Source organism: Helianthus annuus, chromosome 12, assembly GCF_002127325.2.
Source record: "Helianthus annuus cultivar XRQ/B chromosome 12, HanXRQr2.0-SUNRISE, whole genome shotgun sequence".
Lineage (NCBI taxonomy): Eukaryota > Viridiplantae > Streptophyta > Magnoliopsida > Asterales > Asteraceae > Helianthus > Helianthus annuus.
Window position 1 is genome coordinate 63783170 of NC_035444.2, and position 72089 is coordinate 63855258.

The 72089-nt window shown below is 36.9% G+C and overlaps 1 protein-coding gene and 1 long non-coding RNA gene across 3 annotated transcripts; one reads left to right on the plus strand and one right to left on the minus strand.

Annotated features, from left to right (window-relative positions):
- Nucleotides 1-36411: 36411 nt before the first annotated feature.
- On the minus strand, nt 36412-38959 carry LOC110895161. Of its 2 annotated transcripts, XR_002566962.2 has the most exons (4): nt 38588-38959; nt 37488-37567; nt 36855-37407; nt 36412-36755 (listed from the first exon to the last, which is right to left on the minus strand). It is a non-coding gene; the product is annotated as an uncharacterized LOC110895161 (long non-coding RNA). The 2 variants fall into 2 exon arrangements; XR_002566961.2 differs by lacking the exon at nt 38588-38959 and having other exon boundaries at nt 37488-38531.
- Nucleotides 38960-41923: 2964 nt separating this feature from the next.
- On the plus strand, nt 41924-48756 carry LOC110893000 (glutamate receptor 2.7). The gene is made up of 5 exons (XM_022140125.1): nt 41924-42071; nt 44340-45592; nt 46940-47246; nt 47315-47712; nt 48382-48756. Exons 1-5 carry the CDS (start codon nt 41924-41926, stop codon nt 48754-48756), a joined length of 2481 nt encoding a protein of 826 aa, XP_021995817.1.
- Nucleotides 48757-72089: the final 23333 nt, after the last annotated feature.

Here is a 72089-nt window from a genome sequence, read left to right on the forward strand (position 1 = left end):
CTCCTGAACTGGTGAAGAATCCCTGATGCTGAAATGAGGATCTTGAAGGCTGGAAAGAGGATCCTTGAGCCTGAGACATTGCCGATGATCCAGAACGCATTCCTGTTGATCTACCCTGGTATTGGACATCTGGAGCTGCAGAGTGCTGGGAAGTTATGACCGGAGTGTCGAAATTCAGTGACCTCGGCATCAAAGGAGAGTGATCCTCCGCTGATCTCTTCAGTTTCTTGATGTCATCAATCTCCCGGAGGATCCTTTCGTTGGTTTTGTCCTGCTGTTGCATGTAACCCTTCGTCTGCACAATCAAAGAATAAAGATCACTGTTAGTAGGGCTAGAAGAAACAACAGAAGTTGGTGGTTTTGAGAAAACAGGGGTCGGTTTCTTCGCAGGATTCTCAGCATTCTTCTGAGATCCAAAAGGTGGTGGAGGCAAAGGTGGAACGCCCTGTGAAGAAGTGACTGCCGGCATGGAACTTGAAGTAGTTTTTCCCTGAGAAGCCATGTGGTTGAAGGTAACGAACCCAAATGATCAAAATGAACAAAATTTATCAGAAATGAAGCACCAATTGCCCCACGGTGGGTGCCAAACTGTTTTGGTCAAAAATCACACAAGGATAATCTAACCAAATCCGATTTTTGTGAGGTTAGATGCTTGGTTAAATGAAGAAATGTATGAACGAATAGAAAATGAAATCAACGATGAACACCGAGATTTATACGAGGAAAAAGCCCTTGATCTTTATGAGATCTTTGGCATAAAAAACCAAGAGTGATGGAAACTACCGATCACCAACTATATTGCATAAAAAAAGATTACAACTTCGGAAGATATTGAGCTTGTTACAAGGAATTCTAGTGTGTGTGTGTTTGAGAGGGAATAGCAGAGGTGTTGTGTCGAAATTCGTTGTGTTCTATCAGCTCAATACCCCCTAAATAAGCTAACAAAAAGTCCTATTTTCTAGGAAGATCGTGTCCACTCTCATAACCGTTGGCACATGCAGCATATAGAACGAATATTCCCGAAAATCCAGCTAAGAATTAGTCCACTACGTCCATATCTGCATATAAACATTAAAAACGTGACAATTGTTAGAAATCATAGTTCTGTTAAGGATCCTGGATCCTCAGACTCTGGATCCTCAGACTCCCTACATAATCCGTTAAGGATCCATGATCCATGCCCAGTCTCAGGATAGATGATCCTTAGCATAAAATCCATGCCTTAACAATTACTCTTTGCAAACTCTTTACCAACTGATTCGACATTTTTCCACACACCTGTAATCGATTTGTTTACCGAAACAATACCAGACTTCCAGTTTTTGCCATGTATAGCAATAACAACACATGCCCATAGTTAAGCCGGGTCGTTCCTAAGCCTCCAACACCAGTGGCTGAGCCAGAAATTTTTTCTTATGGTGTTTTTGTTATGGATACCTCGGTTTATAGTAACCCGGAATCGAACTTTTGGATCGGTTCGGATCTAGTCGGGTCAAATCACATAATAAAAGCAAATATCACAGTGAAAGTACAATGTCATTGAATAAAAACACATAATAAAATTATAAAGTCATTTGAAATATATAAAAAAAATGCATTTAATAGTTGCAATAGTCGCTTTGTACGCGTTTTCATGTTTTGAAAATGATTCATTATGATTTCAATGACAACTTGCAAAAAAAAACCTCTTTATCATTATAACAAGCAAGTGCACGCATTATTCAAATGGTCATCAAACATCTTGTTAGGTTAAACAACTGAAGCAAAACCAACTAGACATGGGGCTATAATGCTTACTGGATTAGAAAAAAATAAAAATTAAGCATGAACCTTTATTGATTTAAAGTATACTAATTAAATTCAAGTAACTGGGTTTAATTTTTGAAATATAAATTTGTTTATTATATAATTCTTTTAGAAGAAAACAAAACAACGGTGTCGTTTGTAAAAAAATAATGGTGTCGCTCGTAAAAAAATAATGGTGTCACGTGAATTTTTTCTGTTATACGTTGTATTTGCTACACAAAATTTAATGGTGTCAGACACCTGTTGTTTAAAGTGTGGCTCTGCCACTGTCCACCACCATTTCTACACGAGTGCCATATTTGCCTCCTTGAGCCCGTCAATCCCCAGAGAAGATACACATAATTGTTGAAATCACGTAAGTAATTTATGAGTATTTAATAAAATAAAAAAACTTTAGAGAAGATACGTGATTTCTCTTATTAGTTTTATTAAAATTGACATAATACATGATATATTATTGGTTCAAGTCCAAAATAACAACAAAATACCAAATAATAACTTCAAAAAAGCAAAGAAAAAAAATATTTTAGATGAAAGATAAAGCAAAAGCTAAAACCTCTAAATCAAAAAGGAAGAAGTCACAAATTTCAAAAGGATGAAGTCACCCACTTCAAAAATATTTTACTAAGATATATTTACGGGTTGTTAAACTAAGTGATATCATCTGTTGCTCATTAATTTCGCAACTATTTTTTTTTGAACGTCCAACGAAAATTTTATTCAATCATTTTAATAGACTAGCAGGAAACTAGTCAATACAAACACTAAATAAACCATTACAACAGATGATATCACTTAGTTTACGGGTTGAAGTCACCCACTTCAAAAAATATTTTACTAAGATATATTTACGGGTTGTTAAACTAAGTGATATCATCTGTTGCTTACTAAGATATATTTACGGGTTGTTAAACATGTACTTGGGAAAAATGGTGTAAATGTGATATGATGTAAGGTTTTGGGCCGTTTGGTCTCCGCCTTGGGGATCAAACGTGTCGTTTCTTTTTAATGAAGTTTAATTTTCAAAAAAAAATTCCGCAACTATTAAAGAGGAAAAAAAAGCAACAAAGATGTTCTATGTATGAAACTACTTAACTTAGGAAAGAAGCAATGAAAACTGTTAGATAGGTTTTAACATGTTTAAATAAAGTCAAAATGGGAGAAAATTTACTGCACCATAAAATGTTATTTTAAGTTATTACAAATGATATTCATTTGTAATATCTATATACATGGGCTATACTGGTAAGCAAAATATTAATTTCGATCAAAGTAAAATATACATTAACTAGAGAAATAAAATAAAACACTATAACTGAAATTATTAATATCCGCCAACATAACCAACATTATATATGATTATTTATAATAAATAATATCTAACAACTTAAAGAACAACCAAATTACTAATAGTTTTTGGAGTTATTGGCAATTTCATCACTGGTGCCTCATCACTAACTATATATGTTTGTAAAGTATTGGAAGCCCTTTGAACTTGCAGCAACTTGTAATATACAGTTACATGAATTCAATGAGAGCATTCATAATACATCCTTTATATTTATGTGAGTATATTCTCTATATTTATTTGAATGGTTATGAGTGGTTGTGAGTGGAGGAGAGAGAAAATGTAGTGTTCATCACTAATTTTAGAGGGTCATTGTTCACCCTCTATAATTTTTATTATTTTTTGAACTTTGAAAGTGGTTATGAGTGTAGGAGGTAGAAAATATATTGATAAAAGAATAAAAATATTATTTAATTTAAAAATAGAGATAAAATGTAGTGTTTTTTTAGTGTAATTATATAAATAGAGTAGATAATTGATTGTGAATACTCTGACATAAGGTTTCTTCCTGATAAAAATACATGTTTCATGTTAACCTGAACTATTCAAACAGCCTTTGAAAAAACAGGATTGCTGAACACAAAACTACATTATAGTACTCTAATTGGAGAAACCACATTGGGTGTATATAAATAAATTATATAAAAAAAAAAAGTTATGCATGATCATATAATCTATGTTGTTACTGTAAAGAGTTGGAGTTTTAAATGTTTATCATATTACCATAAAGAGACAGAGTTTAAACTTGCTTCTGTATTCTTTCATCATTTATCTCATTTATTTGGACACAAATATATATAATAAGAGGCTCCATACATTTTTTTTTTCTTTCTAAACCAGACTCATGTCAACCTTCCCATCTCCACCCCTCACTCCCTACTAGTTCTCACAATTACATTTTCTCTCAAACCTACTCGTTGAATTACGCGACACTGGCACCATCTATGTATTTAGGCCCCCTTTTCAATACCAAACCGCTCTCAAATGGAAGCATACAACAACCAAATATATAAAAAGTAGCTGATACATAAACATGTTTATATATGTTGATCTAGTGACCACTAGCCAGTCAACCAAAGAATCCGAAAAAGTATTAAAAACTAACTAGATGCACAGGCTAACAATAACAAAATCGAAACTAGGCGAGATGGAGATGCAAACAACAAGAAAATCATCAACTCTAATTGAATAAATGCGAACGAAAATTGAAATCAATAACTGGAAATGGAAATGACATGTTGACAAACAGGATTTGGAGATATGAAGCTATGGAGAGAAAATTAATCTTATCCGGTGTAAAACCGATGGATTGTGATTATGTGAGTTGTGGAAGCGATAAAATTAAACTTTTTTTTAAGTCATCAAAGCATTGGAATTTAACTTTCGTAAAAAAATACTCTTGTAGATCGTATGAATTCCCTGATACCCCAAAATAATAAGTACATAAGAATACAAGTCATGCACTAGATACACTAACATCCCCCCTCAAGCGAAAGGGTGGTGGCCCAAGTCGAAGCCGAGAGCGGAAGAACTCAAACTGAGATCGCAAGAGACTCTTGGTGAAGATATCAGCAACCTGAAGCTTGGTAGGAATAAATTTGGTGTGTAGTTTCCCAGAGGAGACAAGTTCACGAATGAAATGATAATCAAGATCAAGGTGTTTTGCTCGTTTGTGAGCAACAGGGTTTTGGGTGAGAAAGAGAGCACTCTGATTGTCACATAACAGAGTGGGGCGATTGGGTGGTAAAGCATGAAGTTCACGAAGCAGATGGGTTAACCACATTATTTCAGCCGCTGCACTGGCCAGAGCCCGATACTCTGATTCACAGCTGGATCGAGACACCGTTGTCTGCTTCTTTGCACTTAAAGACACAAGGTTACCACCAAGAAATACAGAATATCCATAAGTGGAACGACGTGTCTCAAGACAGCGAGCCCAGTCTGCATCGGAGTATCCAAGAATAGAAGTATGCGGTGGTTTAGTGAAGGTGAGACCAAAGGAAAGGGTACCTTTAACATACCGAAGAATCCTTTTTACATGCTGAAAGTGTTCATCAGTAGGATTCTTAAGAAACTGGCTAACTTGATTGATAGCATAGGAAATATCAGGTCGGGTGATTGTTAAATACTGTAGAGCACCAACAAGTGAGCGATAATGAGTAGGATCCTTGTAAGGAACACCTTGTGAGCTTAAAACAATGTTGGGTGCCAAGGGGGTATGAACAGGCTTGGCATCTAGAAGATTTGCACGTTGCAGTATGTCATGAGCATATTTGGACTGAGATAGAAATAGCCCATCAATGGACCTAGTAGCCTCAAGACCAAGGAAGTAGTTTAGCGACCCAAGATCTTTAATAGCAAATTCCTTATTTAGCCGATTAATAAATGATGTTAGAACCTGTGGTTGTTTGCCAGTTAAAATAAGGTCGTCAACATACACCAGCAGGTACATGATGCAATCATCACGAGAAAATATGAATAAAGATGGATCAGCTCGACTACACAAGAAACCATTATTTAGCAAAAAATTGTTTAGTCATTGGAACCAGGCATGAGGAGCTTGCTTTAAGCCATAGATAGCCTTATTTAAACGACACACATGATTGGGGAAGCGAGAGTCAATAAACCCAGGTGGTTGCTCCATATAGACAAGCGCAGATAGATGGCCATGTAGAAAAGCATTGTTCACATCAAGTTGATGCAAGGTCCAATCATTGATGACTGCAAGAGATAGAACAACCCGGATTGTGGAGGCTTTGACGACAGGACTGAAAGTATGGAAGTAGTCAAGTCCTGAAATCTGACTAAAGCCTTGTGCAACTAGGCGGGCTTTGTGGCGCTCAACAGTGCCATCGGGTCGATATTTGGTTCGAAAGAGCCATTTTGATCCAAGAACATTGTGGTTGATGGGACGTGGTACAAGCGTCCATGTATGGTTGTTCATTAGAGCGGTCAGCTCACAATTCATGGCATCTATCCAGTGTTGAGATTTGCTTGCAGATTTAAATCCTTTGGGATCACGGGAAGCAATAAGAGCTGAGAATAAAGCATGATTAGTAGTATGAGCGAGGTCAGCCCGATGTCTAGGTTTATATATTCCAGATTTAGATTTAGTTACCATGGGATGGGTAGATTGGGTTTGATGTGTGGGAGCATTTGGCAAAGTGCTGGAGGAATTTGTTGTGGGGATAGGTTGTGAAGGGCTAAGATCTGCTTCCGGTGGGTTGGGTAAGGGAGAAGGGGTGTAACAGAGTGTTCGGGAGAGGCTTGGGTGGAAGGCGTATAAGGTGGTTCAGGGTTCAATTGGGTTGTAGGCTTAGGTTGTTGGTGATGAAGCGATGTATTAGTGGGCTCGGCTTCTTGATGGGTTGAAGGGGTATTAGTGGGCTCTAGGTTAGTAGGCGGTCCATTAAGATTGGGCTGGTGAAGACATAGCCCACACGGAGTAGTGTTAGAGTGAGTATGAATGGTGGGTGTTGTAGAGTTTTGTATAGAAACTTGTGTGTCATCATGAAACAATGATGTCGGTAAGGAGTGATAGTCACTAGTTGACTTGCATCCATTGAATGGGAACCTAGTTTCTGAAAAATGAGCATGTCTAGTTATATAGGTTCGAGATGTAGTGGGATCTAGACGACAATATCCTTTGTATTTAGATGAATATCCCAAGAAGATGCATGGAAGACTTTGTGGGGATAATTTGTTTGGAGCATAATCATGAAAACATGGGAAAATGCGGCAAGGAAACTTACGAAAGTTGTTATAAGATGGTTTGCGATGAAACATGAGCTCAAATGGGGACTTGTTGTCCAAGATTGCTTTTGGTAATCTATTGATAATATAAACAACAATACTGAATGCTTCAACCCAATATGAGTGAGGAACACTCCCATTAAATAACATTGTCAAACCTGTTTCAACACATGGCGATGCTTGCGCTCAACTCGACCATTCTGCTGAGGGGTATAAGGGCTCGAGAGATGATGAAATGTTCCATTTTCTTCAAGAAGAAGTCTAACATTGTTGATTAGAAATTCCATGCCACCATCAGTTTGAAATGTTTTAATTTTTCTAGAAAACTGAGTTTGAGCATATTTCATAAAAATCGTGAAGGTAGAATAAAATTCTGATTTTGTTCGTAACGGGTATAACCAACTAAATCTGGAATAATCATCCACAAACAAAGCATAATATCTATAACCATCATTAGACGTAATAGGCGAAGGCCCCCATAAATCACAGTGTACCAAGTCTAAAGGGTATAAAGCCCTTTGTGTATTATCATCAAAAGATAAGCGGCTTGATTTAGAGAGTTGACAAGCCGAACACAAAATAGGTTTAGGTAATATTAAAGTAGCACATAGACTACCATTTTTATTTAGTCCCAAAATTGTGTCAAATGAGACGTGGCCCAAACGTTGATGCCAAACTTCAAAGGAAGCCTTTTTATTTGAAACTGCAACTAAAGCTTGAGACCCGGAAGTTAACACATAAAGCCCATTTTCACATCTTCCTTGGGCTAGAACCTGTTTCGTCGTGCGGTCCTGAATGTAAAAATTTGGTTGCGAAAATAGCACCTCCAAATGGTTGTCTCTTGTTAGTTTACTAATAGAAAGTAAATGCTTTTGAATATTGGGAACAATTAAAACGTCCTTTAAATGAATATTAGGTGTGATGGTAGTAGAACAAATATGAGTAACTGGGAGTTTACCACCATCACCAAAAGTAACCTTACCTGAACCTGTGAATGGGGTGGCATTAGGTATTGCACCAGTAGTGTTGATCATGTGATCAGTAGCACCGGTATCGGCAGTCCAATCCGGAATATTAGGTGATACATGACATTGTGCCTGAAACGCCTTAGCAATATCGATATCATTAGGTTTGGCTTTGGTTGCAAACTGTGATAATTGAGGGCATAGGTTGGCATAATGGCAATCATTTTGACATAACTAACAGTGGGGTGGGTGACGACCACGACCACGACCGCCACCCCTAGAGATCCGACCGCCGCCACTACCACGGTAAAAACGATCAGACCGTGAGTGTCCACTTGAGGCAGCCCTGAAAGCCACTTGTGGTGTAGTGTGAGTTGCATGAAGAGATTTCATAAATAGTTCATGACTCTCTGATTGAGCCAAGAGATCACGAAACACAAGAATCTGCCTTGAGGTGCGAAGAGATGTAGAAAATGTTTCAAAAGAAGGACCAAGGCCACACAAGAACCAATGAAGTTGGTCAGATGGGTCAATCAGAGCACCAACAGCAGCCAATTGATCACATATATTTTTAAAATGTTTACCAAAGGCAGCAACAGAATCATTACCTTTCACCATTTGTCGAAGGTTGTCACAGAGATTTTGTATCTTCTCAATGGAGGAATTAGTATACGCAGCTTTGAGAGCGAGCCACATGGAGCGAGCAGTTGTAAGACCCAGAACCTCAGCAATCGCCTCCTCAGTTAAGGAGGAATAGAGAACTATGATGGCTTGCTGATCATTATTAACCTAGGAAGCGTACAAAGGGTTGGGACATAATTTTCCGTCTTTGAGAACTTTCGGTTCTAGCGGCATGGCCGAACCATCAATATGTGATAACAGGCTTTGGCAAGAGAAAAGGGGAAGCATTCGATGTTTCCACATAAGATAGTTTGTAGATGAAAGTTTGATATTTATCATGTGCAAGAGGGTATTGAGTGTCAAGTGAGAATCAGAGGAAGAAGATGCCATGACAGGAATCAGAAAAGAGAGTCAGAAGAGAAGTGGTAGAGAAGGAAGATGATCGGAGGGGAGAAGAAAGGCCGAACAATTAGAGAGGGAGGTGAAAGGGAACGACGCAAATGGCTGATACCATGTAGATCGTATTAATTCCCTGATACCCCAAAATAATAAGTACATAAGAATACAAGTCATGCACTAGATACACTAACAATTCTAACTCCCAATTAAAAATCGTAGAATCGAATAAAACAAACATGATACCAAAATTTTCTAGCATTTAAAATGTCTTACATTCTAATTAACTTGAGTTATTTTATTCAACCTAGTTGCAAGCATTAGATTATATTAGTTTCAATATTGTTTTTTTTTAAGATCAACTTTCATTAAAACACAAAAAAAGCACTAGCAACTCCCAAGGCGGAAATTACTAGCCCAAAAACCATGGCATCTGTGTCTCTTCAACCGTCAAACAAATACCAAATCAATGAAATATTGTGTTTCATAATTGGGATTTGTAAAAATATGTGTATCATTTGCACATATCAATTCTTGTTCGATTTCGAGCTTTAAATCGCTTTCTAGAAGGTTATACGCAAACTGATACAAAAACGTAATCAGTTTAACGCAAAAAACACTCCGGAATAGTGAAACAGGCTTAACATACCTTAAATAACCTTTACATAACTTAGAAATAAGTTTTAGAGGGTTTGGTGTGGCGAAATCAAGTTTATTCGATCACAGGGACTATTTGCGTCAAACTGCAAAAGTATACCGAATCGAATGATAACGGATATTTCGGAATTTGATCATAAGTTAAATAGGCCCTAAATATGCTTTATATAGCTTAGAAATAGGCTTTTAGGTGTTTGGTGCGCAAAAAATAACCTTTTTGATCAATAGGGACTAAAAGCGTCAAAAAGTGCATATGTTTGCATTTTCGCGCATATCTTACGTTCTGAATATATCCGGACATCCAAAAATTTATGTAATTATTAAAATATTTTATTTTAGTGATTGGCATGATAAATTCCATTCGTCGCTTAATTTGGATTGTTTTGCGTCCGTTACGACTTCCATCGTAATTAACCGAATAACGCAACCGTACGACCAAACGAACCGACATTTGAGATGTCTTTAGACATAATTGAAGTTTCCTATACTTTAACTTCATTTTAGAGCCTTGAAATGGGGTTATCGGGGCTTAAACATGTCAAAAACGCATCCAAACCAAGTTTCTGGGCTGCAGGGACCATATTTGACAATCTGTCAAATATGGCTAGGAGGGGCGCGTAAGCCAAGGTCTATTCTAACACGGCCCGCGAGAGCACATGAGACAGAAACATTGAATCTGGTCCAAAACAGCTGAATTCGATAGTTTTGTTGCTTGTTTTTCAATACCATTTGATGGTTTTTATGTTCCCATTGTATTTTAAAACCTTGGACCCAAGTGTACGGTCATGATTCAAGCACGGTTTACGAGGAACGATCCTAACGGTTATGGGTTTTCTATAAATACCCAAGCTTTCATTCTTGTTCCTCACAAAATCTGAATCAATTGCTCTAAGTTGGGGTTTAGCACTTCATACTTTAGCAATTTGAATCAAGATTTCCTTGCTTGGACCCTTTGTAAAGTATTCTTTCGTGCTTTTATGCGTTTTTAGGCGTAAAAGTCAAACAGTGTTTGACTTTCTGCTTTGACTAGTCTATGGTCAACACGAAGTTTGTTTGAACTTCGCAACGTGAGCGTAATCACGATGGTTATAGTCTCGTGTGACTATACCTACTGATTACCACGTTGATTAGGTGTAGTGACGAGTCATAGTTTCGGTCAAAATGCATATTTATGCGTATTTTGCAACCAAACTACTCTTGGGTATCAAAACCGTTTGTTTTAATATCAAACTTATTTTCAAACCTTGTTAACCATGTTTTAACATGTTTAACTCGTCACTTTTAGATTTAGTGCTTATATAGGGTCGTAAGATAAGCAGTCTAAACAACCCCTTAGACTTTCGAAACCGATCCGTTTGGTCGATCATTAGGATCCGACAAAGCATATATTGTGACCATAGTTGTATAGGGAATAACCTTACGAGGTTATACCTTATGGACACTGTAGGATCGATTCGTGACTCAAACGAGTCAATCAGAAGAGCTCTTATCCGTTTCAGAGGCCGAAACAAAGAAACGGACTTGAAAAACAGCTTGTTTCACTTAAATTTGCCTTGTATATTGATAATATTCAGATTACAGTCAGACGGAACTTCGGCAGCACTTCGGTACCGGAAAATCAGAAATCATACATATGATTTCGCTTGTGAGCTTTTTATAGGAGTGTGATTCCGCTTGAAAATGATGTGTGGCAGTTCAAGCGAAATCACTAATGTTGTGATTTCGCTTGAAAGTGTCACAAGTCTTTTTCAAGCGGAATCACACATTTCAAGCGAAATCAGCTCAAATACAACCTAAAACTTCCTATTTTCTCGTACAACGTGCCCTAATCTAACAATTCTAATACTAGACACGATACAAGACGAAGTCGACAGACGTATACACCAACAGACTCCCCCTCGGATGTTGACGAGTCTTAAGTGTCGAGTCTTCAACGTCTTCGGTCTTTATCAGTCTTCGGGCTTCCAGAAACTCTATCTGACTCTCGTCATACTCTATTTCTCTTGATCAGATCTCTTGATTCCTTAGATTCATCAGCATCAGCAAATTCAGAATCAGAACTTGACTCTTTCTAATTCAGACTCCTCCTCAACCTGTGCTAGGATCATAGATTGGCTTTTACTCTGCTCACATACTCACTAGTTCAGGTATCTCAACTTGGCTCACCTGCATATTCTCTACCCAAAACATAAGTTTCATCAAAAATAAGATATAGCAAAAATAGAAACCTTACTAATCACTTATAGACTCAATCTGAACAAAAATTTAACATGTAAGCCACTGATAAACCACTCGTATGTATATCATATCCATTTCAAACATCTTTAACAAACTTTCCCAAACCTGTTCGTCATGTTTAGCACTTGGAATTTTGAAAATCAGCTCTTCAATATCAGTTGTCGAAAATCTTCTTGGATTTTTCAAAATTTATGCTAAAACACACTAAAAATCTTTTTGGATTTTTGACATAATAGAAATGAAATGCAGTAAAGAAATATTTACATACCATATTTTGGTGAGTTTGTGTAAGAGGATCATATCAGTTTTTGAGACAAATCACCAACACCGTTAAGCTTTAAACATTATAAGTTCTAAACGATTCACCTAGATTGTCAGTATACTGATCCACTTAATTTTTCACACAAAGTTCAACTGCTTCGAGATATGATATTAATGTTTTAAGCACTTAAACTTATCCGCGTGTCCCATCTCTTGAATATACTCCCGTATCTAGATCCCAATATTCAGTCTTACAGGTGAGTATACCTAGATGATATCTTTAAAGGGTTAGATGCGAAACCGTGAGAGCTCAGGTCAGAACTTCCGTTCAGCAGAGAGATGACGGTTCGACTTTTGGTGGGTCCCCTTTAGAGGATCTTTTCTTCAACAGCAATGATTATCAATTTTATTGTTTCATCATTTTGCTGAGGGCGGATCTATATTTCAAGCATTTGTAGAAAGTATTATGCGGGGACTAGGTCAGAATTTCCATTCAGCAAAAGTCCCGGAATAATACCCCAAATATCACTGAGTATAAAGACCTAGTATTTCAGAAAGAGGGGTCCTTCAAACAAGATTTCGGGGGTTACCCATATATCCAAGAAAATGTTCCCCACAAAATAAGCAAGTTTGATATTTAGGTTTATATCTCGACACAATCTACTAAATGTGCAAAAATCTACTGGCACATCATCAGTGAGACCGTTTATCACATTTTTGACTTTCCAATTCTTTAGCATGTTGTGATCGTCTACTGATGTACTATCATTTCCCCTTTTTATACAACAAAACTCATTTTGAATTTTATCATGTTTTTGTACTTTTTCAAAATTATCTAATGTTTTTGGATTTTCTGAAAAATTTTTACTCCCCCTAAAATTTAAACACATTAAAGAAAATTGAAAATAAACTGTACAAGAAAAGTGACAACATGATGTGAATCGCTTCAATTCGCCATCCATTTGGCAAAAACAATCAGAACTCCCCTTTACAACAAACTATTTTCCCATTTAGATTTCAAAACACTTAAGTTTGTTTTAATCAAATGGTTTTTCCGGAAAATAAGTTTAGTTGATTTTACCACTTGTAGAAAACGGGGATCATTTCATCACATTGTTTTCAAACACTTGCATGAGGATTACATCAAGTTCAAATTAACGACCTTGATTAATCACTTTGTTAGAACAAACCTCTGTACCACTTGTAAATAAGCATAATCAAAACTGTTATGAAGAAAGATGCCGATTCCTGCTCCACTCTTACCAACCTGGGAGCTCCGGCAAGTCAGGTGTTTACTCAAACATTATATCCACCCAAGCCTGACAGCCTTGGGTGATTTTGGTACACATCTATCCCACCAACATTTTGATTTGTAAAACTCTTTGGCACCTTTTACCTTTCTGTCAACCATCCTACCAAATATGTGCTTGACTTTTCCATTGAAAGCCTTCTCAACATCAAATTCTCCTTTACTAGTGAAGAATTGATTTGAGATCTCAACCTTTCCAACTTTCGACTTTAAATTTTCCTTTGACAATGGAGGAAAATTCTCATCATTCACTTCTGGAACGGAATCCACAATATTTTTCTCAACCAAAAACTCCTCTGAATTTATGGAATCAGATTCATTGTCAGAATTTCTTTCATATTTAACCACCCATTTTTGTTTGTTCAAATCACCTTTTCTTTTGTAGAACCGTTTTGAACTTTCACCTTTTTCAGAACTAGAATTTTCAAACATTTTATCATTTTTCACAGATAGTTCTGTCTTATCAACAAATTTTCTTCTCGAAACAAAGTTGGAAGAAACTCCTTGTTCTTTGTAGTTGGACTTGGGACAATTCCAAGCTATGTGTCCAACTTCTTGGCATTTGAAACAGGTTCTTCTATCAATTCTTTTAATAAACCTTCTCACATTCTTCTTCACTTCAGCAAGAAACTCCTGGTTTGACTGTTTCCAGAAAGGTTTCTTCTATTCATCCTCTGAACTTCCACCTGCAACAAATTTTGTATTTGGTTTATAAGTTTTCTGATTTTTATAATTTTCTGATGAAGTGAAACCAAGACCTTTCTTTTTGAAGTTACCATTATGGTTTGGTTTCTTTTGAAAACCATAACCACAACTGTAACCCATTTTCCTGTTTACTCTTTGTTGAATTCTTGAAGAAGTGTATTTGTTAGGTTTTCCCTTAAGATTTAAATCTTTTATTTCAGAAATGTTAATTTCTGTTAATTTGAAAACCTGTTTAATCATTTCTGTTTTAACACTTCTTATTGGAAATTCATTATCAGAATATAATTTGTCTGAATCATTCAAAATATAAGCTAATTTGATTGATTCATCATTCAAATTAGATTTTAATAGTAAAAATTCCTTATTGTAAACCCTTTTAACCGGTGAACTCGGACTCTTCTCAGACAAACTCGAACTATCTGACTTAGACTCCGACTTTGACTCTTCATCCATATCCAACACCTGATCGACCACTTTCTTAACTAACTCAGACTCATGATCCGTGTCAGACGCTGTGAATGTGACATCAATACTGTCTGGTAATTCATCAGTGATTTCAGACTTTAACTTGATGTTTAGAGCCTTGTCTACTCATTCCTCATTTGGTTTTCTGGGAGAATAACTCTCAAAGATCGATGGTGGACATCTGTTATACTTGACACTTGGTTCCTTACCAGTATCAGTATCTTCAGTCTTTTCTTTCTTGAAAGCCTCAAGACCTGCAACAGTAGGATAAACACGATCAATCAAATAATCACAAGTAGTATAACTCAATAATAATCGCTTAATCCTTCACTCTCAATCTTCTCAAGTTCCAACTCCTGCTTCAGCTTAGCCCAGTCTTCAATATACTCATTGATGACGCTCTGTTTTGTCATTAGTGTTGCGCTCATTCTTTCCATTGCTTTTTCAATTTCTTAATTTGTCTTTTTCAGACTATCAACTGTCCTGTTCAGCACATCGTACGACTCCTTCGCATACTCCACATCAGACAGTAAATCTTCTTTAATCTTCTCTAATTCAGCAATCTTCTTTTCTTTCTCCTCACAAGCTTTGCAAGATTCTGAACATTTTAAACATGGTTTTTCAACTTCAACCACCTTTTCAAGTATCTTCTCAACTTCGACAGTCTTTTCAACTTCAACAAGTTTCTCGACTTCAACATTTTTTTCTATTTCGACAATCTTCTCTACTTCGACAACTTTTTCAACTTCAACTATTTTCTCTACCACTTTCTCAGTCACTGCTTCAACTTTTGTTTCTCTAGCTTCTGTCTTTGCCTTTTCATCAGCAAGTAACTTTGCTGCTTCCAGCTCTCTCTTCAATCTGTCAATCTTCTTTTGATTCAACATCTCAACTTTATCTGCATAGAAAAAATTAAAGCTGTCAGGATCAATACTTTTTCTACATTTGTTAAGATATTCTTCCTCATCATCAGTATCAACATCACTTCCTAGATCTGGAAATATTGGGATTCTTTTCTGACTATCCTCATTTTCACCCAGAATTCTAGCAACAAGAGTTGTTCCAGGTATGTATTTGTCCCAACTAAATCCCTCAGCAACTTTTTCATCATCTTGATGAATAATCAAAGCTTTCTTCTTTCCATCGTCAATGGCACGAGATGATGATGGTTGTTGCTCAATCTGATGAAAAATTGATTTCTGATAATAATTTTTCTTATCTTGATTCCCAGTTGCTTCTTGGTTTTTACACTCTCGTTTAAAGTGTCCTTTTCCTTTGCAACGAAAACAGGTAACTTTAGACTTGTCAAAACCTAATGGAGAGGTAGCCAATCCCCGAAACTCATCTCTGTCGGTGATTTGCTGGAATTTTTCAGCTCTTCTAACAGCACTGGCCATGCACCATTTCACACCCATCAATTCAAGTTCTTCTGCATCAATCTGGTCATAATCTTCTTTCGTAAGCATCGGATTACCAATTCTTCCTGTGACTAGGCTTTCATACGACTCTAACACGGTGACAAGAGATGCCATGTGTTGTTTAGCCGTTTCAGGGGATAGATTTTGACTATTCTGAATATTCAAAGTCACATTGCATTGAAGATTTGTATAATTCTGCTGTTGAGGACTTGACGTTGTGCTATTTGGATCCAAACTTGAAAATGATGAAGAATATCCACCACTTTAAGTTGTGGTGCTAACATTTGGGCTTGAAGAACCATCAGGAACTAAAAGCAGTACTAATCTTTGGACTTTGACTAGGGGTAGCCTCAAACTTGTTCCCTCGGTAATACAAACTGACATCCTGTTTAGCATTTGGATTTGTCATGATAGCAGTTTTCTGAATATCCAATTCCTGCTCTTCAATTTTCTGAATGAATTGTGCCAAATTCATACTCTCGGATTTCCTCATGAGTTTCACAATCATCAAATAAGTTCCCCACTTATGCTGTGGTAAAGCCTCAGCTAGTTTATCTACCCACTCATCATCCTCTTTCTTAATGTCCAATCTTCCTATTTCCAATACCAGATGACAATATCTATCAATGGTCTGCTTTGTTGTTTCATGATCAAAAGCTAAAAACATATCAAACGATTTCTTCAATAATGCCTTTTTGTTTTTGATCATATCTGCACTACCTCTGAATTTCTGAATCAATGCCTCCCAAATTGATCTAGCTGTACCATCATGTTGAAGCAAAACAAAAATATCTTCTTTTATTGCTTGTTGAAGAATACTGATCATCATTTTCTCACTTGTAAGTTTTAACTTGTCACTTTCTGAATAGTCAACAATAGCTTTTTCAATCCCACGTTCATTCTTTGGTCTCTAGTAATCTTTTAACAAAGAACACCATGCATCAAATTTGTAAGCTTGCACCCAGTTCTCGAATCGATTTTTCCAACCTTGAAAATCTTCAATATACATGAGCTTTGGCGGTTTCTGATAAGCGCCTGTCTCATTTTCATTGTACACAGATTCAGCAGCTGTAACTGGAGCAACCGGTGTCGCGAATGCATTGTAAAGTTCTTCAGCCATGATTCTGAAGCACGTTTTTAAAAAACAGCAACTTTCAAGCGGAATCTCCAATATTGCAGTTTCAAGCGAAATAACGTCTTCGAGCGGAATCACAAGAAGTTTTCAAGCGGAATCTGATTGGAGCAAAATAACAGATTTCGCTTGAACCTTTTCAAGCGAAATAGTAGCTTTTGAGCGAAACCACACAAAGTTGAAGCGAAATAACAGATTTCGCTTGAAATCTCAAGCGGAATAAGGTCTTTGTAGCGAAATCAAAAACTTGTTCGTTCAAGCGGAATCACATCTATGGTCAATTTTACCACTTTTTAATCCGAATTTCAGTCTGATTCTTTCAAGGCTTTGTTAAAATGCAATTTTCCTTATGTTGTGAAAAATTCAGGCCATTTTGACCGTTAAAACTTGTTCAGTTTGTAAAAGAAGGTGTAGAAGACAAAAAATGGCTGAATTGGCAAGAACTCTTCTTCCTGAGCTCTGATACCACTTGTAGGATCGATTCGTGACTCAAACGAGTCAATCAGAAGAGCTCTTATCCGTTTCAGAGGCGGAAACAAAGAAACGGACTTGAAAAACAGCTTGTTTCACTTAAATTTGCCTTGTATATTGATAATATTCAGATTACAGTCAGATGGCACTTCGGCAACACTTCGGTACCGGAAAATCAGAAATCATACATATGATTTAGCTTGTGAGCTTTTTATAGGAGTGTGATTCCGCTTGAAAATGATGTGTGGCAGTTCAATCGAAATCACTAATGTTGTGATTTCGCTTGAAAGTGTCACAAGTATTTTTTCAAGCGGAATCACACATTTCAAGCGAAATCAGCTCAAATACAACCTAAAACTTCCTATTTTCTCGCACAACATGCCCTGGTCTAACAATTCCAATACTAGACACGATATAAGATGAAGTCGACAGACGTATACACCAACAGACACTTCGTTTAGTTAGTAGTATGATAGGTAGTTTATATGCCTTAGGAAAATGACCAAAATGCCCTTTTTACGCATAATTTCATTTTAAGCATATGTAACCTAATTTTTGACATCTAAACTGATAAGACAACATTATTAGATGTGTTAAGGCATATAATACTTGTCATAGGACTAGTTAGGCAGTCCGAACGTGTTTCACGTGAACGACGCGTTAAAGTAGCGTAAGCTACCTAAACGAGTCGTAATGGGTCGTAAGCACTTAGGATAGGTTTCGATTTAGCATGTAGGCTTTGTTAAACCATATCATATGAGTTCCAATACTCATTTGGTTTACGAAACCTTATCCTATCTGATCTTCCGATTTAGGTCCGGTTATTAACATAGTTACCTATATTAGGAGCCGTTTGATTCCGTGATCCCTCTAGCTTTGCTTGGTTGTTATTCAAGATTTCTAAGCATCCTCAAGTGAGTACATAGTCCCCTCTTTTACTATTTTCAAATGTTTTGGGGTGATACACATGTGCCTACTTGTTATTTTCATGCTTTTCATGCTGTTCATGCTTTTATATCATATACTTGTTATGTTCATTAGTACGCATATAGTACATGATTTCATTATGTTTTGCTATGTATGTTCACTTAGCATGCTAGCACATTGATTTTTATATATTACATTTTGTTGCATATGCTCATCCAGCATATGGACACATTGTTTTACATTTTGAACTGTTTGAAGCTGTTTGATCTATGTGGGTTATTTGAGTTGTTGGAACCGTTTATGTGAACCGTTTGGAATTGATTAATTGATGTGAACCGTTTGATCTATGTTTGAACCGTTGGGTTAGGGAAGTGATTAGGTAACGGGGCGGGTGTAATGTGTTAAAATCATGGTGGATACGTCGCTGGTACTTCCTATATATAAGTGCTTTTAACATATTATATATCGTTGCGTTATCTAGATCACTTGGGCGAAGGTTATCAAAACAAAGTTATATTACAAGATTTTTCTAATAATAAACCGTTCGAGTCTTATTTCAAAAACAATTTACGATCTGGGTTTACTTAAATAAATGTTTTGAGTTAAGAATTATGGCATCGAGGTTTTATAAATTATAACAAATCTGTTTTAACTTGGTAATTTCAATTCACAATATAAATATTTTGAAAAACTAAGTTTTCTAATATCGAATAACAAAGTTGTTTGAGTTCTTTCAAAAGGTAAAACGAGCCACGAATCTGACACTCACATAAAACCTATGTACTCGCCGACATTTTTATGCTGACGTATTTTCACATGTGTTTCAGGTACCATAGTTGATGATGTTTGATGATGATATTGGTGTATGCTCACATTGGAATGGACAAGGCCTTAGTGACTTAATAACAATGGAAGTTAATTTGTTCATATTTTATTTCTAATTTCAATACAATGTAATAAATTTAACTCAATAAAACAGAACTTTTATCCATGTGTTGTGAAACAATGATTCTGTTAAGACACTCCCCGACGTTTCCGCCGTTGTTTGTTGTTTTAACGCGGTCGGGGTGTGACAGAAAAGTTGGTATCAGAGCTCATGGTTATAGGGAATTAGGTTATTAGTAATGCTTTGACCTAGTCTATAACCTTCCTAGGACCCTAACGCGAGTTTACTTGTGTTTAGATCTTAAAACAATACCGTCACTTATCCTTAGGTGACAACCACAACAAGAACACAAATTTCGAATCCGCTTTGAAAACCAATCATCTGTTCTTGGATGATTTATTATAAGGTTTTGAACCTTCAAAGTTTTCAAAATCTCGTCAAGGTTGGGTCTTATAATGTGAACACGTGCAATCTGGAAGGGTGGATGCCTGTACTCTGAGTTTTCTGTCTAAGGCTAGAGTGTTCGTACAAATCCACATAATCAGACCAGTCACTCTTACCTGGGAACTCTTGGGGTGAGTTTCCACTTATAGGCTAAAGCATGTCTTCGCGATACATTAATATGACCCGCTTACTTTGATTAGTCACCGTCTCATTTGTTTGCCTTAGGTAACAAACAAATGATCACAATTTTTATGCGTTGTCATTCTGTTTTGATTTTCCGATAACATCTCGCTTGCTTCCTCCCATGCCTTCCATTATCTTCAAGATGCCTCTTCATCGCAACAACACTCAAATGTCTAAACTATGTGCTACAATTGCCCAACAAATAGGCGTCGTACTCCAGAGGACCGTTGATTAAGTTATAACCATGACTTGCCTCATGGATGAAGCCGTACAAGGGAACCGCTCCTTGGTGCAATCAATGCAACCGTCAATATCCGAATCAAATACCCTGTTTCAAATGTACCCACTATGAACGATGGGGACATTTGGTTAAAATGTGCCGCTTTACTATCCAAAGGAAAGCTGTTGCAAATCCTGTTACTGCTCAACCTCCAAATTCTGTTTCATATGTCGCCTAGGCATATCTAGCACCTCAACTTCATGAGCTTTCTACCCTGTGTATTGACTTAAGCACGTCTAGTGCAAGGTTTCGAAACACCTCTCGTTACACAAATTCCAAAATCTATATATAATCTTTCTATCCTCATAATTAGATCCTTGTGGATGATTGTCGCTCATCGGAGCCCTTAATTGAATTATTTGTATGCTTTAATACATACATTACGATTCAATGAGGACAAAAGCCGAATTCCAATTAAGATCTTCCTATCTTCATAAATAGATTCTTGAAAATGTTTAAAGTACCAAATGAAATCCACGGATTGGATTCCTGGTATGCTTTAAATACTCGTGTCCAAAGATAACAAATTAAAGGTCAAATTAAACAATTGCGTGATTATGTGCTTATGTGTTTTCTTTATGTTTTTGTGTGATCCGAATTTTCGTTATCCAAATCCTCGTAGAATCTTCCATATCTTCGTATAAGGGATTCATAGTAGGATATCCAAAGGTACTACCTCAAATCCTTAATGGGCTTCTACGTAATAGTTAAGACCCTTGGATTGTAAAGTACTATCCCATAATTAGACCCCTTGAGAGGTCTAGTTAAAAAGATTGATTCAAAAATCTGGTTGGGAATGTCATGTGATGATATAGCTGAAAAGACTCCCTAGTGGTCTATTCAAAGAGATCATTCATTTGATTTAAATAAAAGGACCCTATAGCGGTCTAGTCACATTCATCACAGGTTTGTTCGTTTGATTCTCTTCCCCTACACATTATGAAATGCACTGTGCGGACTGTGCAAGGAATTACGTAATTATGGATGCATACATAATTATGGAATTTAGTGCACATAAACCACAGCAAGTTTTGTCATGTGTCTAGAGTTAACCCTATTCATTTCCATTTCTGATGAAGCACCCGTGGAGGAAAAATGAACTAGCTATTCATTTTTCACTTCTGAAAGAATACCCGTCGAAGGAAATGAATATCCTTTTGATTATTCCTTCATTTCCATTTCTGAAGAATACCCGTTGAGGAAAATGACTCCGTCCGTTCATTTTCGTTTCTGAAGAATACTCGTCGAGGGAAATGAATATCCTTTTAATTATTCCTTCATTTCCATTTTTGAAGAATACCCGTTGACGAAAATGACTCCGTCCGTTCATTTTCGTTTTTGAAGAATACCCGTCGAGGGAAATAAATATCCTTTTGATTATTCATTCATTTCCATTTCTGAAGAATACCCATTGAGGAAAATGACTCCGTCCGTTCATTTTCGTTTCTGAAGAATACCCGTCGAGGGAAATGAATATCCTTTTGATTATTCCTTCATTTCTATTTCTGAAGAATACCCATTGAGGAAAATGACTCCGTCCATTCATTTTCGTTTCTGAAGAATACCAGTCAAGGGAAATGAATATCCTTTTGATTATTCCTTCATTTCTATTTCTAAAGAATACCCATTGAGGAAAATGACTCCGTCTGTTCATTTTCATTTCTCAAGAATACCCGTCGAGGGAAATGAATATCCTTTTGATTATTCCTTCTTTTCCATTTCTGAAGAATACCCGTTGAGGAAAATGACTCCGTCCGTTCATTTTCGTTTCTGAAGAATACCCGTCGAGGGAAATGAATATCATTTGATTATTCCTTCATTTCCATTTCTGAAGAACCCGTTGAGGAAAATGACCCCATCCATTCATTTTCGCTTCTGAAGAATATCCGTTGAGGGAAATGACAGGATTATGCCTTGCATATCTTTGATGGGTTACTCTACGCAAATAGATAACACCCTAGATTCCATGCAAGACAATCATTTAACACAACGTCACAGACAGACTCCTACGAATAAATTTTGGGACGAAATTTCCTAAAATAGGGGAGACTGTGACATCTGTGTCTCTTTGACCAACAAACAAATACCAAATCAATGAAATATTGTGTTTCATACTTGGGATTTGTAAAAATATGTGTATCATTTGCACATATCAATTCTTGTTCGATTTCGAGCTTTGAATCGCTTTCTGGAAGGTTATAGGCAAACTGATACGTAAACGTAATCAGTTTAACGTGCCAAACACTCCGGAATAGTGAAAAAGGCTTAACATACCTTAAATAACCTTTACATAACTTAGAAATAAGTTTTGGAGCGTTTGGTGTGGCGAAATCAAGTTTATTCGATCACAGGGATTATTTGCGTTAAACTGCAAAAGTATACAGAATCGAATGATAACGGACATTCCGGAATTTGATCATAAGTTAAATATACCCTAAATATCCTTTATATAGCTTAGAAATAGGCTTTGAGGTGTTTGGTGCGCAAAAATAAACTTTTGATCAATAGGGACTAAAACCGTCAAAAAGTGCTTAAGTTTGCATTTCCGCGCATATCTTATGTTCTGAATATATCCGGACATCCAAAAATTTATGTAATCATTAAACTATTTTATTTTAGTGATTGGCATGATAAATTTCATTCGTCGCTTAATTTGGATCATTTTTGCGTCCGTTACGACTTCCGTCGTAATTAACCGAATAACGCAACCGTACAACCAAACGAACCGACATCCGAGATGTTTTTGGGCATATTTTAAGTTCCCTATACTTAAACATGTAAAAAATGCATCAAAAACCAAGTTTCGGGGCTGCAGGGACCATTTTTGACAATCTGTAAAAGATGGCTAGGAGTGGCGCGTAAGCCATGGTCTATTCTTACGCGGCCCACGAGAGCACATCAGACAAAAACATTGAATCTGGTCCAAAACAGCTGAATTCGATGGTTTTGTTGCTTGTTTTTCAATACCATTTGATGGTTTTTATGTTCCCATTGTATTTTAAAACCTTGGGCCCAAGTGTAAGGTCATGATTCAAGCACGGTTTACGAGGAACGATCCTAACGGTTATGAGTTTTCTATAAATCCCAAGCTTTCATTCTTGTTCCTCACAAAATCTGATTCAATTGCTCTAAGTTGGGGTTTAGCACTTCATACCTGAGCAATTTGAATCAAGATTTCCTTGCTTGGACCCTTTGTAAGTATTCTTTCGTGCTTTTATGCGTTTTTAAGCGTAAATGTCAAACAGTGTTTGACTTTCTGCTTTGACCAGTCTATGGTCAACACGAAGTTCGTTTGAACTTCGCAACATGAGTGTAATCACGATGGTTATAGTCCTGTGTGACTATACCTACTGATTACCACGTTGATTAGGTGTAGTGACGAGTCATAGTTTCGGTCAAAATGCGTATTTATGCGTATTTTGCAACAAAACTTTTCTTGGGTATCAAAACCGTTTTTTTACATCAAACTTGTTTTCAAACCTTTTTTAAACATGTGTTAACATGTTTAACTCATCACTTTTAGATTTAGTGCTTATATAGGGTCGTAAGATAAGTGGTCTAAACAACCGCTTAGACTTTCGAACCTGACCCGTTTGGTCGATCATTAGGATCCGGCCAAGCATATATTGTGACCATAGTTGTATAGGGAATAACCTTCCGAGGTTATACCTTATGGTCACTTCGTTTAGTTAGTTGTATGATAGGTAGTTTATATGCCTTAGGAAAATGACCAAAATGCCCTCTTTACGCATAATTTTATTTTAAGCATATGTAACCTAATTTTTGACATCTAAACTGATAAGGCAACATTATTAGATGTGTTAGGGCATATAATACATGTCATAGGACTAGTTAGGCGGTCCGAACGCGTTTCACGCGAACGACGCGTTAAAGTAGCGTAAGCTACCTAAACGAGTCGTAATGGGTCGTAAGCACTTAGGATAGGTTTCAATTTAGCATGTAGGCTTTGTTAAACCATATCATATGAGTTCCGATACTTATTTGGTTTACGAAACCTCATCCTATCCGATCTTCCGATTTAAGTCCGATTATTAACATAGTTAGCTATATTAGGAGCCGTTTGATTCCGTGATCCCTCTAACTTTGCTTGGTTGTTATTCAAGATTTCTAAGCATCCTCAGGTGAGTACATAGTCCCTTCTTGTACTGTTTTCAAATGTTTTGGGGTGATACACATGTGCCTACTTGTTATTTTCATGCTTTTCATGCTTTTATATCATATACTTGCTATGTTCATTAGTACGCATATAGTACATGATTTCATAATGTTTTGCTATGTATGTTCACTTAGTATGCTAGCACATTGATTTTTATATATTACATTTTGTTGCATATGCTCATCCAGCATATGGATACATTGTTTTACATTTTGAACTGTTTGAACCATTTGAAGTTGTTTGATCTATGTGGGTTATTTGAGCTGTTGGAACCGTTTATGTGAACCATTTGGAATTGATTAATTGATGTGAACTGTTTGATCTATGTTTGAACCGTTGGGTTAGGGAAGTGATTAGGTAACAGGGCGGGTGTAATGTGTTAAAAGCATGGTGGATACGCCGCTGGTACTTCCTATCTAGATCACTTGGGCGAAGGTTATCAAAACAAAGTTATATTACAAGGTTTTTCCAATAATATAAACCGTTCGAGTTTTATTTCAAAAACAATTTACGATCTGGGTTTACTTAAACAAATGTGTTGAGTTAAGATTTATGGCATCGAGGTTTTATAAATTATAACAAATCTGTTTTAACTTGGTTATTTCAATTCACAATATAAATATTTTGCAAAAACTAAGTTTTCTAATATCGAATAACAAAGTTGTTTGAGTTCTTTCAAAAGGTAAAACGAGCCATGAATCTGACACTCACATAAAACCTATGTACTCGCCGGCATTTTTATGCTGACGTATTTTCATATGTGTTTCAGGTACCATAGTTGATGATGTTTGATGATGATATTGGTGTATGCTCACATAGGAATGGACAAGGCCTTAGTGACTTAATAACAATGGAAGTTAATTCGTTCATGTTTTATTTCTAATTTCAATACAATGTAATAAATTTAATTCAATAAAATAGAACTATTATCCATGTGTTGTGAAACAATGATTTTGTTACGACACTCCCCGACGTTTCCGCCGCGGTTTGTTGTTTTAACGCGGTCGGGGTGTGACAAAAACCAAACATCGGAAATACATTAAGTCAAAATTACACCACTTCCCCATACCACCGTGTCTAGTTTAAATCTATTTTTGTACCATAAGAATCCCTAAACCTTGACATCTGTAACTATATCCACCAATTTGATCGTCTTATTAGCAAAAATCCTTTCGTTCCGTTCCTTCCACAATCTCCAAGCCGTAATAATGATAATTCCTTGCAACACAATCCTCCTAATCCTCGAGCTTCTGTTCTGTTTATGAATGTCGATCAAGTCTCTCACCGAAAAAACGTATACCTGAGGAATACAGCACCATGTCGAGATACTATTCCAAACACCCGTCGCAACTCCACAAGCTGTAAGAATGTGATCCAAAGTCTCCTCACCCTTGTCGCACATCGCGCACATAGTACTATTCATGTTCACTCTCCTTTGAACCAAGGCCATCTATGTAGGAAGCCTATTAAGAACGGCCCTCCACATAAAAATATTAACCTTACTCGGAATCCATTTACACCATTTGAACTCAAAGCTATCCGTGCCATTATTAATTTCAATATTCGTTAATAACTTTTAAAAAACACAGATTTAAGTAGTGTAAACAATGAACAAACAAAAATTTCCAAAAACCATGCACCCAAACGTATACATACATATAAGTTTCCATATTACCGTTTTTTTTTTCTTTTTTTTATGCATGGTTTTTTTTTCTAAAATATGCAACATAAAAATTTATTATTTTCTATTTTTATGGTATTATTATAAAGATTTATTTAATGCCTTCAGAACATACATAAGATTGTTTATTATTGTTTTTTTATATTTTTTTTAAATTTAAAAGGATTTTTTTACCTTAACTGAATATATAAATAAATCATTGATTTTTACGGTGTTTTTTGGACATTAGTTTAATGGTATTTTTGTTGGGGAATTATAGTTTGCCGGATGATCAGAGAGGCGTGTAATCACTCTCAGATTAAATTATTTCGGTGGTTCAACCGAATAATTGAACCAGTGTATGTTTGTATGTGTGAATTTTCGAACCAGGAAGATGATCAAAACTATGTGTACAAATTTTGGGTATGTTTTCAGATAACTGCCTCTGGCAGTTATATTTCAATTTAATTAAATTGCATTAAAAACATGCCTTAATTTTTGTTTGAAAAATTAGGACGAATTTTCACAAATTTTATTTTCTCGACCCCAGCCAGGGGCTGCCGCCCCTTGGACCCTGCTCCCAGGGACGCTGCCCTCGGACCCCCGCCAAGGGGGCGCTGCCCCCTTGGAACCCCCGTAGAGTACGGGCTCCGACCGTACACTACGAATTATAATAACTCAAACAAGCGTGCACTCCCACACCTCCTAACTTGCTTGATGTGTATAGATATTCGCTTTGATCACCAAGTCAAATCCCCGATTACACTAAAATATCTAACATTCATCCCCCATTTTAAGCGTAATCCTTGATTAACTTAAACAAATTCACAACAATCAAACTTATGTATAAATTAAATATCGCAATTGATTGAATTTCACATTAGTATATTACACGTTCCAAATATTCAAATATAGGGGTGTCGCTAAGGATTGAACCCTTTCTATTCAGTGAATACATGAAGATAATACACACATAAGTTTACATACTATAATGTTCTTTCTTGACACTATTTTTACTAGCCTGTGTCCCATCCTTCAATGAACATATCAAAGCCAAGTACTAGCTTCTTGAAGCGGCTAAACTTCATGCTCATATAGGTAGCTCTTTATTCTTGCACCTGCATATACAATTTTTCAAAGAACTATTAAGAAGAGAACCTTCAACCTCCTTTAACTTGCAGGTCTGAACACATACCTTGGGATGATGCTACTAATGTGTTCCAATTTCTAGATGTTAAGCTTTCCACATTGAATTCAGCACCTAACGTCATATTAGGTGGGAATTGGGTATCTTAACACGAGAAATCTCAGGTGGACTTTAATCCCATCCCTACAGCCACCTTATGCACAAGATCTCTACATAACTCTTTGGTTAAGTGGTCGGCTAAATTCTGTTGAGTTCTCACAAACTCCACCGATATCACCCCTTGCATGATGAGCTCATGAATCATGCTGTGTCTAACACCTAAGTTTCTAGACTTCCCATTATAGACTTGGCTATAGGCCTTAGCCAAGGTAGCAGAACTATCACATCTAATAGATATTGGTTTAGGCCACAATGGAATCTCATAAATCAAGTTTCTTAGCCACTCAGCTTCTTTGCCAGCTGCCGCTAATGCTACAAACTTAGACTCCATTGTCGAATCAGTAATGCAAGTCTGTTTCTTAGATGCCCAAGATATGGCACCTCCTCCAAGCAGAAAAGTCCACCCACTCGTGGAAGAATGATCTTCCTTGTTTTTAATCCAACTTGCATCCGAATAACCTTCTAAAACCGAAGGAAATCTAGTATAGGTCAAACCATATTTCATGGTTCCTTTCAAGTACCTAAATACTCGATTCATTGCTTGCCAATGACTTGCACCTGGATTGCTAGTATACCTACTAAGCTTTCCAACAGCATAAGTTATATCCGGTCTAGTGCTAATCATGGCATACATGAGGGATCCAATGGCCCTTGAATATTCAAGTTGGCTTACATGTTGGTGCAGTTGTCTGTCGACTTCATCTTCGTTCAAGTCTTAGCTTAGAACAGATTGTATAATGCACGTAGATCGAAATTGTGAAGTTTAGAGCTGATTCCGCTTGAAATGGCATTAGGCCATGTTCAAGCGAAATCTCTAGATTTCTGATTTCGCTCGTAGTTAACAGCTGATTCCGCTTGTCGAGTAACATGGTGATTCCGCTTGAACTATGTTCAAGGAAATCAGAACTCCTATATATAGGGATGTTCCAAGCGAAATCAGTAGCAGTTGTTTAGTTCATGTTTTCGACGCCGAGGTGCTGTCGAGGTGTCTCCAAGTCTGTAATAGCTTTCTGATCAATATAAGAGACAGTTAATAGTGAATTCAAGCTAAACAAAGACAAAATCAATGAATTCCGCCTCTGATTCTGTCTGAGCACTCTTCTGATCGACTCGTTAGGTCGTTTCATGATCCTACATTACAGCTACACCTTCATTAGGTGAGATCTTAAAAGCAGGATCCATTGGAGTGCGAACCGGAGAACTATCATGAAAATTAAACTTTTTCAATATCTTCTCAATATAATGAGATTGAGAGATAGATATGCCATTGTTCTCCAGTTTGATCCTTATACCAAGGATCACTTCCGCCTCCCCCAAGTCTTTCATATCAAAACAAGACGACAAAAATTTCTTTGTTTCATCAACTTGATCCTGGTCAGTACCGAAGATCAACATGTCATCTACATATAGACAAATTATGACTCCTTTCCTAGAATCATCAAATTTGCTATATACACACTTGTCTGCTCGGTTTAATACAAAACCATTAGACAAAACCACATCATCAAACTTTTGATGCCACTGTTTTGGTGCTTGCTTTAAGCCATATAATGACTTAACTAGCTTACACACCTTATGCTCATTGCCAGGCATAACAAAACCCTCTGGTTGTTTCATATATATCTCCTCATCCAAATCACCATTCAGGAAAGCGGTTTTCACATCCATTTGGTGAATTACAAGATTGTGTATTGCAGCTAAGGCAACCAACAATCTAATAGTGGAAATTCTTGCTACAGGAGCATATGTATCAAAGTAGTCAATTCCTTCCTTTTGTTTAAAGCCTTGGATAACCAATCGTGCTTTAAACTTTTCAATTAAACCATCTACTTTCATCTTCTTCTTGAAGATCCATTTACAACCAAGTGGTTTACACCCAGGGGGTAGATCTGACAGTTTCCAAGTGTTATTCTGCATAATAGAGTCCATCTCATCATTTATAGCTTCTTTCCAGAAAGCTACATCCCGAGATGCCATGGCTTCACTATAGGTTTTAGGATCTTCCTCAATATTGAAGCAATATTGATATTGAATTTTAATTTCATCTCTAGATCCTTCAACCAAATATAGCTGAAAATCATCACCAAATGATTTAGCTTTTCTTGCTCTACCACTCCTCCTAGGTTCCGGAGGAGTATCAAGAGAATCTATTCTCATCATACTCTGCAGTTCTTGCCTCAATAACCGTATGCACTAACACGTAGTCATTTGGTTCTATAACATAGAACCTATGAGCAAATGAATGCTCCGCATACCCAATGCAAATGCAGTCTATACCTCTTTCCCCTATTTCCTTATCTTAGGATCAGTGAGCCTCACCACAGCTCTACAACCCCAAACTCTCAGCTTATGCAGCTCAGGTAGTTTTTTATATCAAAGCTCAAAAGGGGTGGTCTTGTTCCATTTATTTGGAACCCTATTTAGAAAATAGTAGGCTGTCAACATAGCCTCACCCCAAAAGCCCTCACTTAGGCCCGAATAGGACAACATGGTATTAACCATTTCCTTTAAAGTCCTATTTTTCCTTTCCGCCACACCATTTTGTTCCGGTGTGTAAGGAGCTGTGGTATGGTGTATTATTCCAGTAGATTGGAAATACACCGGATCAAAATACTCACCACCTCTGTCCGTATGTAGGGTTTTGATCAACCCACTCCGATGAAGCTCTACTTCTTGTTTATAAATCTTAAACTTTTCAAGAGCTTCATCCTTAGCATGCAACAAATAAACGTAACAAAATCTAGTAGCATCATCTATAAATGTTACTACATATTTTTTATTACCTAGAGATGGTGTAGCATGAAAATCACATAGATCACTATGTATCAAATCTAACACTTTAGTTTCCCTATGAACATGTTGCATGAGAAAGGCTTTTTGGTTATCTTATTCAACTTGCAAACTTGGCATTTATCATTGTTTATGTCAATAGGCGGAATTAAGCTCATTTTAGACATTTCTTTAACTCTTTTATAATGTACATGTCCTAGTCTAGCATGCCATAATTCCGACTCAGTCAAGTTGTTTCTACTACTAGTTGAAGCTATGCAATTTGCATTACTAGTTGAAGGTACCTCATTAACATTACTAGTTGAAGCAACACAAACAGATTCATTCATAAACGAGACATTAACATTCAACATAAACATACCATTACATAGATAACCGAAACCAACAAAGGTACCATGTCTTGACAAGATATACTTGTCACTTTCCAATAATTGTTTGTACCCACAATTATTCAACACAAATGCCACTTAACAGATTCTTTCGAATTCCGGGCACATACAAAACATTGTTCAAAAGTAAACATTTTCCAGAAGTAAAAACAAGATTCACAGTTCCTATTCCCTTGATTGGTTCAGTTGCAACGTTCCCCATCTTGATGATAGATCCGTCTTCGATTGGTTGAAAGTCTTTAAACCAACGAAGATCCTTGCATACATGACTTGTTGCACCCGAATAAACCCACCAAGCAATGTCATCATCCTGCACATAAAATGCCTCAGAAATTAGTGACACATAATTATGAACCGAATTATTAAATTGTACTAAATTCTGACCTTGCTTGCCCGAGTCCTTGGACCTGCTAGAACCAGCCTCATTCTTATTCTTTGAACCGGACTTGTTGTTATTCTTCATCATCTTACAGTCCCTCTTAAAGTGACCAACCTTACCACATTTCCAGCAAGGGTAATTCGGCTTTTTGTTTGAACCCGAATTGTTGTTTCCTTGAAACTTGCGTTTCCCTTTGAACTTACTGTTTCCTTTGGATGATTCACCCGTTTCAACCATGTTCACAGAACTTGATCCAGCCCGTTTCTTTTCATCATTGACCACCACATTTTCCTGCGCTGTCAAGCCTTCTTCAATTCTGAAGTGGCTTCCAAGTTCAACCAAAGTTAACTCTCCTTTCTGATGTTTCAGATTATGTTTAACATCTCTCCAGGAAGGAGGTAACTTGTCAATGATACTGGAAATAGAGATGGATTCATCCATCTTCATATCATGTTGGGCAAACTGCCCAGAATTTGTAACAATTCATGATACTGTTCCATCACAGGCCTTTCATCAACCATTCTGTAATTATTGAAATTACTGACAAGAAACTTCTTACTAGAAGAATCTTCTGCTATGTATTTGGCTTCCAACGTGTCCCACAGAAACTTTGCAGTTTCAACATTTTGATAAACATCAAATAAGGGATCAGACATACCATTCAGAATGTGGCCAAGGCATATATAGTTGTCGTTCTCCCACTTCGACCTCTTCCTGATTTGCTCCAAATTGCCCTCCTCCAGTATCTTCGGGATTGGAGTAGTCAACACGTACACAACCTTCAACGAAGTCAGAAGAAAGTGAATCTTCGTCTGCCATCTTCGGAAGTCCTGCCCTTCGAACTTCTCCAGTTTGTCAACCTTGCTTGTCATATCCTTCATCGATCTGCTTGCCATCTTCACAGAAATTAATTTGATCTTTGTTGGGAATTTTAGTTTGCCGGATGATCAGAGAGGCGTGTAATCACTCTCATATCAAATTATTTCGGTGGTTCACCCGAATAATTCAGTCAGATACAACTCTGATTTTATGAGAAATTGAACCAGGGTATGTTCATATGTGTGAATTTTCGAACCAGGAAGATGATCAAAACTGTGTGTACGAATTTTGGGGATGTTTTCAGATAACTGCCTCTGGCAGTTATATTTCAATTTAATTAAATTGCATTAAAAACATGCCTTAATTTTTGTCTGAAAAATTAGGACGAATTTTCACAAATTTTATTTTCTCGACCCCAGCCAAGGGCTCTGCCCCTTGAACCCCGCCAAAGGCTGCCGCCCCTTGGACCCTGCTCCTAGGAGCGCTGCCCCCTTGGAACCCCGTAGAGTACGGGCTCCGCCCGTACACTTCGAATTATAATAACTTAAACAAGCGTGCACTCGCGCACCTCTTAACTTGCTTGATGTGTATTATTATTCGTTTTGATCACCAAGTCAATCCCCGATTACACTAAAATATCTAACAATTTTGTTATTAGTTTTACCTCTTTAAGTTTGTATCTAAATGAGATAATTGGATAAACTAAAAATGCTTTTTAATAAAAATGAGGTGAAAATTACCGGTCTTCAATAGTACAATTGTATCATCGAGCCGGCGTCTTGGTCATCTAGAATCTCTTTTATAATATAGTTTCTCCATATTAATAAAATTTATCTTAGTCATTGTTAAATTTCATAAGCATTTAACTTGGAACAAAGGAGAATAATTTATATAATCAACAAATTTAAAAGACGTAAAAGTCTTTAGTGGGTTCTGGGTAGATAAAAGGGGAATATATAAAATGTGATACTGATGTCTGTAGAATTTCCTCTAAAGATACTTGTATCTTTCAAGAAGATGAAAAGTAGTCAAGTAGATATTGTTTGATACTGGGGTGTTTACGGTTTGGTTGGCTTTGATAAAAAAAAAAGTTTTATAATAGTTTCAGACAATGAGAAACAAACTGTCTGGTGGGTTTTGTTTTACTCGTTTGTCGATAAGAACCATTTTTTAAATCCCTAGTTTGTACTAGAATTTTTTATGATACAGATTTTTTAGAACCATTTTAGAACCATTACTAAAATTATACAGATTTTTTATGAACATGCTACATACAGATGGCTACAAATACAAAAAAAAAAAAAAATGAAAAAACCTTTAAATAATAATGTTAAACGTCTGGCTCAAGATTCCAACATAGTTGAAGTGTTAAACCAACAAACCTAAAGTCCTAAACCATATGACACTCAAACTTGTCGAACCAATAGACTTGTTTCGGTTTGGACGGCGGAGTAGTTTCTACACATTATGAACCCTAGTTGATACTTACACTTGTTTTGAAAGCTATAGATATTTTTGTTATCATCCATTTACAACAACCAATTATTATATATCATACAAGACTGTTTTACCGTAAAGAATCATGAACAAATCTACTTATTTTTTTAATTTTAAGTATTTTACCGTAAGGAGTGGTTTCTACACATTATGAACCTTAGTTGATACTTGATTCACCCTCAAGATGTCAGTAGTTGATACTTACATTTGTTTTGAAAGTTAATTATAGATATTTTTGTTATCATCCATTTTCAACAACAAATATTATATATATTATATATCATACAAGACTGTTGTTATCGTAAAAAGAATCGTGAACAAATATATCTTTTTTAAGTATTTTACCTTACTGTGTCGTTTACTAACTCAACAAACATTGTTTGATACATGTTTCTTATAAATTTATCAGTTACGTCAAAATTTAACTCAGCTACAACCGTCAAGTTCAAAACAATTATTAACCCTAATAACGTTTGAAAACATGTCTTTTCAATTTATTTAACGATAATTTCGATTAATATAAATTAAGTTTTCCTACCCGTGGATTTCACGGGCTATAGCATAGTATATCACCTTAAAAAAACCGTGAATTTTCTTAAACAAATATATGATAAAACCGTTATCAAATTAGTGTAGGGTTCAAATGAGAAGAATTTTTTTGTAAAAAGAAAAAAGAAAAAGTTTCAACCAATAAGAATACTTCATTTTACTTCATTTAATATTTGCATTTAATTTTAATATAAGTGTATATTAGTAAAGTTACATAAATCATTAATTTGTATTCTTCCCCTTTAATAACTAACTAAATTAAATTTGTAACTCCTTTTCAAAATATATATTTTTTCCAAATTAAAAAAAAAACAACTTAATTTAAAGTGTAGAATAAATTACTAGTTGTCTAGGATAAATTACGAGTTGTGTAGGATATATTTCGAGGTGTGTATGATAAATTTCAACTGTGTAGGATAAAATTCTATAATGTGTAGGGTATATGTAGGAAAATTTTGATATATTTAGGTTTTGTAGATTATATATAAGATAACTAATGATTTGTTGACTAATTAATTAAAGAGAGAAAAATTAATGATATAAGTTATAAATGAAATAGTATTTTACTAATATGCCCTTTATTCTTTTTATTCTCACATTAAAATTCTTCTCAAATTAACCTTCCCCTATCAATTTAAAACATAAAATTATGTTTAACGTAACTTACTGATTCAAATTCTTATGTATTAGATACAAACCGTTATCAATTGTTGTAACTTAGTTTTTGTATACTTTTACATGAAAATCAAATAAGTTTTTTCAAATGTTACTGAAATATCAAAGAAAATAATAATGGATCATAGATGAACCTGACGTGAATGAAATGGTAAGAAATCCTCTTGGTCTTTGTATATATTATATTATATTTTTAACATATTGTATTATTTATTATTTATTATTAGCATATTTTATACTCTCCCAGTCTCTCTCTGTCTATATATATTATGTTGAATGAGTTTATGAGCATCAAGAGAGAAGTCTAGATGGAGATTGTCTTTAGGCATTGTTTATCTTCCGTTATGACAAATTACAAGCTATTCTTGTTATTTTTCCTAATTGTTAATGTTGTTGCAACAAGAATACAAAATATTACGAGTGACGCATCTAGTATTGGTGTTATTCTGGATATGACATCTCGAGTGGGCAAAGAAGCTAGTAGGGGTGTGCATGGGTCGGTTTGGGTCGGTTTTGGGTCATAACCATAACCATAACCGAGATGTCGGTTATGGAAAAGTCATAACCATAACCGCTCGGTTATGGCGGTTTCGGTTATGGCGGTTTTGATGGTTATGGTGGTCGGTTATGGGTCGGTTAACCATGAACTTTGGTCTAGCTATATTTAGCTCAAAACAATATTATCTATAAATATTAATACTTTTAATCACCGAATAAAAAGATATATAATAAATTCAAACGAAACTAATAATGAATTATGAATGATAAACAACAAACAACAGTTAAACAAAACTAAACTACTTTTTTAAAACTTTACTATATTGTAATTGACAGAAAAGGTTAAATAATGAGTAATACATAACAGCAGAAATAGTTAATACAAACAGAAACAGAAAAATACATAACAGCAGTCTATGGCTTTATTTTATGCAGTCGATAAACACAGTAATAAGTAACCGTGGGCGGGATTTTGGAATAAGCGATCTTTTTATTGGGTCTAATTCGATGGTCCTTTGGTATTCCCAGGCTCCAGCAATTTGATTAAGTCATTAATAATAATATATATATATATAATATATATTATACAATAGCGAACCGGTTATGCTATGGGTCGGTTATATGGGTCGGTTAACCATCACTTTACTAACTAGCGGGTCGGTTCGGTTATGGCGGTTATAGGAAACGTAGAAAACCATAACCGACCCATGATTTTCGGTTTTCAAAAAATTAAAAACCGACCCATCGGTTTTCAATTCGGTTCGGTTTTTTCGGTTCGGTTTTTTCGGTTATTTCGGTTATGGGTCGGTTAATTCGGTTTTATGCACACCCCTAGAAGCTAGAGTTGCCATGGAAATTGCCATAAATAATTTCAATTCAAAAATAGAGAAAAATCTGACACTTTACACAAGAAACTCGCATGGAAACATAGTTCAAGCAATCCGTGATGGTAAATTATCTCATTCCTTTACTTATGATTAACTTGCTGACAAAATGTTAATATGAAATCTTAATTGAATTCTTTAAATAACGTATTAAATTGGCTGGATATGATCGCTTGAGCTTGAATTTGATGTCTTACTTTGTACTAGTAGGTAACCCGCGCGTTGCGGCGGGACAAAAAATTGAATCAAACTATATCCATGCTTTAGGATGTAAAATTCATCCCGATAAAACAGATCGAAAATCAAATGCCTTGATCCCACCTCTAGACCCATGCTTTAGGATGTAAAATTCATCCCAATAAAACAGATCGAAAACCAAATGCCTTGATCCCACATCTCGACACATTAATTCAATACTACTAATTAAACATGAATTCAATTCCACAAAGGCACTGCATTGTCTACCAAGAGCAAGCATGTGAGAATGGTAGAATGGTCTTTTGGCAAAAAAAAAAAAAAAAAAAAAAAAAAAACTGATCTATCTTACAAACACACATAAAGCTCACACATGTTATGCTATATCACTAAGCAAATAACAACCAAATCTGAATCTTATAATTGTACTCAACGAATTTACATAAAAATCAGATCTTGGTTATTATTGACTCCTACAGCTCATTAAACTTAATAAATTTAAGAAAAAAAACAAGTGAGCTCGTTAAAAATCACCTAAATTGCAAAGTGGCGCATGGGTGTATAAAAGAAAAAAATAAACTAATCTGGTAGCTAGATTAGCGTACGTACTACGCCCTCCATATACGTACATTTCTTGCTTGCAGAACCCGAACCCGTAATCTTTTCAAATAACTGCAAAATTCGAATAAAAACGAACCATTAGAATTTACTTTAACCAAAGAATAACTCAATATGAGAGATTTATTAAATAAAATCTAGTTAAATTCTTACATCGAAGATTTAGAATGGGGCAGAATGGAATCACTTGCAGATGGATTGAGTTGCTCGTGGGTAAATACTAAACCAGTTTCAATTGTCTGAGAACGCTAGGAAGTGTTTCCGAAAAGTTGGATCCAAAATACCAAACCAATTTTGAAGTTTAGATTGGTCTGGTTCTTGGTTTCGCCATTCTTAGATTTCTGGTTGCGGTTCAGTACAGGACAGGTCAAGTGGCAACTGAGAAATGCCCTTTACCTATTTCTAGGAGAACGGGTGAAAGTGTCGCCTCTAGAATACTAAAAATGTTATTTTAGTTGAAATACAAGCGTCAAGATCCTTGGCTTTTAATCCAAGGAGACTGACTCTAACATTTTCGACCGGTGTTTGATCCACAAGTAACCCAACGCTTTGATATCCTCCACAACCTTGCTCACAAAGACCTGATCGTTATTATAAATAACTCTGTTCCATAGCCGCCACTGTTTTCGCAACTGAGAGCACGCGCACTGTTGGATTGATGAAAACATCTTTAACATTTTCTTGCTCAGCATTACTCTTTTCGCAACTAAGAGCACACACATTTTTGGATTGTTAGACATTTAAAACAAACTGAACAATGAGAAGTTAAAAAAAGAAATATGGTACCTGGTAGCATGATATTGCATGTGCTTTAAAAAAGAGTCTTAGAAGCTCAACCTCCATGTACAAGGAATCAAATCGATCGCCTTTAAATAGCAATAAAAAGTAGAGTTTGTGAATCAAAGGTGTGTTACATTCATTCCAAAGTTCACTTATTTCTCTTCTTTGTTTATCAAAAACCAAAGACCACTCTTTTTCAGGATCTAGGATCTATGGGCTCATTGCATTGAACAAGTTAATTTCAACAAACAAAAACCTAAGAAAGAGGGATTAGGAACCAGCAGATTCATGGTGTAGCCTACTGTTGGGACACATAACCTTTGTGAGGGAGGCCAAGAAAAAAAACATGGTCCAAACTGATATAATGGCTGGTTCTCATTTTTTGGGTTCAGAAATGACAGAACATAGTTTCTTATATTTGATATTAAGAAACTATACCAGGACTCACACATGCACAGAGACCTTGTGACAATCAAACTAAACATTTTGGCTAGCTAATATTATAACTTACAGAATCATGCATACTACATGCAATGGTGTATGTGCTAAACCCCAAAGGAGAAACACATGCTATAAACTCAACTATATGTAACCACAAAAAGTAGACCTTCACAACAGATACTCAAGTTGCAAATTTCTTTCCAATCTTGAAGCACCACTTAGCTTAACACCTGGATTTACTTCAGCATCCAAAAAAAAAAAAAACTAAAATATCATTAATGAAGTGTATATTAAATTATAAGGTTTGATTCATTTTTATGCACCAAAGTCACCTCAAATTCTCTCACGAGCATTTTATCGAGCATGTGGTATGCAAGTTTTGAATTAAATCTAGTAATAAGAATTTAACCAGTTCACCTGCACAATACATGTTTCACCAATATTCACCATACAAACCATCATTCCTAGTACAAAATTATGTAGTATTTTTTTTTACAAAAATCAAAACTGGTTTGAAAGTATAAAATAACATACCTGTTAAATACATAGATGCAAAGATTAAAAAAAGAATCACCAATCAAAAAGCAAGAAAGCAAAACTTAGGATCTTTAAATGTAGATTAACTTGACTGAATAATCAAGAAGAATTAGAGAAATTAGACAAACCTCAATGATCATTAAATCTTTTGACGTATACGAAACTACTTTCTGAAAAGATAAAAGGAATAGAAGTCCTCCCCCATCTCCTGACGTATACGAATTTTGTTTGTTCTATTACCACCACCACTGGCATTACTTCCACCTCTGCTGAATGGTGCTTTCAATTCTCTTCCATGTTGCGATATTTAGCCTTTAATAGTGCTGTATTTAGAGACTTAATTAAGGAGGGATTTGGAAGATCGCTCATGGAATTGTTCGGTTTCTTTCTCAACAATAACTTTAGTAACTCCAATCGTCCGAGAAGTAATGGGTTGCCTTTTGGGTTACAACCGTTGCCAAGTGCAACATCAAAATATCCAGTAACTGAAGGGTGCTTGAGGGGCAAAATTGGTAGTAAAGGATGAAATATCAGGGAATGATGAAGACCCTTAGTCTGCCGTCTTAAAATTGTATAGGTAAATTACTTTTATATCCATAGGAAATGCTTATATATAGTATATAGATATGTTGTACAAGGCGGTTCTGGAATTCATTACCGTATATGACTACAAAAATTGGCCCCTAAAATATATACTAAAAAAATTAATAATATAACAATAATTTTGAGAGTAAATTGTCAAAATCGTCCCTAAGGTTTGGGCATGTTTGCCATTTTCATCCAAAACAACTTTTTTGTTCAATATAGTCCTTTACTTTTAGGACTTTTTGCCATTTTCATTCAAACATCTAATTTTCTTTATTTTATCTATCAAACATTTGGATGAAAATGACAAAAAATCCCAAATTTCACCGACGATTTTGGCAAAAAAGTTAGACGTTTGAATGAAATGACAAAAAATCCAAAAAATAAGGAATATATGGTAAAAAAAAAGTTGTTTTGAATGAAAATGAAAAACATGCCCAAGCCTGAGGGACGATTTTGGCAATTTACTTTAATTTTGATATCAGTAAATAAAACAAAACTTTTGTAACTAGCAAAAAATTAATTACGTTTTAGATTTAAAACATATTTAGGTAGTTCGGTTAAGATCATGTGTAGTGGTGAGTGAAGATAATGGTCCTCTCTTGGGCATGATTCACCATGTGGCGGTCCAGTTAGCATTGGAGCATTATAGGGCATTTGGTTTAAATGTGTGTAGTGGTATAAGGCCCAATAATGCCCCATTCATGATTACCTAATTATTTTTTTTTTGTTTTTTTTCTTAAATTAAAACTAATAATATATTTTATTAAATAAAATATTACGTTACTAAAAATAAATAAAAAAACGGAAAAATGCTAAAAAACACATAAAATCTATAGTCCGTATGTGTCATGGATTTGTTGCCGACGCATTTCCGCTAGATCAACGCGTCTTCTACGAGGTGATCGATCGGTTTAGACAAAAATTATATGTCTTTCTCCATTTGTCTGATTCTTGTAGCGCGACAAGTTTTTGTTTTCGACATTTCTTTCTTACATTGTCTCCAAACACCTATGGCCGAGGTCTCGTATGTTTTGTAGGCGTCAGTTCATCTTTTCGAAATCTTGTTTCATTTGAAAATTTGCCGAAGACGACTCCGCCTTTCCCCCTTTTTCCCCACTTCTTCTACAATGCGGTCGGGCCAACTCCACTTCCTCATCCTCGTCGTCCAAACTAATGTGTAAGTCGACGTTTCGAACATCGGAAGTGGGTGTTTCCGGATCAACTGGGGATGATGTTTTGGACCGTTTTGCTTTACATCTACCACTAGACGTCATGCTCGGTACGTTAGACCATTGAGGACTTCCACGTAGAAGTTTGATAGTTTGCTACAAAAAATAAAACAAATATATTGTTATATCTTAAAAATTATTGTACCAAAAATAATATAATACAAACTATTTAAAAAAATATCATACTATTTAAAATGGTAAATAACGCTTACCAACTTGGGGATCCTCCGAGATGTCGAGTCACGCTCGTGCTAACGCGTGCTACTCATTTTTCGACCAAGGTTGGTAGGTTCGATTCCTGCGTGGAGCGTTAGGCTCTTTTTTTAAGAGACCGTTTATCACGTTGAGACGCCTCAGCTACGAGCTCGGGTTGTGTCTCTGGTACCGTTTCGATGTCGGGCTCTGTTTCTTCTTCAGCCGCATGCGAACAGGCCATGGATGCAAAGCCGTGTGGACCGTGACAGAATTGCGGAGACATGCCTAATATTTGCGTGTACGCCATCACATTCGGGTCCATCTCTTGGAAATTGAAGAATAGTTGCGATTAGGTGGTGTTCGGGCGACATTAAGTTTGGTTGCCGGGTCTAGACGGAACACCAAATGGGGGTTGGAAAGGATTCATGATATATATTTTTTTATAAAATGTGAAGATGTATTGAAGAGAAAAGGGTAAAGTTTATAAAAAATGGAGCGGAAAATGGGGTTATTATAGGTAAAAAATTAGATTAAAATAAGAATAATAATTTTTTATTATCATTGGACCCAACCGTCCTTTCTTGATTCCTGCGCAAAATTAGCGTTTTAAATAACACGCCAGAGCTTTTTTTTTTGGAAAAAATACCTGGTGGGGTGTGGAGGGGCGTTTTTTAGGAGAAAACGCCCAAAACCCCTCCACTATGGGTGGTCTAATGAGTTTAGTTAGTTAATTAGGTTTCGTTACTTAATTTTTTAATTGATCTAAACTAAATAAACAAATTAATGGGTGTGGAGAGTTTAAGTGCAGGGGCGAAGGATAAGAAGGGCGGGCAGGAGCGCCCGCCCCCCCGAATTTTTCGCTCAGTAGTGTTATATATGTAGTTTTCGTATAGAAATTTGTGGGTATATACGTTCCTCCCCCCCCCCCCCCCCCCGGGTTCTATAGAAATTTTTGGGTATATACGTTTTCGCCCCCCTCCCGGCCGAAAAATTCAAGCTTCGCCACTGAATAAATGAGAATAAATTTTTTGTAAGAAAAAATTTCAACCAATAAGAATGTTTTATTTTATTTCATTTAATATAAGTATTTAATGTTACTATAAAGGAAGAGCCCGAACCCATAACTTAAATTTTATTATTGTTACCCACAAATATATTGGTGTTGTAGGTGAATAATTAGAGAAAGTCGTTTGTTTATATTTATCACAAGTAATATGCAAAGTTGCACCTGTGTCTAAATGCCACTTTTCGGTCTAAATGCCACTTCGTCACTAGCCGTATCCATGGAAAGGGCGTGTACCGCATTTGCAATATTTGTTGGGTCCATTGGGTCCGTTGCAGCTAAGTGGGCCTGGGCCGCAATATTACCAGTCAAAGCAGAATTGTAGGTGTTATGATTGGGCCGTGATCTGGGCCTTGGATCCCAAGGCTGAGCCGAAGCTTGTGTTGGAAATGGGGATGCATGGGGTGTCTAGTATGGGGCAAAAGGTTGTTGTGGGGCCCAGTAAGGAACAAAAGGTGTCTGAGGTGAATAGGGCTTGTGTTGAGACGACCCATGGCGGTTGTTTGAGCGGCGATTCCGATTATAGCCACGATGGGAGTTAGACCGACGGGATGGTGGCGGGGGGTCACATTAGCGATGGTTGTGGGTATCACGGTTATTATTAGGCTGGTGATGAGAGTTGGGTGGAGAGGTGATGGTGGCAATAACTAGAGGGGATGGTGGGTGGTTTTCACGAGCCGCAATCCGACACGCCTTGGCCTGGAGTTGGTCAACAACATTCTCCTATTGGGGTAGACACTGGGTGAGGATGGAGACAATAGTGTTGTATTCGTGCGGGAAGCCGCAAACTGAGTAGAGAATTCTTTGGGTGTTGCTGAGAGGGCTATCCACTGCAACAAGTTGGTCCACGAGGTCATGGATTCTTTGACAGTAGGAGTCAAGATCTGGCATGGTGGAGAGGTGAGGTTTGTGAGTTCATGTTGGAGGGCTGCAGCTCGGGAGCCTTTATTGTTCAAGAACAAGTTTTCAAACCGCTTCCATTCTTTAAAGGTAGTGGATCTATCTTCCAAAACATGGACATGAAGATTTTAGGATAGTGTCCGATATATCCATTGCAACACGATTGAATCGATTTTCTTCCAAGAAGAGTAATCGACGACTTCTTTGTCTGGGGCTGACGTATTGTCGATGTGGTCCACCACATCGTACCCAGTAGCATAAACAACTTTACCCATGACGGGTAAGACACCTTAATGCATGAACTTTATTTTGTATGTTTGTGATCGTATAAACGGGATGCAAGGTTTCGGGTGTCGGTGTTGGGGGGGGGGGGGGGGGGAGGAAGGTTGTCACCCATTATTGGAAGACAAGGGACGGTAGATGGCTGTGATCGGAAAAGTGAAGGAAGGATGTGAGAGGCGAGATCAAAATCTGGCCGGAAGTAGGGTGATACCATTTAAGAACGTGATATTCTCTTAGTTGATTTATAAAGGTTTACAATCACCTAAATATAGTATAGACTATACTATCAATAAGGAGATTACAAATTATATGCATAATATATTCCGATAATATCGCATGACATTATAGGCTAACATTCTCCGCGGCCAAGATATACATCACGCTATTCCTCTTCATTGTCGTGAAACACCATGTACAGCGGTGTTTCACATTCATCACACTCGTCACACTCATCACAGGGGGGTTTGCACGGGACGCCCCGACCCCTAAGGAACAACAGATTGATTTTATCTCAATTGCAAATTGTTTTGAAATGACTAGAAATGTCATTAGTAATATTACCAATTCGAATAATTATCGGAATGAGTAATAGATTGATTTGTTAAAACTAAATTTGCAAATAATTGAATAAAGTTTGATGTTTCTAGGATCAATTACCACATAATGAATTCCAAAGGAATAGGAAACTATTTTTAATTTCTAGATCCAAATCTAACATCATTTCATTACTAATTCAAATCAAACCATTTCCAATATAGTGTTATTACAAATCCGAAGTTTTTTTTGAACGGCAAAAAACGACGTGTCAACCACCGTGACATCGGGCGCAGTGGCCAAGGTCGACTACTTGACCGCCGCCAGCCCCTTGGCTCTCCCAGATGCGCGGAAACCCTACCTCCACCCGCTCGAAGGCACGACAGTGGAATAATCGGTAAAATCTCGCCTCCCATCCAAGACGAATCAGCGCCACCAATATTCACCCTTCACCTAGATGCCACATAATGGGGAGAGTGGGAGTCGAACCTCTGGGTCACAAGGAACACTAAGTCTTTCCCCAACCACTCCACCACTACCACATTGGCACACAAATCTGAAGTTATTTATAATTTTTCTTCATATAATTAGAAGTCAAACCGTGAAAAAACATATATCTGGAGTTGAAGGGATAACAGTTCCTAGTAGTTCTTGCAGGAGATCAAATAACTGATACGTATCTACAATGGTAGAAACAAAGTACTTCTATCAATAAAAAAAACATGGATAAGTATTCATATCAAAATGAAGATGAGAAATGCCCAAAAAACCTAGACATCGATCTGCGATTAGTTGGAAAAGACTCAGGAATTATAATCTGAACCAAAAAGAAACTAGTGCTTTCTTTAGTTTGATGGGTAATCTTACTAGCAAAAACCAGAAACTTAAACTGATCATGAGTGGGGCCGGGGTCATTGATTAGTTCAACATTTAAAATTTAAATGGTCAGTGAGTTAATTAATAAAACCAGTAATTTAAAATTTGGTGGAGATATATCTACTGTGTATTGTGGTCTACCTGTGTTTCCATTCCTTCATCATTCCTATGGTCACACCGATAACAATTTCTTGACTCGGTTTTGAAATGCAGCCTCTGATCTTATTGATACACATAAAGTGGAGGCAATTTTGGGACTACAGACCTTGGAAGAGGTTCTTTCAGTTGGAGAGATTGTTAGTAAAGCTCAAATTCCAGCATTATCTCTTCTTGATTCGGTTCCTCGATGGGCACTAGATCGTTTTTCCTTTCTTGTTCAAGCCTCACCCTCTCAGTTTGCTCAAATGAAAGCTTTCGTTGCGGTTTTGGAATCTTGTGGATGGAATAGCTTTACTTTCATATACGAGGACATCAATTCAGCGTCCACTCTAGTCATGCCTCATCTGATGGAAGCTATCAAAGAATCCGGTGTACAGATGAGTAGTATCGTAAGGCTATCATCTTTATCTTCTTTTTCTTCTTCTTCATTGCTGGGTGAACTTGGAAGGATTAATACAAAGCCATGTAGAGTATTTTTGCTTCATGCATCTTTGGAAATAGGCATCCACATTTTTCAAAATGCAAAAAGCTTAGGGATGATGGAAAGGGGCTATGTGTGGATAACAACAAATCTAATTACTGATCTTCTCCATACTGTGAATTCCTCTGTATTTTCTATAATGGAAGGCGTGGTCGGACTAGGGAGTTCCTTCCTAGAACATGACTCACGATTTCATGATTTTAGCGCAAAGTTTCAAAAAAAGTTTAAGACTGAACAACCTGAAGAAGAAACCAACATTCCTGGGATTTTTGCGGTCGAGGCTTATGATGCTACATGGACTTTGGCCTTAGCTTTGAGCCGAAAGAACATGAGTGGGCAAAAGTTACTATATGAACTTTCATCAATATCTTTAACTGGCATCACCGGTGAAGTTCAGTTAATTAACCGACAATCCATTGCATCACATATATTCCAACTTGTCAATGTTATAGGAAAATACTATAGACAACTTGGGTTTTGGTCAGAAGGTCTTGGTTTTTCTGAGGTTATTAATGAAAAAGTTACTTATAACACCTCTTTGCAAAATCTTGGTCACATTTTTTGGCCCGGGAAACCATTGCATACTCCAAGAGGATGGTCTATTCCTACAAATGTCAAACCATTGCGAGTTGGTGTGCCAGCGGTGGCCATATTTAAAGAGTTTGTGGAAGTGAAATATGATCATGATAATCATAGTTTTACTATCACTGGTTATTCAATTGAGCTTTTCAAAGAAACGGTCAAAAGGTTGCCATATTATTTGCCATATGAATTTTACCCCTTCACTGGTTCGTATGATTCCCTAGTGAAGCAAGTTTATCTCAAGGTGAAGATTACTCACTCATATATACATATATATATATATATATATAGAAAGTGTAAAATAATTACGGCTTAACGTATATCACGTACGTGACCAAATTACGCACGTTCATTTGAAAACCACGCACGTTATAAACTTAAAAAACCTAATCACGCATGTAGGAAACATAAATCACGCACGTTATCACGCATGCCCTACCTCCCAGTTCAAAAATCGCATCCCCTGTTCCACGATCTGAAACCATTGTTACTGCCTTCTAACTCCAATCGAATCAAAGCTTGGTCATGTTCCTGCATCCTCTGTTCTACGGTCTGAATCAAAGCTTGGTCATGTTTCTTCATCCTCTGTTCTACGGTTTGATTTCGAGGGTCGATATTTTGATGAAACTTTTCAAAATCAACGATGAATTTGAACCCAATTCGATGAAATTGACCGAGCAATAGTCAATCTGAAGTGAAACGAAAAGAAATTTGAAACGAATTGGACGAAACTGATCAAACCCAGACGGTCTGAAAATTTGATATAATCACGCATGTTATATGAAATAATCACACATGTTGGTTTTTTTAGTTTATAACGTGCGTGATTTTCAAATGAACGTGCGTAATTTAGTCGCGTACGTGATGTCCGTTAAGCCGTAATGTACGTTAACCTTCCTCTATATAAAGGTGGTTCTCGCATGAACCCTCCCCTATATATGTGTGTATATATATATATATATATATATATATATATATATATATATATATATATATATATATATATGGGAGGGTTATCTTGAGAACGCTAAATATTGCGAGAACCGTGAGAACGAATGAAAAAATCAATCAAAATCAATTTTTTAATACAAATCTCATTGTAATTAAGATACAATATCAAAAAAAGAATTTACAACATCAAATAATTTATTTCTCTTTTCAAAGTCACTCTTTTTAGATTTTTTACACATGTGTAAATATAACAGATTTACACATATGTAAATGGCAAACTTACACATGTGTAAATTTTCTTTATTTAAAAATTCACATAAATTTAAGCGTGTAAATTAAATTTCTAACATTGTATTCCAATAATAATGATAAGTGTAGAAAAAATTTTGAACTTGATTCGTCTTTGATCAAGTTCATGCGGTTTTTTCATTTGTTCTCATGGTTCTCACAAATATTTAGCGTTCTCATTTAAACCCTCCCCTATATATATATATATATATATATATATATATATATATATATATAATGAACCTAACTCTATATACATATATTTACACATTTTCTTATAACTTGTAAGTATGCTATTAAGTCTCGTTTTAAGTAACATATTTCATACATGAACTTTGCATACATTGGACAGAACTTTGATGCAGTAATTGGTGATGTCTCAGTGGTGTCAAGCCGATATCAGTATGCTGAGTTCACACATCCTTTCACAGAAACAGGGTTGATGATGGTAGTACCCATCACATCATACCATCAACAATGGTTATTTGTGAAGCCTTTCACATTTGGCATGTGGATTATAACAATTCTTTTCAATATTTATAACGCCTTGGTGATATATTTGATTGAAAGGAAACACAGTCCTGAACTTCAAGGATCCGTTATGAATCAAACCGGAATTCTTCTATCTTTAGCCTTTACAAGAACATTCTCTAAAAACTGTAAGTTCTCAATACTCAATACAATGCTTCTGAAATGATTTCTAACCCATTATGATCTATCACCTCAGCTGATGAAGTTCATAGCAATTTGACAAGAATGACTACAGTGGCATGGATCTTTGCTGCAATAATAATTGGTCAGTGTTACACAGCCAGCCTCACCAGTATGCTCACTATTAGAAGGTTGACACCTCAAGTTACTGATTATGAGGCATTGAAGAATGCAAATGCTGCTGTGGGGTACGGCAAAGGGTCCCATGTGGCCAGGTATTTGGAAGATGTCTTGGGTTTCAAGAGTGAAAATCTAAGAAACTTTAGTTCTCCAGAAGAATGTGCTTATGCCCTTAAAAATAGAACCATAGCAGCAGTTTTCCTTGAGACTCCTTTAACTAAACTATTTCTTGCCAAGTACTGCAAGAGCTTCACCACAGCCGGGACTACATTCAGGGATGGGGGATTTGCATTTGTAAGACTTTGGCCATTTGATCTTATTTTTTTATTTTTCTGCATTGCTATCTAAAATAGTAAAACATTTATGTATCAAGATTTATGGTTTGTCCCTAATGGGAACATAAAAGGAGTAAAAATAATTGAAATGGGCGGAAACGATCAAAGTAGTTGAAAGTTGCGAAAAGTCTAATTCTAATGCATAAAACTATTTTGATAGTTTAAAATATTATGTTATTTTTTAACATATAATATAATTTGTGTCATCTTATATTTGATGTGCTAAATGTTTATAAAAGATTTAAGAATTTCGACTTAACTCGTTTGGGTCAAGTGGTCAACCCAACCTGTTTTGACCCATATAGTAGAATTACATGTTTAAACTTGACCTCTTTTGACATGATACCCAACCTGTCGGTCAACGGATGCTCATAGTTTTTTTTATTATTTTGATTTATTTATCTGGGATATGTAGATGTAGATTTACTACGGATAACAGCCGTGGGTGATAATATGCTTTCTAGTTGTGTCATGGATGCTTGTCACAATACATGAATTAATTAGTTCGAGCTTGGCTTATATAAGGTCTAGTTTAGCTCCGGGTTACCTTGGCCAAAGTCACAACCCAACCTACCAATTTTACAACCTCTAGTCATAAATGACTAGTTAATTGTCCCTCTAACTGCAGGTACTTCCGAAAGGTTCTCCAATGGTTCCTGATTTTACAAAGGCGTTACTAAATGTGTCTGAACGTGGCACTCTCCGAGATTTAGAGAAAAGAATGCTTGGTTCAGTGGAATGTGTAGATCAGGACACAATCCATGATGAATACGGAAGTTTGGGTCTTAGTACCTTCTGGTCACTTTTCCTTTTGACAGGTGGCACATCGACTGTTGCTCTTGCAACTTATGTGATTATTAGCTTGAGAAAATACTACCAGAGGGAAGGCGTAAGTCCTATCACCATTATTTCAGACATTAGAAAATACATTACGTATAGAAGGAAACGATTATCAAGGAAAGTCAGCGATTTAGAATCTCCAAACACACTAGAAATGACTTGAGTATTGTCATTATAACACAGTTTCTATGGATTAATCTCGTATCATTGTAAAAACTAGACTAGTAGCTTCAGAACTAAATAACAAGAAAAATTCACATGATGTTCAAGGGACAACAAAGTTCCAATCAAAGTAAATTATCTGATGGAGGCCATAGAAATCTTCGTAGAGCTTTCCAAAATATCTTATTAATTATCTCCTTTGTGTAGAGCTTTCCAAAATATCTTATTAATTATCTCCTTTGTGTCTTGTATTGTTGTGTCAAAATTTGATAACACAGTGCTTAGATTCCTATTGAATACCAAAGAATGATAAGAGACCGATAACTTAAATACGGAGACTAAGTGTTGTGGAATGGCGCCCATGTCACCTCACCATTTCCATTGTTAACCCATCCCCTTGTTAATGGGGGCGCCATTCAGACCCTTTCCATTGCCATCACCATTCCAATGGCACCGTTGTTAACGAGGAATATGTGGGGATGATGATGGGCCCACCCCAATCTAACCAATCACATTCTTTTCTTTTTCTTTTTTTTAACATTTTTTTTGTTTTAGTTATTCCACTACATCTAGTTGTTAGGTATTTAGTTATTGCTCAAATTCCTACGTATCAAAGGTGTGGCGGTGGTTTAGTTATAACACAACACATGGTCTGGCGAGTATGTGGACTAACAGACATGTGGAAAAATAGTGAATAAAAAGGTTCATGAATCCAAAATCAATCATCTTTAAATAGTTTAGTAGATTTTATCATCTATTTTAATTTTCTTCAAAACTAGTATTTGGTTATGTTTCTATTTTATTGAAGTATACAATATGTCGTTTACTTTGATCGAACTTAATGCATAGTGCATAGGTTATTACTTAATTACTAGAATAGCCTACAAATAGATTGACATTTGTAATATTTTAAACAACTTTGATGTATATGATTTATACTTTCTCCCATTTGGGTTTTATATAATGTTTGCTAGAGCACATTTAGACATTTCTATCGTGATGCGGAGCTCGTTAGTACAATGATGACACATTGTGTAGAAAATGGTAAATGGACACAGAACAAGAGTTGTAGCGATAAATGGTGACTAAAATTTTATTGATTTACTCAAACCAAAAAACACCCAACCAAAACCTAGATCTTATGGATTGTAAGATCTCTAAGGATAAGAACAATATCCAAATCAACTGATATCAGTTGATCTATAACAAGAACAATACAAAGATGTGAATGATCACGCGGGATCAACAAGACGAGATCAACAGATCTCTATCAAACCCAAACAAACTAGAGAGAGAAAAGTACAACAAATTGGAGTGATGAATGAATCAGAAAACCCTAAATGAGCTCTTATATACCAAGCTTAAAACCATGTTACATCCAGGCCCTTCATAATCACACACTTTTCATCGCACCACTTGTCTCATCTCAACTTTACATTTTAGCCCTCGAATAATGCAAACTTGCACCCTTTTGAACAAACTAATAATTCCATTATAAATAACATAAAATATGAATGACATATGTTATTTCAACACATTGTCTTGGATTAAATCCACCGCCTTTTTCTTAGGTTGAAGATCGTCGCTTGATGGTTTGTAGTGTTTGTTTGAGGGTCTATCTTCTATTAGGTTCATAGTTATTAGGCCCACTTAGTTAACTTGTTGCCTAAGTAGAAAATCCTAATCTAGTTCTATAAATACCTATGATGTAATTATAGTCTCTGTCATATGTAATAGTTGTGAGCATCTAAAAAAAGTGAAACCCTAGTTCTAACCTGTGAATGTAGGTCAACTTGACCGAACCACGTAAATTCTCGTGTTCTGTATATTCTGCTATCACACCCTGTATTTCCCGGTGGGCCCGGACTTGGGTTACGTGACGAGTTGATATCAAGATACACAGATAACACAGCGGAAGTCTTGGGAATTAAAGTACTATTACAAATTATAAGTGTCCGAATGTTCAAAATAATATACAGACGGAATTGTATCAAAAAATCCACAGGCGGATCGGAAATAAACAAAATGATTATGTAGATAGACTCCTAGGCTTTAATGCATGGAGTTACAAATTCCACTTAAGCATTTACCGGGCAGCTTCCAGCCTATTTACGTATCCTTGCAACCTGCGCTTAGTCTTTTGAAGATACGTCAGTTTTCACTGGTAAATACAAATAACCGACACATTTTCAAAATATTTCAAAATAATTTTAAGTGCACTAGGCACACTTATTTTTATAAATAACTTGGGAAAATATAAATATATCGTGTATAGTTTTACATGTTTGTCAATACATATGGGGCCCGATACTAAACACTAAAAACATGAGTAAACGACACGCCACTTTAACCATTAAAGGGTATCCCTAATATGGGTAAGAAAAATATTTTATGATAGCATTAGCATCTGTCGGGTGTATGCCTGCACCCTGTGCTTAAGTCGTGGCCATTTGCAGTTAAATGAGCAGAGGATATCCAGGACACGATCGCATTAACCCCTAATGTTTAAGTTATCAAGCAAAACAGATTAAAACAGGTTATGCGGATTTTTAGTCACAATCCGACAATGATCCCATACTCGACCAAACGGTAATATCACAAACCCATATAGGAAAAATAAGTTAAGAGTATTTACCTGGCTTAAAGTTTTACAATCCAAGACAAATATATAAGCACAATCGATATAACAAAACAACTTAGCAAGGTTGCAATCTACTGGACACCCTAGTCTGGAATGAATTGTATAATGAGCAATCTACGGTACGCTAGATTAAGTGATGACCGGATAGAATGTAGTTTAAACCCTCACAAGTACTAAGACTTGTATAATATGGGTAAACATAGTTATATTTTCGAATATATAAGAAATTGAAAGAGTTTGGCCCAATTTGGTTAACTTACGTAAACTAAGTTACATAAGTCAACCGTACACGCATAGGCGGTATCGGGTGATCGTATGAGTCATAAACAAGTTCATTATGCCCAAACACTATAATTATATTATCTTATTAGTAGGTTTATCATTTATATGTTCATCATTGTTTAAAACCCATTTTATGCTCATAAGGGCGTTTTGGTCAACTTTATGGCATAATACATGAACTTGTATAAAAACCCGACAACTGACTATGATTAGGTAGTATAACCACAGAGGGTTATCCTACACATAAATATGATCATAATGCAACTTCAAATCAGTAGCTAAGTCGGCTAATTCGGGTCAGAATCGAAAATCAAAGTAGAGGTCAAACAGCTTGACTTTCGGTTGCGAACCGAGCAATAAACTGGAAATGACGGGCTGAACATGTTTAGACATGTTCTAATATTATTTACCAACTGATATAGTGTCAAAAACATGAGTTTAAATGTTTATAAGTTTTCCGAAAACTACATTTTTTACTATTAATTAAACATATTTTTGACCAATTTAACATGATTTCTAGGAGGTGCCCTTTTAAGAGAATGTCACCTACCTTATTATGATCACGTAGCCATGTTCGATTCGAACAATGGCTGGACCATAATGGTCTTAACCGAAAATCAAAGCAAAAGTCAATTTGCTTGACTTTCGGCTAAATACTTTGCTTACAAAAAGAAATAGTTGAGAAGGAACACTTACTAGTGATCCAAGATGAATAAGAACTCAGTATGAGAGGCCCCTTAAGTCAGGGAGTAGCTCCAAGAGTGTAAGAGAGGAATTGAAAGAAATGAGCAAGTGAAATGGTTATTCAAGCTTGCTATTTATAGTTGAACTTGAAGCATATGATCATGCCAAGTGTTAGGGGATATTCTAAGATTATCCCAGGTGTATTTGAGGTGTCAAGGATTGAGTAGAAGTGGCAGGAATATGAGCAAGGTGGCACAACGGTAGAATGCATTGGCCAACAAACAATTCTGCCATCTGCAAGTCCCTTACGGACCGTAAGGGGTCAAGTCATACGGTCCGTAAGGACCTTGGTGCACACAGTTTTGAATTGGCTTGCAGTCCGTAAGCACTAATGGCTTACGGTTCGTAAGCGTCACTCAGAGGCCAATAAATTGGCAAGTTGACATAAATGGTCCCTCCATAACATTCTTCCATAATTTTACACATTTAGTCCCACTCGCCAAACAACGTGACATAATTGAGAGTTAAAGTGACAAGTGTCATCATATAATTCGACAAAAATTTCTGAGGTGTTACACCCTCACCCCCTTAAGAGAAATCTCAACCTCGAGATTTTACTCAAAAAGATGGGGGATACTTTTGTTGCATAGTGGACTCAACCTCCCATGTGTATTCAGGGCCACAACGGGAATCCCATTTAACCTTCACAATAGGAATCATTTTCCTTAGGAGCTTTTTAACCTGTCAATCCTCGATCGAAATCGGTTTCTCAACGAACGTCAGGTTTTCGTCAATTTGCACATCGTGATGTGACATTGCTAGCGACTCATCGGCTAAACATTTCTTTAAATTACAAATGTGTAACACATCGTGAATTCCACTAAGCTCCTTAAGTAGCTTAAGCTTATAAGCCACCGAGCCGACACATTTGATTATCTCGAATGGTCCAATATATCTCGGGCTCAACTTGCCTTTCTTTCCAAATCGCATCACACCTTTCCAGGGTGACACTTTTAATAAGACCTTGTCCCCTATTTGGAACTTAAGAGGTTTACGCCTCATATCAACATAGCTCTTCTGCCTATCACGGGCAACTTTGAGCCTGTCACGGATTTGCACAATCTTTTCTATGGTTTCCAGGACTATCTCAGGTCTTGATGGTTGGGCTTCCCCAACTTCAGCCCAACAAACGGGCATTCTACACTTTCTCCCATATAAGGCTTCAAAAGGAGCGGCCTTGATACTAGTATGATAACTGTTATTATAGGAGAATTCAATTAGGGGTAGATGGTCATCCTAGCTACCACCTAAATCAATCACGCATGCTCTAAGCATGTCTTCCAAAGTCTGAATAGTACGCTTACTCTGCCATCAGTCTGTGGATGGTAAGCCGTACTGAAATTTAATCTCGTGCCCAATGATTGTTGGAAACTTTTCCAAAAGTGAGATGTATATCTTTTATCTCTATCAGATATAATAGATACTGGCACGCCATGTAGGGACACAATCTCGTCCACATATAATTTGGCCAATTTGTTGGAACTATAAGTCTCCTTAATTGGCCGAAAATGAGCTGACTTAGTCAGTCTGTCAACAATAACCCAAATCAAGTCATTGCCACGTTTGGTCTTGTGTAACTTGGTAATCAAGTCCATAGTTACAATTTCCCATTTCCAAGTGGGAATTTCAAGTTGTTGCAGAAGTTCTGACGGTTTCTGATGTTTGGTGTTAACTTGCGAACATGTTAGACACTTAGTTAGATAAGTAGCTATGGATTTCTTCATACTCATCCACCAATAATTCTTTCTCAAATCCTGGTACATTTAGTCACCTCAAGGATGAACAGAATATCTAGATTTATGAGCTTCCTGGAGGATCAGATTTATGAGTCCTCCAAAGATAGAAACCCAAATACAATCATTCAATCTAAGGATTCTATCATTCCTAGGTGCTAACTGATCAACAGTTCTACCTAATCCTTCATTAGAAGCATTTGCTTCTAATAAGGCTTGTTTCTGAGCATCTAGTAGCTTCTCATTCAAGCTAGTCCTGAGTTAAATACTTTTGGCGTTAATCCTTATCGGCTTAACCCTTTCCTTGCGACTCAAGGCGTCAGCAACGATATTTTCCTTGTCAGGATGGTAACGGATCTCACAATCATAATCATTCAATGTCTCCATCCAACGGTGTTGTAGCATACTCAAATCCTTCTGATTGAACAGATGCTGCAGACTCTTATGATCAGTGTATATAATACACTTTGTGCCATATAAATAATGTCTTCACAACTTAAGTGCAAATACAACGACACCCAATTCCAAATCATGGGTGGTGTAATTCTTTTCATGCACCTTAAATTGTCGTGATGCACACGCAAGCAGTTTGCCTCTTTGCATGAGTACACAACCCATACCCGTATGCGAGGCATCACAATATACCACAAAGTCTTCAATACCCTCAGGTAGGGTTAAGACTGGAGCATTGCTCAATTTATGATTTAGAATCTCAAAGGATTCTTTCTGCTTGGGGGGCTAGTCAAACTTGGCATTCTTGCGGGTCAGCGTAGTCAAAGGGTGGCTATACGAGAAAAGTTTTCAATGAACCTTCTATAATAACCAGCCAATCCTAAGAAACTACGAGTCTCAGACGGTGTCTCCAGTGCTTCCCAATTCATAATGGCTTCACTCTTGGTGGGATCCACTTGGATACCATGCTTGCTAATCACATCTCCAAGAAACTGGACTTCTTTAAACCAAAACTTGCACTTAGAGAACTTTGCATAAAGTTTTTCTTTCTTTAGCAATTCAAGAATGCATCTGAGATGTTTCTCGTGATCAGTCTGATTATGAGAATAGGTAAGTATGTCGTCTATAAAGATAATGATAAACTTATCTAAATACGGCTTGCAGACTCTATTCATTAGATCAATAAATGTTGCAGGTGCATTAGTGAGCCCAAAAGGCATCACTAAAAACTCATAGTGGCTGTATCAGGTCCTGAAATCCGTCCTTGGAACATCCTCGTTCCTCACTTTCAGCTGATGATATCCTGATCTCAAATCAATCTTGGAGAAATAACTAGCTCCTTGCAACTGGTCGAACAGGTCATCGATCCTAGGAAATGGATAACGATTCTTGATCGTTATCTTGTTCAGCTCACGGTAGTCAATGCACATTCGCATTGAATCGTCTTTCTTCTTTACAAACAGGATAAGAGTTCCCCAAGGTGAGGAACTAGGCTGAATAAAGCCTTTCTCTAATAGCTCATAAAATTGAGTCTTCAATTACTTCATCTTTGTGGGTGCTAATTGGTATGGAGCTCTAGCTACAGGAGCAGCTCCAGGTAGGATATCGATCCTGAATTCAACTTGTCTTTGGGGGGTAGAGCGGGTAATTCTTTAGGGAACATATCTGGGTACTCAGAGATGACTGGAATATCTTCGATCTTTGGCTTCGGCTCGTCAATCTCACTTGTGCCATGTAGATGACATAACCTCTCTTTAAACACTTGGAAGCCTTAAGTAAGGACACTTTTCAGGCAATCCATAGTTTAGATCTCCATGAATGGTGAGTACTTCACCGGATAAGGAATTAATCTTGATAAGTTTCTTATCACAGGCAATACGGGCTTGGTTATGAGCTAACCAATCCATGCCTAAAACAATATCGAACCCCACCAAATTCATTGGCAAAAGACTAATAGGGATAGAATGATTTTTAGTGGATGTAACGCATCCATCAAGAATAGAAGTAGCGGTTTCTATGCTACCGTCTGCCATTTCTACCTCATAAATAATATCTAATGCTCTTAGGGGTAGGTTTAATAGTTTACTAAACTTATGATCAACAAATCTCTTATCAACTCTAGAGTCAAATAGGACTCTAGCAAAAATATCATTTACGAGGAACGTACTCGTAATGACATTTATGTCCTTAATTGCTTCCTTTGCAGTTTGCTGGAAGGCTCGAGCATTGGATTTCTTTGCCTCCCCATGCTTTGCATTGCCCTTAGTAGCACGTTTGGGGCAATTTGTCTTTATGTGGCCCTTATCGCCACACCCGTAACATACGACATTCTTCAAGTCCTTACACTCCAAGGACTTGTGACCAAACTTCTTACATATGCTACAAGGCTTCGTTTACTGGTCCGAGCGGCACTATCCCCAATGTCGTCTACTACAAGTCTTGCAGACAGGTCTATCATCCGACCTCTATTGGTTTTTGCTGAACCCAGACTTGCCCTTTTTGGATTTCTGGAAATGGTCATCATCCCTCTTCCACTTCCCCATCAGTCTTAGACCGAACTGACTTCAATCTCACCTCATCCTGAGTGAGAAAAAGGGATAGGTCCACAGCAAACCTAAAAGTAGTGGGCTTGGAAGCTTTAACCATACCCTTGATTTCTGGTGCTAACCCACCAATGAAACGTGCAATGCGTTCGGATTCGAGAGTAATCAAGTAAGGAACCAGTCTTGATAGTGAATTATAGTCAGAAACATACTTCCGACAATCCAAATTTTTCATCGTGAGAGTCAAGAAACTTGACTTTACTTTCTCCACTTCATGAGGAGGACAGTATGTCCTCTTGATCAGGTTCAAAAATTTGGACCATTTCATGTTGTATATGGACATCTTCCCTGTAGATTGGATCATAGCCTTCCACCAGGTCAGAGCATCGCCCTTGAACAACTAGGCTACATACTTGACAACGTCTCGATCAGCAAAGTCGCTGATGTCTAAAACGGTCTCCGTTTCGTCAAGCCATTTCATGGCATCTATAACTCCCAGTAAAATCACGGGGTTTACAAGACAAGAAGTACTTGTAAGTGCACCCGTCTTTAATAGAACGAGATTTTTCTTGACAAAGTGTCTGGGCTCACTCCTCTCATTTGAGGAATGAGGAATAGTGTGAGCTTTCATTTTTATGTGTGGAAGAACATGGGATAGAGTAGGACTTGGATGCGTTGAACCCGATCCTTTAAAATTAGATATGAAATTTTCCATAGCTTTGCCGACCTTAACGAAAGGTTACTTCCTTCGCTTTCACAGGTAGCATTTACATTATCATTGTGCCCAACATTGGCATCATCAGAGTTCTTATTCGCCATATTTAGAAGCTTTGGACTATAAGCCAAAAATAAATGATTGCTCAGTGCAATATATAATAAATGGTCATCGGGTCTAATGACTTGAAAATTTTTTGAGCCATGGTATTATTAAACCATATAGGCTATAAGGTTTGGGTATATATATATATATATATATATATATCCGTCACCTTTTTGGGCTAGCATGCACAAAGTCACAATTGCCTAAATTTGATTTAACATTTCAAATGAATGTTATATGAAATAAATCAAATACATTTAGTCGCGGTCTCATAGGACCATCAAGGGCTATGAGCCTTGGACATAGTACACCACTTATTTGACAGTGAACCATAAGGTTACAACTATCATTGTCGCATTTGACAATTTAAAATAATATATATGAGTCGCGATCTCATTTGATCAAGTGGCTATAATGCTTGAACATAGTCCACCAACTTTGGACAGAGAGTCATATGAACACAACTGTCATTGTCTCATTTGACAATAAAACTTAAATAATAATAATAGGAGCCACGATCACAATTGAACAAGTGGCTATAAGGCTTGGACATAGTCCACTTCCTTTAGACAGTGAGCCATAAGGCCACAGCTGTTATTGTCCTAATTGACAATATAATTTAGCCCGTAGGCAAATCATTTGATGATAATAGCCATGAGCTCATTTGATCATATAGGCTATGAGGCTTGGACATAGTCCATCGCCTTGATGGCTAGTGTGATTCCTCATTGTCATACTGCCAGGAATATTAACATTACTTCAATGTTAATACAGAATAATGTCTTAATGGTTTGGCAATATATATATATATATATATATATATATATATATATATATATGTAGCCATGGTCTCATTTGACCATAGAGGCTATAAGCCTTAAACATAGTTCACCACCTCTAGACAGGGAGGTAGCCATTTATAATTGCCAATAATATAGGCTTTGCCATATGGCTGGTCAAAAACCATTAAGAAGATCTTGTTGAAATACTGAGCAGATCGATAAAGTTCGAATTAAAATTGAGACGATCGCTTTAAAATGATAATATGAGTAAGATAATCTCAAAATTTATCATTTAAAATAAGAAAGGTTCCAATGCTTGCCCTCAAAGGGACTTTAGAAATAAAATAACAATACTTGTCCACGCAGGGACTTAAAGAGAAAAGACATGTCCACACAGGGACTTTAAAAGAAATAAAATGTCCACGCAGGGACTTTTGGAATTAAAATAAATTACAACAAAAGATAAAATATAATCTTCACTCATCTTTCTTCTCTTTCCATATCTTGGTAAGCTTCTTGAAGATTTTGTTTTCTTGACGCTGAATCTGCTCTGCCTGCCCTAAGACTTGATTAATAGCCTCAAGTTGTGGCGGTGGCTGAGGTACAACAGGATACTGGTAACCATAATTCGGATATCCAGCACATGGTTAAGCGGGAGGGAAAGGAGATAGGTAAAGTGCATTGTGCAAATAGGGGTCGTATGATGGCGCTGAATAATTATAATCCATTGGCGCTGCCGAATATGAAGTATCATATCTAGTAACTTCTGGATATGTAGGAATTGGGTTATCAAAACCCAAAGGTGGTTGTTGAGTAGATGATTGTGGAAGTGGCTCAACAAAAGGTTCAGTGTTAGAGGGTCCACCCATTTGTGGGTCCTCTGGAATGGTAGAGTAAGTCAGAGGCAATGGGGGAAGCGAACCCGACCATTGTCCCGCATGTACAGACATACCCGCACCACGAGGCTTCCTCGGTTGTGGTGGCCATTGTGGTTGCTCCGCAGGCTCCATCGGCTCGTTCTCTCTGGTGGAGGCGGTGGCGGCGTTTGTGGAGGTTGATGGGGAGGTGTGTAAACAAAAGTGAACTACTTAAAGTATTGGTCCCATTCATTAGGACCCTGGTATGGTGAACCTTCATAAGATGCAATATCACTTGAGAGTTCTATTGGGTGCATATGGGACCAAGATGGTGGCATCTCCGGGTCAGAATCGTCATCCAGTTGGTTCTGCTTCCTTAGTTGGTTTTGGCTAGCAGGTGGGGTGTTAATTAATTGATTAGGGTTGAATGACCCATGAAAAGAATGTGAGTGGGAATGGTGAGATTGATGTGAGTGATGAAAGTGGTGAGAATGAGATGAATGGTGTGAAAAAGAGTGTCTTGCAGACTAGGACGAGTGTGACTCGCTTGAGTACTACTGGTGGTCCGAGCTATGAGATCGAGAGGGTATTTGTCCAGATCGTCCTCCTCTCGTTGGACCTTTTCCTCGTCCTTCGATTCTTTTTGGCGGCATATTTATAACCTGTTAAATATAAAAAACAATAGCAATAACTTAATAAAGATATGAGTAATCCTAGGTCAATGCCTAGACTCAGAAAGTCTAAGGATTATGCTATTGTGATGTTTGAGATAAAACACAAAAAGGCTAGTGTTTAATTCACTCAAACGCTGGCTCAAATACCAACCTGTCACACCTTGTATTTCCCGGTGGGCCCGGACTGAGGGTACGTGACGAGTTGATATCAAGATACACAAATAACACATCAGAAGTCTTGGGAATTAAAGTACTATTAGAAATTATAAGTGTCTGAATGCTCAAAATAATATACAGACGGAATTGTATCAAAAGATCCACAGGCGGATCGGAAATAAACAAAATGATTATGTAGATAGACTACTAGGCTTTAATGCATGGAGTTACAAATTCAACTTAAGCATTTACCGGGCAGCTTCCAGCCTATTTACGTATCCTTGCAACCTGCGCTTAGTCTTTTGAAGATACGTCGGTTTCACTGGTAAATACAAATAATCGACACATTTTGAAAATATTTCAAAATCAATTTAAGTGCACCAGGCACACGTATTTTTATAAATAACTTGGGAAAATATAAATATATCTTGTATACAGTTTTACATGTTTGTTAATACATATGGGGCCCGGTACTAAACACTAAAAACATGAGTAAACGACACGCCACTTTAACCCATAAAGGGTATCCCTAATATGGGTAAGAAAATATTTTATGATAGCATTAGCATCTGTCGGGTGTATGCCTAGACCCCGAGCTTAAGTCATAGCCATTTGCAATAAAATGAGTCGAGGATATCCAGGACACGGTCGCATTAACCCCCAATGTTTAAGTTATCAATCATAACAGATTAAAACGGGTTATGCAGATTTTTTGTCACAATCCGACATTGATCCCATACCAGACTAAGCGATAATAATTTACCGTATCCCAAGCCCGTATAGGGAAAATAGGTTAAGAGTATTTCGCTGGCTTAAAGTCTTACAATCCAAGACAAATATAAGCACAACCGATATAACAAAACAACTTAGCAAGGTTGCAATCTACTTGACGCCCTAGTCTGGAATGAATGGTATGATAACCAATTAGAATGTTAACGAGTCCTATTAAAGTCATAGACTTGGACCGGTTAACTTATATATAAAGAAAACGGTACGGTACGGTACGCTAGATTAAGCGATGACCGGTAGAATGTAATTTAAACCCTCACAAGTACTAAGACTTGTATAATATGGGTAAACATAATTACATTCTGGAATATGTAAGAAATTGAAAGAGTTTTACCCAATTCGGTTAACTTACGTAAACTAAGTTACATAAGTCAATCGTACGCGCATAGGCGGTATCGGGTGATCGGATGAGTTATAAACAAGTTCATTATGCCAAAGCATTATAATTATATTACTTTATGAGTAGGTTTATCATTTATATGTTCATCATTGTTTAAAACCCATTTGATGCTCATAATGGCATTGTGGTCAACTTTATGGCATAATACATGAACTTGTATAAAAACCTGACAACTGGCTATGATTAGGTAGTATAACCACAGAGGGTTATCCTACACATAAGTATGATCATAATGCAACTTCAAATCAGTAGCTAAGTTGGCTAATTTGGGTCAGAATCGAAAGTCAAAGTAGAAGTCAAACTGCTTGACTTTCGGTTGCGAACCAAGCAATAAACAGGAAATGATGGGTTGAATATGTTTAAACATGTTCTAATATTATTTACCAACTGATTTAGTGTCAAAAACATGAGTTTAAATGTTTATAAGTTTAGTTTATAAGTTTACCGAAAACTACGTTTTTGACTTTCAATTAAACATATCTTTGACCCGTCTTTTGACCAATTTAACGTGATTTCTAGGAGGTGCCCTTTGAAGAGATTATCACCTAACTTATTACAATTACGTAGCCATGTTCGATTCGAACAATGGCCGTCAAAGCAAAAGTCAATTTTCTTGACTTTTGGCTAAATACTTAGCCCACAAAAAGAAATAGCTAAGAAGGAACACTTACTAGTGATCCAAGATGAATAAGAACTCAGTATGGGAGGCCTCCTTAAGTCAGGAAGCAGCTCCAAGAGTGTAAGAGAGGAATTGAAAGAAATGAGCAAGTGAAATGGTTAATCAAGCTTGCTATTTATTGTTAAACTTGAAGCATATAATCATGCCAAGTGTTAGGGGATATTCTAAGATCATCCCAGGTGTATTCGAGCAAGGTGGCACAAGGTCAGAATGCCTTGGCCAGCAAAGAACTCTGCCATCTGCAGGCCCCTTACAGACCGTAAGGGGTCAAGTCTTACGGTCCGTAAGGAACTTGGCGCACACAGTTTTGAATTGGTTTGCGGTCCGTAAGCACATATGGCTTACGGTCTGTAACCATCTTACAGCAAAAACAAAATTCACTCCTTGCGGTCCGTAAGCACTAATGGCTTACGGTCCGTAAGCATCTGTTGACATAAATGATCCCTCCACAACATTCTTCCATAATTTTACACATCTAGTCCCTCTCACCAAACAATGTGGCATAATTGAGAGTTAAATGGACACATGTCATCATACAATTCGACACAAATTTCTGAGGTGTTACATCTGCCAATGTGTGTATGTGTGTTTGTTCGCTTCCGCTTGAGCCCACTCTGATCCGATACCCTAACAACTGGTATCAGAGCATTAGGTTTAGTTGAATACACGGTCCACACGGTTATCGCTGGGGAATGAGAGATGGACGAGAGGTCTAGATCTGTTGTTGTCGCCGCTAACGTGTTTCTAGCCCGTACCTAATCTCTAGGTACGCATCGTAAGGTTTAGGGTTTTGCGTCGTCGGGTTTTTATTGCAGATCTGGTGGTTTTGGGATATTTTGCGATTAGGGTTTGGTTTTTGAATACTAGTTATTCGTTGGTTTTACGTTTGGGTTTGGGTTTGTAGGAGAAGTTTACGGTTCGGGTGCTTCGGGGTTCTAGTTTATTGAAGGTTGCTCGAGGCTTCGGGGTTGCTTGGTTTCGTGGTTTTTTCTATTTTTCTCGTTTGTTATCGCTGAAGATGAGAAGTACCGAATCGATAAGTTCAACGGTACTGATTTTTCATGGTGGAGAATGCAAATAGGGGAATGGCTTGGTGACTACGATTTGGATATGGTACTAGAAGAAAAACCTGTTGGAATCGATAAAGCCGCCGAAGCAATTTGGGACTAAAAGGACAAAAAGGCAAGAGGTAATATTACATTGGCTTTGGCGAGGAGCGTTTCTTTTAATATCGTGAAAGAAAAAATTGCTCATGGTATGATAAAAGCTCTGTCAAATATGTATGAGAAGTCGTTTGCTAGTAATACGGTGTTCTTGATGAGGGAACTATTCACAATGAAAATGAATGAGGGCAGTCCAGTTGTTAATCACATTAATGAAGTCAATTCAATTTTGTAGAGGTTAGCAACTATGGGCATGAAGTTGGATGATGACACTTAGCCTGTGGTTTTCTTATTTTCCTTACGTGATAGTTGGTCAGGATTTGTGACAGCGATCAGTAAACTGCTCGAACTAGAAATTTGAAGTTTGGTCGGGTCAAGGATAGTGTTTTGGGTGAAGACGTTCGCCGGAGGAATTCTAGTGGATGATCTACTTCCGGTATGTTCCGTGTTAGGGGAAGAGGTAATAACAGAAGCAGTGCAAGTCGTGGGAAAAGATTTTCTAAAGCTGGAAAGAATGTGAGGTGCTGGAACTGTGGTGAAAAGGGGCATGTTAGAAAAAAGTGTCTTGGTCCTCAGAAAGAGGATGGTAGAAAACATGTAAACAATATTGTGTCACATGGAGAATCTTATGGCGACTTACTGGTTTGTTGTGAAGAGTCTACAAACTCTTGGGCTATGGATTATGGTTCGTCATTTCACGCTATGCACAACGGGGAAACAATGGTGAATCTAATAAAAAGGAGACTTTGAAAAAAGGTACGATTAGCTAACATTTATATTCTTAATGTTACGGGTATGGGAGATGTCAATCTGAAGACTCCACTGGGCACTACATGGAACTTACAGAATGTCAAGGTAATTACAGTTTAATGAAAAAACTTATTTATGTTAGTCAACTGGATAAACAGGGGCTAGATGTTAAGTTTGGTGGTGGGAAGTGGAAGGTGATTGATGGAAATCTTGTTGTTGTATGTGGGAGGAGATAGGGATCGTTGTATCTAGTTGAGGTACCTGCTAAGGGAGTAGCCGGTCCTTGTACAACATAAAGTCCAGTTTACTGAGTCTATTAAGACAAAGAGGGTTCAAATTGCAAATTTGAATCCTTGTGCTTTGGGGGTGTCAGTTGAATGTGGTCGGGGGTCTAGGTTTAAGCCAGTCATGGGATTTAGTGATAGTGGGAGCACGGGTCGTGTTTCGGGTACAATCACAAAGAGCCGTTGGGTTTTGAAGACAAAGGTTTTGACGGAAGGAAAATACTCTCCCAGGAATTGTTTGCAAAAGGTGGAGAGTGGTATTAATTCTTGGTGTATCTTTGGAGCTGGTGGATTGTCCAAGCCGGTTGAGATAGAGAATGGGTCTGATAAGACTGTCTGGTTGGAGCTTGTGGGAGCCTCAACCGATCTCTTAGGTACTTGATAAGAGGTGTGGTTGCAACTAGGTGTCTTGGATGTGACTGAAGTCTTAGCTTGATCTTGAAAACTAAAGGCTTGGATAACTGGAGTCTTAGCTTGTTCTTGGGAACTGGAGGCTTAGAGGACTAGAGTTTAAGCTTGTTCTTCGAACTGCAGGCTTGGAAGACTTGAACATAAAGATTGCTGAAGTTATTGGTGATGGGTTTCTTGGATGCACTTTGTGGACTATGCAAAGCATTCGAGTAGGAAATTGTTGGGTTCGTAGGCTTAAGGGTAGCCGACCCTAATTAGCGTTAGTCGGCCCTAGGTATTAGGCCCACTTAGTTAACTTGTTGACTAAGAAGGAAACCCTAATCTTGTTCTAAAAATGAATATGATGTAATTGTAGCATGTGTTATTCTCTAACAGTTGTTAGCATTTAATAAAAGGGAAACCCTAGTTGCAACCCATGGACGTGGGTCACCTTGACTCAACCACATATTTGTGTTCTTTATACTATACTATTATATCTATGTTTTTCTGTTCGCTTCCACTCGAACCTATTCTGATCCGATACGTACCCTAACATCTTCAAAGGCTGAAAAACTCAACATGACCATTGAATAAGTACGTATCATGACCATAAGTGGTGGAAACATCCAAAAAAAACTTAAGGAAGGTAGTTACTATGGCGCTATTCGATATCCCATAGTGATCAAGGAGGTTCTTGTAGGGCAAATAATAGATATCTACCTCTTGTCATTGTGAAGAGTTCAAACCATTATATATCCTTATCACTTGACATGGAGTATGTACACTTAATGATAATCCAACGACAAAACTGATGAGTAAACAACAATGATGTGCCACATCAAGGTTAAAACCATAATGTTTGAGGTCACAAAAGATGCTAGCGTAGTGGAGAGTCGTGATATTATAAAGCAACACAAATGGTGCTCAAGAAAACGAAGGTAAAGAACCTAATGAAATCAGTTGTTTTCCTATTGAGTGGAGGATGCATGAAGATCATGACGGGTTGGGTAGGCGCCGGCTTAGGGCTAAAAACGTAAAAACGTTGTTCTAAAAAAATTTTATATGGTTGAAGTGCTGAACTAAAGAGAGTAAAAAAATGAATACTTGAACAAAATGTATGAATTTATATTGATGATCAATATTTAAACAATAATATAAATATTTGAACAAAATGTATGAATTTATATGGATGATCAATTCTCATTTGAAGATAAATTTGTCTTATAGATGGTTTTAGAGACTTGCTAAGTGGTTCTAGACATTTTTTTGAGTTCTTGTACATATAGGCAAATGAGTAGCGAACTCATTCAAAAGATGACAAAGAATTTTAACGTCTCTAGAGGTGGCAAGTTGGTTTTCAATAAGATGTATACTGGAACGTGAGAAAGCAAGCATGCACAAGTTTTTCTAAGAAATTTCAGTTTGGAGTTTGCTTGCCACCTCAGCGGACGCCAAAATTATGTCAGCTTTTAGCTTTTACATGAGTACCTGACCTGCTTATTTGTATAAGGATTTTCAAAGAAATGACTAAGTACTTACAAAATCTTGAAACCACCTATAAATCCGAAAAAAATCAGATAAACTATTATTATTGATAGCAAAAGTATGCAAGTTACCAAGCAATGTGAAGAGGGAAGTGAATGCAAGCCAAAAGACTATTCCGATTTACATTATGATAATTGGGCCTTGGAGACTTTTATTATGGCTGTTGGGTTAATCGGTTTATTCACGGTGTTAGGCCCTAAAGTGTGAGACTGACGCATCAAATTAACACAACGGGTTATAGTTACGAACTGGGCTTTACCGGGTTAGTTTATATTAGGTTGTGGACCTTTATAGGTCATTTGGGCCAAGCTTTAGGCCATGTGGGCCAAGTAGGCCCAAGGGGAGCCCATGTAGGGAAGTGGGCTTGACTTAGTATATAAACAAGTTTCTAACTTGTTTTAGGGTTGGAACTTCATAGTTACAATTTCTCTAGAGAGAGAGGCAGAGGATTCGATTGGTGGTGTGTCAACTTGTACCAGACGTTTTGCTTTCATAGTAATAGAACGTGTGCAAGTTGAAAGTGATTCGGTATTGTGTTCTTCGTATTTTCTGTTTCTCGTGTTTTAATCATGAATCATCTTGTGATTGGATTCCGCACTCTCACAAGATTAGGTTTGATATCATTGAAAGATCCGTTTTACGGGACTTACAAGTGGTATCAGAGCCTTTAGAACCTATTCTAGGCTCGGTTTGATATCAAATATTCAAGAATTAGAATTTTTGTTCATCGCGTTCTTCGTGTTCTTGAAGTGTTCATCGGAATTTTATCAAAATTTATTATATTTTGGTATTTTGATCGTTTTGGAAGTTGTTAAAGGATTTGGGATATTGTTTTATTTTTTTAAAATTGATTTGAAAAATCCCTATATTTTCGAGATTTTGGTTGATAATATTTTGAAAATTTCTTTGTTTCCAACTTTAAAAAATTTCCATCTTCTGAGTATTGTGGTCTCGAGTCCCTTTCCATCAACAGGTTTCGTGTCAACAACTTCACTCCACTGTTACAATAGGTCTCGACATCAACAAATCATCAACTGGTCTCGACTCTTCACGGTTTCACGGTCTCGACTTGTCACCAAAGCTTCATTCATCAGGTTTCGAGTCTTCATCATCATTCCGACTCACAACAGTTTCGAGTCACCACATCTCCAGTCGCAATCTCCATTTCGACTCCACCGTTCCGACTCGCATACATCGTTCCGACTCGCAACCTCCATCACCTCCACTGGTCTCGAGTTATCTCTTTCACAGTTCCGAGTCGCAACCGAGATCTCGAGTTATCAACATCCGTTGTCTCGAGTCGCAATCACGGTTTCGATATAGGTTTCGAGTTACACTTCCTCCTGTCGCAACCACCTCCGATGACCTTTAACTCACCTCCATATTCGTGGCCGTAACCTCCACGTCGAAACATACTACCACCATCTTCTCCGACGATCTCCGGCGATCACCACCTTCACCCTTATCTCCGTTCATCATCTTCATCGTCGTATTGTCCAACACCGTCCATCCGATCATCTCCGGCAACCGTATCAACAACTCCGGCTGACAACAATCATCGTTCATATTTTCATCCTCTCCAGTTACCATCATCGTTCTTCATATCACCTTGGCGGCTGAAAAGGGAATTAGGGTTGTGGTTCGAATCTTTGTTACGAAGAAGAAGGAACTTTGTTCTTTTCTGAATTAATTATAATAATAATTTATTAATCAATCATTACATAGTCATTAATTATTTATAATAATAATAATAATAAGTATTCTTTTATAATTAAAAAAAAGTTTAAAATTTTTTAATTATTATTTTCTAACTAAAAGGGGTTAGAATTAACTAAAAAAATAAAAAAAAATAAAAAGGAGGTTTGTTTGTTTGGTTGTGATAACGGTTTTGACAGATTTTTGAGGTGCGGTTCAGAAAGCGGGTTCATTCGATTAAAAGGGTTTGAGTTAGCGAGCACACGGATTCTCGTTTGGTTTGTGTTTTGAGGAGAAGAACAAAAGTATCAATCACCCATTGAAATTATGACATTACGTGAAGAGATACTTTCTGTCTTTTGCACTCCTGAGTGTAGAGAAAGAGTTGAGGCATATCGGTTACACAACGCTGAGTTGATTCAAGATTACAAAGATATTAAAAATAAAAACTTTACTTTGGCTAAAAATGAAAAACTTTATAAAGAAAAAATTGAAGCCCAAAGGAAAGATATCATTCGGTTGAAAGAAGATCTCAGCGCTAAGAATTGTAATTTTTTAGATGCTCTAGCAACAATTAGTGACTTGACCAAAGAACTAGAAAACCTAAAGGTCAAATATCAGGTAAATGAAATTAATATTAAAAAATTTGACACTTCTAGTAATTTGGTCAAGAACATTTGTGATATACAACTAGAGTACAAAGAAAAGAAAGGGGCTGGTTTGGGATACACAAAAACTCCTCCTCCATACAATCACAACTATACTTATTTGCCATTCACGGAAGAGGAGTTAATTAATGAGGGCAAGATGACTTATGGACCAAAAATTGATAAGTCATCAGTCAACAATGGTCCTGCTGGCAATAAACAGTCAGCCCCGTTAATGAACTTTGTCTCTAAAGGAGATATTGATCCTAACCAATCGTTTGCATGTGCAGAAAGGGTAGACTTGAAATGTGAAGATACTCTTGGGGGAGAACAAGCTTTAAATTCTGATTTACCTAAAAATTGTTTTGATGAAAATAATCCTGATCTTGTTTTGGGACAAAATATTTTTAGTATGTTTCTTTCGTTAGCGTCTAATGGGCCTGATGTTTTGAGCAAGACTGATGATGGGTGTGTTGAATCTGTGAACATTAATTCTGGTGATGAATTTTCTTCAGTTAATGATTGTGAATGTGATGTTTCTAACTCTTCAGTTGATGATAGTGGTACAGGTGAGGTCCCTCAGGATACATTCAGTGAAACCACTGAAACCACTTCTCAAGAAAATCAAGAATATCCCGATTCTTCTTCTGAATCGGTCTCAGTGGGTGTCCCTAATGTTGAATCTAGTGGGACCCCATTGGAAACCGTTGATGCATGTGACGCAGAAACACGTGTTGATGAAACTTCTACATCTTCTGAAATTAAAACTGAACCAGATTTTGAAAAAGAAGAGGTGGTCACATTAAATGAAAAGTCACAGGAAAATGTTTCTGAAAAGGAAATTAAAACAGAAACTGAATCGTCGTTTCAAAATGATCCTGATAAAATTATAAAAGACGAAAAACATCAGCTGTCTGAATCTCATGCTTGTGCTAGTTCTGATCAACAGGTACCGAAGAAATCAGAAAAGGCACATGGAACACAAGCAAAGCAACCTAAGCATGCTAAGCAAGCTCGGTCATCTAGACCCATCAGATCAGCTACTGCTGCTGGCTCTCCGAATCTCCATACATTGAAGCGACAAACATGTTTCAACTGTGGAATTCCTGGGCACATTGCTAGAAATTGTGTTCATCGCCCAAACGTGCAACAAAATGCGAATATTCACTCTTGTGCTGATGTTTGTGAGCCGGTTCACAACACGCAAAAGGAGCCAAAACGAGCAGATCAAATTCAGGGGGTATATGAAGTCTGCTTATCAAGGACAATCACGATCTCATAAGGCTCGTGACAAGGTGATTGAAAGCTCCAATAAGGGAGAAAAGATGAAGAATGGTGCTCAGAGCAACAAGACTTCTGCGAACAACAAATACAAGCACCCAAATTCGTCTTCGTCTAAGAGAAATGTGCAGGCGTATCCAGCGCAAAAAGGACCAGTTTGTCCTTCAGGACCTGCTAGAGCAAATCAAGATGCTCAAAACGTTTTTCCGATGAAAAGACAAACTTGCTACAACTGTGGCATTGCGGGTCATATTGCTAGAAACTGCACACGGCGTCCCCATGTACCTTATTATATGCGAAATCAGAGGGTTACACCAAAGGATAACAATCATTCTAAGCCGATGAAGGTATCTACACCTAAGGCAATGAAGAATGTGAATCCTAAAGTTAAACCTTCTGATGGGGATTGGAATGCTGCCAAAAACAAACGTAAAGCTTTTCAGGAACAAAAACGTGTTTCTAAAACTAACAAACCTGACACAGTTACAGTTGCTCAACCGAAGGCAACAAACACGTTTGTTAAATCGAAACATATTTGGAAACCCAAATCTAAGGCAGCAACGTCTCCAATCCTTGAGACAAAAGGGGACTTGTGTTTGAAAGAAGTGTCTTACTTTGATGCTTCAGGAAATCCCAGGACCACGATGGCCTGGGTACCCATGTCTTACTAATCTCCTTACTTTTCAGGAACAACCAAGGAGGAGCTGTTGACAATCTCTGGAATGTTGATAGCGGTTGTTCCAGAGACAAAAACGGGTAACATTTCACTGTTGCAAAGAGTTCAATTTTTTTACAGATGATGTGTTTCCTTTGGAGGAGATAAAAGAAGTAAGAAATGATCAGCAAAAGGTACCGTTTAAATTCAGTACTTTGATTGGAATTTGATTAGTCTTCAATCTGATGACAGAACGGTTAAGCAAAAAGATTTTTCTCTCTTTTTCTTAGTTTATTACCTTGTATATAAAGTGTCCCTTCTCTTGTAAATGGTAAATTTGCGCAAAAATACAAGATTTATGCACAAATTTAGGGGGAGAGAGAGACATATATAGAGTTTAGGGGGAGAAAATGAGAAAAATACAAAAAACATTAGAAAAATGAAAAAGCCAAAAAGAAAAATTGCATGATATGGGAAGTGAAATAAATGTTCGTGTTAAAGGGTTTGACTAACACATCTAAGGTGCCATAGCTGAAAGAACTAGGATCTACTGCGATATGTCGATAGGCTTGACGCTCAACATGATAAAAGATACTAAGTGATATAAACATAACGAACTATGTACCATGTGGGTAACATACCAACGACGTATGATTTCATGGTCTTAAATCTTGCGTTGATAGATAGCCAACATCTGAGGTTTCGGGTCTTTATATTGTTGAATCATCCGGGGATATCTTGGCTGTCTTTCTGTTCAGAACTAAAATTGTACATGACCCCAGGAAAGAAAGTCACTTGGAATTAGCTCATTTCTATTTGAATGTCTGTATGTTGTCCCGATACACACAATTTCGATCTGATTCTGAAATCTTCTCTGAAAAAAGTCGTGTACCTCCTCTGCTGTATCCAGATATATGCTGACCTGGAGGTGCTAGGCAACGACAGCTTCTGCTGCATCCAGATACATGCTGACCTAGCTGTACGTTGTCGCGCTATAGATCTAATACACCCGAAAGAGGCCCTCTAGTGCCCAAAAGAAACCCAAGAAACCTATATCAAATTGAGAAAAACTCATTTGATCTGTATATTATACCATCTCTGCAAAAGATCTATTCTGTTCTCTTCTCAACCTACTCCCAGTTAAGATTTCAGAAATCTGGATTGGACTTGTGAAATATGTGGTAGGGAAGATACTTGCATGATAGAGTGTGCTGTTTACATTTCCGGGATTTGATTAGTATTTATTTGGGTGTTCATTGTTAAGAAATCAAAACATGATAAAACAGATTATATGCAGACCTAGACTCAGTCAGGATATCTTAAAGGATGACATCAGTATACTCACCTGCTACGATGAATCGTTGTGCTTACCTTGATCGCGGGGGTATGCCTTGGAATGGGACACACGGGTATAATAGTATAATATTACCTAAAGCATATCACGAAGTTGAAAATTGAAAGTTGAGCGTTAAAGTTTAAGTGGACAAACATATTGGCAATCGCATAGACCAGTTTGATTAGGCTCGTACTGAAAAGTGTTCCTTAGTCTGCCTGAGAACGAATTTTGATCCCATTGCAATTGTAATTGTATATTATGGTAGTTGTTTATATTTTGAGTTTTTATTTGTTTTTAGTTCTTAAAAATTAAAAATTAAAAAAAAATAAAAAAAAAAATTCAAAAATACAAAAATAGTGTCTTGCTTTTCTATAAAACCAAAAATCCAAAAATAGAGTGTTTATTTGTTTTCTTAAAAATAAAAAATATAACCGTTCTTGAAGATTTGACCGATCATCAAAAGTTGAAAGAATTTAAACTGCGAAATCCGAGTACAAGTACTTGGATGTACCTAGTGTTCATATGGTACTCTCCCT

Coding starts and splice junctions, on each gene's coding strand:
- LOC110893000 (XM_022140125.1), top strand. CDS start 41,924: ATGGGGATGCATGGGGTGTCTAGTATGGGGCAAAAGGTTGTTGTGGGG. Junction 42,072..44,339: donor CGATTATAGCCACGATGGGA/GTTAGACCGACG, acceptor TTTGAAATGCAG/CCTCTGATCTTATTGATACA. Junction 47,713..48,381: donor GGGATGGGGGATTTGCATTT/GTAAGACTTTGG, acceptor CTCTAACTGCAG/GTACTTCCGAAAGGTTCTCC.